We start from the raw sequence: 60,948 nt of genomic DNA, 5'->3' as shown, positions 1-60,948 counted from the left end.
TTTCTATGAGGATGTCATCCATATAAAGCAACAAAATAACAAGTGAATTTTCAGGTCAAAATCTTAAGTAAACATAGTGGTCGAACTGGCTCTTAGTGAAACATATGTGTGTCATGAACTTGTTGAATCTCATATTCCATTGTCGACGAGATTGTGGCAGACCATATAACGACCTATTCAACTTACACACATAATCTTCCTTTTCCTTTTCTACATACCCTTCATTTTTCCTCATCAGGATTGTTTCATCTAGTTCACCATACATGAAGTCCCTCTTTACATCCATTTGTTCAAGTTCTAAGTCAAACTTTGCCACCGTGGCTAACAACATTCTAATGTATTTGTGCTTTACAACAGGTGAGAACACATCATTAAAGTCGACACCTTCTTTCTGAGTGAACCCCCTAGAAACCAACATTGTCTTAAATCGCTTCGAAATCACTCATTCGATTCATTCCTTAACCTTAAAATTCAAGACGATTGTCGGTCCTTAACCTCTTGACCTTCCTACCAGTTTAGTTTTCGATCAGAGTTTTCTAACTTTTGAAAATTTCAAAAGTTTCCTTCTTAGATTTCTGAATGAATACCCACAACTTTCGTGAGTAATCATACGCTATGGATAGAAAATATCTTGCATCTGAGTGTGAAGGATTTCTTGCAGGCCCCCAAAGATCAGCATGTATATAATAAAGGGATCCATTTGTTCTTTATTTACCTTTGTTAAATTTCACCCTATAGGATTTACCTAATATACAAGGATTATAAACTCCAGTTTTTCGACCTTGTCACCACATAGAAGAATTGGTTTCGAAATTTTTTCCAGGCCTCTTTCACTGACATGGACAAGTCGCTTGTGCCACTACTTAATTTTCGACATAGGTTTTGTGGATGCCACATCTGCTGAACCACTTACAACCTCGGTCTAAAGGGTATACATGCCTGCCTCTTGATGCCTCTCAAGACTCCCATCGACCCATTCATTACCTTTAAGATACTTTGCTCTCCTTTGAAAACATATCTTTTCTTGTAGAATTCACCAAGAGAAATTAAATTCCTCATAAATTCAGATACATATCTGACATCATTCAATAGTCTTATTGACTTATCATAGAGATCTAATCTTACATATCCAATACCTTCAATTTTGCTGGCTTTATTGTTTCCCAACAACACTGGTCCATCATTTTGATCACATAGTTCCTTAAACACTTCTTTGTTTGGAGTCATGTGCCAAGTACAACCTAAATCCATAATCCACTCCTTGATAGAGTTGCTACTTGAAACCACCAGGACATCAGATGATTCATAATCATCTTGCACAATGACTATATTACCATTATCCTTTCCACCATGATTATTCATTCGATCAGGGCATACCTTTCTCGTGTGACCCTTCTTCGTATAATGATTACACCTAATAGAAGGAGCATTACCACCATAATAATTATTTAGAACTTTACCCTTCTTCCTCTCATACTTACCATTTTTCTTTGAGAATTTCCCCTTAATGGACAAACCTTCACCAATAGACAATGGCTTGTGCTCCTTTCGTTCGTTCAAATCCTTATAGTACAAGGCTGATTGAACTTCTTCAAAGGTCAACGAATCTCTTCCATAAAAGAGGTTTTTTTTAAAAATGAGTGTGAGACTTAGGTAAAGCACACAACAATAATGTTTGATCTTTATCATCAATCTTGACCTTGATAGTTTCAATATCAAGAATCAACTTGTTGAACATATCCAACTACTCAGCCAAGACTTTGTCTTCACTCATCTTGAATGAATACAAATATTGCTTTAGGTAAAGGCGATTGGCCAAAGATTTGGTCATATACAAACCCTCGAGTTTTCTCCACTTTGCAGTTTTCTCTTTTGAAACCTGCCTCAGAACCTTGTCACCAAGGCTCAAGATGATTGCATTGTGGGCTTTCCTAATCATCGTTGTCTTCTCTTTATTAGTTAGGGCAACATCCATATTCTCCAATGCTGAACAAGTAGGGCTTGCATCTTCAAGCGCCACAAATCGAAATCATTCACACCGGTGAACTTCTCAATCTCATACTTTGTTGACGACATCTTCTTCTCCATGCTCACCGCACCAATTTTTTATGAAAGCGATGCCCAAAAAATAGAATATGATTGGTTTCTTGATCAATAAGAAAACCACAAGGTAAAGGAAAAGAGAGAGGAGAAAAATGACAAACAATTCAAAGTGGTTAAAAACTGGATTCTTGATTCAATTACACATTAGGGTATAATGTTTACAATTGAATCTCAACCACACCACTTTCTTCACCTGAATAGGATTATCTGGAATTGATGGAGAAATGATGACTATGTTGGTGTAAGCCCTAGAGGCCAATACTTTTGGTACTTGTATCGAATTATTTAAAGGCATTTTCTTTATTATGGTTGATTAATAAAGTCCCTGGAATAGATAGTCCGTTTAATGTATTAAGTGTGACTTAATCATGAGAACACATTAAACATAAGGACACTATTCTTAAAGTATCCGTAGTCGAGCTTTAGTGTGAAGTGGGATAACATTAAAGCATTAAGACTATTATGTTTGTAGACTGATGATCACATCTCATAGATCATGGATAAAGAGTTATCAAGTCTTAAACATAGGTATGAATATTAGGAGTAATATTTATATCAGATTGACCCGCTATGAGAATACTATATAGAAAGTTATGCAAAGTGTCATAAGTTATTCTCATGGTGATAATAGTGTATACCACTCTTCGACCTGAAACCACTATGGATCCTAGATGTAGAGTCGAGTGCTTTATTGCTGATCCAACATTGTCCGTAACTGGATAACCATAAAGACAGTTGATTGGTACTCCACGAAGCATGCTGAGGGACATGAGTGTCCTAGATGGAATTTGCCAATCCTGCGTAACAGGATAAATGTCTATGGGCCCAATATTGAACTGGACAAGGGTGACACAGTCTATACCTTGTGTTCAATATAGACATAAGGGCAAAGGGGTAATTATACACATAATTATTATCACAGGAGGTTTTGTCAGATCACATGACATTTTCGTGACTTGGGTAGCAGTGATGTGTTGCTAGATACCGCTCACTGTTTATTATGTTAAATGCGTGATTTAATATAATTGGCAACGCCGCGAAAACCTATAGGGTCACACACAAAGGACGGATTGATGAGAGATAGAGTAACTAAGGAACACCGTAAGGTACGGTGCACTTAAGTGGGAGACGAAATATGGTAAGGTACCAAATACTTAAGTGATTTTGGGCATATTATAAGATATGGGCCAAAATACACTTAAGTGGGCTTTTTAGCTTGAAGCCCACACAAGTGGTTCTATAAATAGAACCCCTTAGGTAGAAGCATTGTCACTCCAATCCACTCAGACAGAAATTCAAGTAGAGACTTGGAATTTTGTTTCCCTCTTTCTCTCACTCAAAGCCTTCATTCATAACAGCTAGCACTGCGATTGAAGGAATCCGTTCGTGTGGACTGAGTAGAGACGTTGTCATCGTTCAACGTTCGTGATCGCCCCGTGGATCTGTATCAAAGGTTTTGATCATTATCAGAGATCTGCACCAAATGTTTGAATCGCCACAAGAGGTAATGATTCTATCACTGATCATGCCCATTCGTAAGGATCACTAAATGGAGAAATTTTTAAATTCCGCTGCGCCTTGGATGGCAATTCTCCTACAGACTATTATTCTATTTATGAGAAAACTAAACCCTAACTTTCAACTAACATACTAAATAATTGTCCCAACAGATTGACCCAATCCGACATGCTAACTTAAACAACAAACTAACAGATTTCGACAACATGCTAGAACAATCTTCGACTACAACACACACATCTTCGATTCCTGCATGCTTGAACAGACTTCGACTACAACATGCACAACTCCTGTCGAAACATAAAGTTATCCCTGTCGAAACTAAAGTTAGATCCAAAATACCACAACAAACTACAACTAATTCAATTATCTCTTCTTATACATTTCTATTCTTCAAAGAAAAAATTAATTTTATTCATATGAGATGTATTACAAACTCATTGAGATGTTTACATGCATAGTCATTAGAAAGTTATTCAGAGCAAGGGTAGCAACTAGAAAACATCAAGTTTAAATTCACATATAAAGAACTAATTGAACACAATATTTTTTCCATGATTTTTCTCTTCATAATTTGCTAAACTTGACCTCAACCCCATCAATAGGAGTAGGATGTGAAAGATACATTATATCTGCATTTGGATTCATGAGCTCCCACCTGCATTAATTTCACATATATGCTTAAAAAATAACATCAAATACATTTCTAAATGTGTCAATATTATAATGTGTATAAATGTGTATTTTTTCAGAGAATTCATCTTGAATGCATTAGTTTGTGAAATTATTAGTAACATTCTTTTATAATTTAAATTCATTTAAGGGCTATAATAATCCTATCTTGTTATTCAAAATAAAAAACCAAAAACATGTTATCTATCAAAACATTATGATGAAACATTACTTGTATCCTATGGACAAATGATGAAGCAGAAGTGCTAGATGAATTCTTGCAAGCATGTTTCCAGGGCATAGTCTTTGTCCAGCACCAAAAACTTGGTATGTTCCAGGCTTTGCTGGCACCTAAGAATTTTTTTATAAAATAGAAACTTATTGTCTTGATAAAATAAATAATTTTAAAAAAGAAAAAAATAGCATAAACATTGAAGCATAGATTGGGGAATAGTCACCAAACGTACATCCCATCTATTAGGGTCAAAATACATAGGATCTTTAAAGTTGTCGGGGTTTGTATGAAGATAGCGAATGAAGAGTATTACTTTCCATCCTTTTGGTATTCTATAACCTGCAAAAATATAATGTTTTTTTCATGATCATTAGATATTAGTTGTAATATCATATAATAATAATAATAATAATAATAAAATAAAATAATAATAATAATAATAATAATAATAATAATAATAATAATAATGGTAAAGCTTGTAGTTTTTTATTTGGTAAGCAAAATACATTAAACGACGTATAAAGGTTACGTCAACCTATTACAATGAGATCGCTTTAAGTCACTACTATTACTCTATGAAGGGTTGTAGCTGACTCTCACAATTGGAGCACTAGACAAGAAGAGACAAAGTCCAAACAAGTTATAACTTTAATCTACTCCGGTCACATATACCTCACTTTTGGGGCATAAGACGAAGATGGAAGAAGAGAGAGAAGAGAGAGAATTGAAAAATAACAAACTTTTACTACTCTTCAAAAGAGTTACAGTAAATTGTTACGCACTACTCTATTGACAGCTACACTTGTTTATATACACAAACAATAATGCAACATAGGCGAAAATTACTAAGCTACACTAGCTAGGTTACGCTTAACAACACTAATACTACTATTGAATATGAAATACTTCTAACATCATCCCTTAATTCATATTTAGCTAATCAAAACTAACAACACTAATTTCATTCCTCAAGTGGAGAAATTGATCAGTCTTGGTCGCTTTCGTTAGAACATCTGTCAGTTGCTTCTGGGTGCTACAGTGCATAACTTCTAGAACTCCATTCTGAACCTGACTTCTCAAAAAGTGATACTTAGTCTCAATATGCTTGCTTCTCCCATGAAGCATTGGGTTCTTGGCAAGATTAATTGCAGAATTGTTATCAATCATTAGCTTCAGAGGCTTGTTTACCTTGATCTTTAGATCCTGCAGTAAATTCAGAAGCCAAACATCTTGACATGCAGCCACAACACCTGCAATGTATTCAGTTTCACAGGTTGACAAAGCAATAACTGGTCGCTTCTTGGAACACCAAGAAATATGACATCTCATATACTTGAACAAATATGCAGAAGTACTTCTTATGTCAACTTTGTCTCCACATCAATCAGAGTCTGAGTAACACGTCAACTCTGAATTAGCTTTTTCACCAGAAGGGAACAAGAATCCATATTTTAGAGTCCCCTTAATATACCTCAGAAACCTGACAACATCTTGGTAATGAGATCACTTTGGTTTACTCATGAACCTACTAATCATTCCAACTGCATAACAAATATCAAGTCTGGTACTACACAAGTATCTCAAAGAGCCAACCAACAGCTTGAAAGTTGTAACGTTTAATCATCACCTTCAGGATCATAATTCAATTTATGATTTATTTCTGAAGGTGTGACAACAGCCTTACAATTCAACAACTCAAATCTCTTCAGAAGTTCAAGTTCATACTTCAGTTGATGCAAAATGATACCCTTTTCAGAATACATAATCTCCATCCCTAGAAAATATACCATATTTCCCATATCAGTCATCTCAAACTCATTCATCAACACCTTCTTGAACTTCATTATCTCATTTGAACAGTTTCTTGTCAGCAATATATCATCAACATAGTGACACACCGGAATCATATTGCCTTAAGAAGTATGCTGAACATAAACGCCATACTTCATCTCACACTTTCTGAATCCTTAGAGCTTGAAAAATGAATCAATTTTCAGATTCCAAGCTCTAGGAGCTTGTTCCAGTCCATACAACGCTTTATGTAACCATACATCATCCCTTCCTGATTATTTTTCATAAATCCAGGAGGTTATGACATGTATATCTCTTCTTGCAATGGACTGTTCGTAAATGCATATTTCACATCTAAATGCATCATAGGCCAATTCTTGTTAGCAGCTATCGCAATCACCAGTCTGATTATTTCATGTCTCGCTACATGAGCAAAAACCTCAAAGTAGTATAACCAAGGTTTCTGTAGAAAATCTCTTACTTCTAACCTTACTTTGTGTTTGCCAATTGATTCATCTGGCTTTAGTTTCACCTTGAAAACTCATCTGACGCTGATGGTTTTCTTGTCCTTTGGAAGCTAAGTCAACTCCCATGTCTTGTTTCTTTCTATAGTCTCAAGTTCTTATTTCATGGCCTTCAACCACACTTTCTTCTTGAGCGCTTCTTCAGCACTAACTGGTTCAAAGTCTACAATCATGGCACACTGAATGACTTCTCCCTCAGAGTTTATTTTAGTATCTTGCAGTATGCCAAACTCAACAAATTTTCTTGGAATGTTTCTGATTCTTTGTGGCCTCTAAACTTGTTCAAAATCTTCTTCGGACGCTGGAACAATATCAGATGTTGGAATCCCAGAAGTACCACCTTCAGAGGCATGAACACCTTTAGAGTTTGGAATATTCCTAGAGTCTGGATCTCCACCAGAGTTTGAATCACCATCAGAATCTGGATTATAATCATATTCACCTTCAGAGTCACTATCAGACTCATAATTGCCTTCAGAGTCACCTTTAGAACCATTGGATTTTGAAGTATCTTCAGAAGTTAACTCACCAGAGTTGGAGTGAGACTTACTCCAATATGATGCTTCTGATTCCTTCACAGTGACATCTCTGTTGACTTCAACCTTATTAGTGACTGTACAATAAAGCTTATACGCACTTGTACTGTGGTACCCAATTAGCAACATTACTTTACTTCTATCATCCATCTTTTTTCTAGTAACACCTAGAAGATGTTTGTAACAAACTGAACCAAATACCCTGAAATGACTCACTTTTATTATCACCATTCCACTTCTCAAAAGGAACAATTTCCTTCAGCTTCTTTGTTGAACACCTATTTAGCACATATATTGTCGTGGCAACAACTTCTTCCCACAAGGTGTCAGAGAGCTTCTTCTCCTTCAACGTGCTTCTTGTCATATCAAGCAAAGTTTGATTTCTTCTTTTAGGAAGACCATTGTGTTGAGGAGCGTATGGAGCAGTCACCTGATGTTTAATTTTATTCTTCTCACAAAGCATTCTTAACTCGGTAGAGTTATACTCACATCCACCATCAGTTCTGAGAACTTTCATCTTTTGACCACTTTGTTTTTCAGCTTTCACCTTGAACTTATGAAACTCAGCAAACACCTCATGCTTAAAATTGATGAGTGCTACCCATGTCACTCTTGTGAACTCATCCACAAACGACACAAAATATTTTTTCCTCCAAGTGAAGGTAATCCAAATGGTCCACAAACATCATAATGTACTACTCCCAAAGCATGCTTTGCTCCCGGACCTACTTCTGATGCAAATGGAAATCTAGGTTGCTTGCCTTTCATGCATATCTCACATGACTTCTCAGACTTCACAATCTTGGGAATGTCATATACCAGCTTCTTAGACTTCAGATGCCATAAGCTTCTGAATTTAAGATACATACACCTTATATACTTATTGGAAGGATTGTATATACATACACCTTAAGTCTGCGGATTTACAATATTGGTTAGCCATCAAAGAATGGCTATTTGTTCCTTAAAGAGTCATTGATGGTGCATCAGTTGTAAAAACACCTAAGGATTGGAATGTGACTTAAATTAAAAAGGTGTCTTATGATTTGAAGGCAAGAAATATGCTCATCTCATCATTGAGAACGAACATATATTTTTCTATATCACATTGTAATTAAGATGACTAATGCAATATGTAACGCTCTTCGAGTTCTCTATGAGGGAACCGAAGGCGTCAAGCAATCTAAGATCAATGCTTTAACAGAATAATACGAACTCTTTACATGAAACCCGGTGAAATCGTGGCATCCGTGCTGATGAGATTTTCGCATATAATCAATAAACTTGAGAATTTAGGAAAAACCACTTCTAATCCATAATGTGATAATAATATTTTTAGGTCTATGTGCAGGGAATGGAAGCCAAGCGTCATTATTATCAAAGAATCTCATGAAATAAAGACTTTAGACATGTCAATTTTATTTGGTGAGCCCACCAAGATGAGCATGAATTGAAGAGACGAGAAGCAAGTGAAAGTAATGAAAAGCGTAAGCATAAGAGTAAAGTAGAGAAAAAGAACATCTCCTTAAAGGCCTTAACTTCCAAAGTCAAAGTAGAGGAAGATGAAGAGGACTCGAGTGACTCTTCGAAAGACAAAGAGATGTAATTGTTTGTTAGGCGCTACAACAAGTATATGAGGAGAAATGGTCTAAAACACTCGGACAATAACCTAATAAAGTTCAGAAAATCGACTCACTTAAAGAAATGGGATGAAAATAAGAAAGAAGAAAAATAAGTCACGTGTTTCGAATGTGGAAAAACTGATCACTATAAAAGTGATTGTACAAGTTAAGCAAAGCACAAAGGAAAACAACATTACCACGAGTTCAAAATCCATGGAAATGGACGACGTGCGTACATCGCTTGTGAAAAAGATGAAGACTTATCATCATCCTCTTCGAGTTCAGATGAAAAAGTAGCTAATTTATGTCTGATGACTTGAAACAAGCATAAGGACTTCGATGTAAGTGACACTGATTCTCATTCTTTACCCTTTTATAATGAGTTATCTGAGGCGTTTCATAAGATGCATGATGATGCATTAAAGGATTTTAATAAAATCTCCTCTCAAAAGAAAAAGATTTTAAAACTTAAAAGAGAAATTTAAAACCTTCAAAATGCTCTTGAGCTTGTGAAAAAAGACCATACATCTTTACACTCTTTGGTATTTCATATCTTCAATCTATGTAGCTTCATTGTGACAGTTAAGTTGTGTTTGATATCACGAGGAATTCAATTTTTCATGAGCGGATCAAATATATTGAAGTGGACTGCCGTTAAATTCGTGACGAATATTTGACAAAAATATTGCACCAAACTTATATTCCTAAACAGGTTAAGCATATAAATTTTATGTGCTCCAACTTGAAGGGGGTGTAATAAGATCAAGACAAACCCAACATTTTAGGATGCTCCAACTTGAAGGGGGTGTAATAAGATTAAGACAAACCCAACATTTTAGGATGGAATATACTACAATCGGAGTGTTATTGTTGTCATGTAAATTCCTTGTAATATTGTTGCATGATATTAGTCACATAATGGCGTTCAATTATGGCATAGGCGTTAAAATGTGAGATTTCTTAGGAGTATATATATATATATATATATATATATATATATATATATAATTACTATGCACTGACAGTGTAAAAAGTTTTACACTGTCGGTTCATCACCATCATCCGTTTGTACTATTTTATAGATTTTTAAAATAAAAGTCAAACTTCTTTTAATATCCAACGTTCATGATTAACTGGCGGTGTAAAATCCTTTTACATTGTCAGTGTATTTCAATTAAACTTATATATATATATATATATATATATATATATATATATATATATATATATATATATATATATATATATATATATATATATATATATATATATATATATATATATATATATATAACATGAAAGACATTAAAACTATTTTTATAGAGATAATGGTATAAGAAAAATTGAGAAGTGAAATGCATAGTGATAGACACAACTAAGTTTTGTTTTTCTGTAAAATCATCTATGAGAGAAAGTTAGCAAAAATGAAGAGAAAAAAAAGGTTGAAATTGATATTAAGGTAATAAAAAAATGGAGATAAATGATAGAATAATGGCAAAATAAAAGCTTAGTAATTTTTTAAAAACTGCAACCATATGTACCTTTATAATCCACATCATTTACAGCTTTTCTGAAGAAAAAAGCAGCAACATTGGCCATTCTTATAACTTCTTCAACTACCTGTGTTCAATTATTAATTAGTAATAAATATATAAAATCATTATAATTAAATAAACTTCACATTACATAAATACTACCTCCGTTCCTATTTGTAAGAGACAAACATAAGAAATCACACAAACCAAGGAATATTTTTTTTAATTAATTTTTCTGAAAAATAAACTTGTATTTCCAAAAATACCCCTAAGTTAAACATTTAGTAGTATTAATGTTATAATTAAGCCAAATGTTGATATAATAAAAATTGGTCAGCATTTATTCTATCAAAAAATAATTACAACAAAAAAATTGGCTTTCCACATTCTCATCGTGAAAAATTAGATGCAAATTAAATTTCCCTCTATTTTTTTTATACATCTTCCCACCAAATTTTAAAAACCAAAATAATCTTCCCACCAATTTTGGTAGTATATTTGTCTTTTTTATATAAAGAGAGTTGGTGTTTCATTTCAATCATACTAGAAATTTAGTTTTCATCTACTAGAATTAAGTCCATGGCAGATGAAAATGGTGAGCAATCTCTTTATATATTGATTACTGTGTGACACGTTAATATACTTGGCTAACATATATAGTTATATGCATGGTAATATACATGATGATATCCATTAATATATTTATACACTACCATTTTTCTTTTAGTTTTTTATTAATTTGATTGAGCAACACATATATGAAAGTCCACTGTGTGTTTTGATTATACGTTTTGATGATTTATTGCAGAGTCGGTGATAAGTGAAAGTTCTAAAAAACGGGGTTTCCTGAATAACGAAGATAGAAAGGCTATATGTCAAATATTGCTTTGCTCTAGTGATGCTAATGGAAATCTAATTGGAACTGGAGTAGTAGAACGGGTAGCGGCATCATACAATGTTCATAGAAGTGTTATTTATCGCATATGGAAACAATTAAAGGACACAGGTAATGTTTGTCATAATAGAACACAAAATTGTGGAAGGAAACGAGTTCAATTAGATTTGGAGTTAATGCGTCAAGTTCCATTATCAAAACGGTCAACCTATCGATCTCTCGCTTGTGCTCTAAATATTCCTAAGACATCATTGGTAAGGTTGCATAAGGTCGGAGTGATACGACGGCATACAAACACACTTAAGCCTTATTTAAAAGAGGATAACATGATTGCTCGTTTAAGGTTTTGTTTGTCGATGATTGACAAAAATAGCTTACCTCATGATCCGAAGTTTATTTCTATGCATAATATTGTGTTCATCGATGAGAAGTGGTTTTATATTACCAGGAATAAAGTTACTAATTACTTGCATGTGGATGAAGAAGAGCCACATAGAACCTGTAAAAGCAAAATTTTTATAAGTAAAGTTATGTTCTTATGTGCAGTAACTAGACCAAGGTTTGACAATGAAGAAAATGAGACATACTCTGGAAAAATTGGTATATTTCCTTTTGTGTATGAACAACCCGCAAGAAGGAGTAGTGTCAACAGAGTTGCGGGGACAATAGAAACAAAGCCTATAGCTTCTGTTACAAGAGAGGTGAACAAAGCATACTTGATCAATAAAGTTCTACCTGCCATTGAGAACATGTGGCCAAGAGAAGATGTAGGGAAGAAAATCTTTATTCAGCAAGATAATGCAAGGTCACATATTAGTAAAGATGATCCGGATTTTTGTCGTGCGGCAACATGTTACTTTCATAGGTGTGATGAGAGTTCATACTCATGGTTTTCTTTGAAATATGAGTAAGATACTCGTAGTAGTTCCCTCCTTTATAACCAGTGGGAATTTTTTTCCCTCCAAATCATTAATATCAATGGAAACTGAATAGGTTTGGCTTTAGATACCCATTATGTGTATGGGGAATATACATAGCACGTTCTTTTCAAAACATTAATGCCCAATGAATAATAAATATTGCATTTTGTTTACTAAGGGTATAAATGAGATTTCTCAATTAATAAAATTTAATTTTATAATGTGTCTCTTATAAAAAGGACCAAAAGAAAGTTACAATTTGTCTCTTACAAATAGGAACGGAGGTAGTATCTATTTGCATAATTAGTAAAAAAACCTTGTTTGTGTATTTTAAATTTGAAACATCTTTAGATGTAATATAATCCTCAGGACTCCCCTTTGTAAGAGCCATGTTCTCTTCCTACAAAATTGCAACAATAATTATCATGTTGATCTTGTTGTAAAATCACAAATTAAGATTATAATTATAAGATTAAAATTTATTCATACCCTTAATTTTTCTAGCACATTTGGATGCTTTGCAAGAAGGTAAATAGCCCACATGGAGACAAGAGAAGTAGAGATATATCCACCAAGCACAAGAGAGACAATGTTGTCTACAACTTCTTTGTCACTCAATTTGTCACCTTCATCATCTTCAATTTGCATTAATCCATCCATTAGATCAATTGTTTCCACCATATTTTCATTCTTCGATTTTCTCTTATCTAACTCCATGTAGAAAATCTTCTCAAGCTTTCGTCTACATCGAAGAGCGTGGTGGTATGCGAAACCAGGAACGTTAATCGGATAGGCTCTCACACCAGGAAGCACACCTTGATAGAGTTTATCTAATGAATTTAGAAAATCTCCAGGCTCCTTGCCTAAGAAAAGTTTCGCAATGCTCTCAAAGGACATCTGTATTTAATATTTTGACAATTTAATTAAGGATATATTAGTAATTGTATTTTTTTTTATCAATCAGGTCAGGTTAGGTCAGGTCAGAGCAGTACCTTTTGAGTTTCAACTTTTGCTTTGATCTTACCCATGTCATCCCAAGATCGTAGAGCAGTGACTATATGAGGCTGGACAAGAGCAGCAATGCGGCTTAAGGCGTCGGGTCGATTGATAGCATTGGTGACAAAGTTGCGGACTCGTGTATGAGCCTTACCATGGACCGCCACCATTGAAGTTACACCCATAAGTTCAACAGTTGGCCATTCTTGTTTGAAGTTGGTGTCTGAAAATAGTACAAATTTGTTAACGGCAGGAGTGTATACTATGATGGATGGTTCCCCAAAGAGATGTGTTCTAAACATGCCTCCTCCGTCGCCATACCTGTTTTATTGTTCACAAAAACAAAATACTTCTGAAAAAAGACGTGTCTGGTGTATAATGTCCGGTATATGTATAATGTCCGGTGTATGATATCCGTGTCTGTCCAAATATTATTATGCTAAAACTTACTTGCATTGTTTTGCGTTAATGAAATCATCTGGCCGTCGAACAATTTTGAAGTACCAAAGAAAACTAATCATTTCTCCAATGAAAGGTAACCCCATATGACCGGGTGGCAATTTTGTTGAAGATTTTAAGCACTTGAATTTGAGAGGAAGAACATACCAATACTCATTCCACCACCATAGCACAACCCCAATAACTACACCAAACAACCCTAAATATATTGCATCCATTCTTAACTTTCTCACTTGCTAGATCTGTGTGATTCTTTTCTTACTCTATTGCTGAGTTTATATATGTCATAGTTATATCTATAATAGTACTCCTTTCATTTTTAAAATATAGCCAACTTGCAGGAAAAATAATATAGTTGAATCAAACAAAAATCTTATATATTTTATCTATGATGATGCTTCTCGATCCATAACTACAAATATAAAATCAACCTGCTACATTTGACAAAAAAATGAAATTGGAACAAACAATTTTTTGTTGTATTTTATTGATAATGATGCTTTTCGATCTTTCACATTTGGCATGTTCTTGGTCTGATGTAAGATATTGCAAATTGACTAATACACCTTTTTTTTAGCTCTTTTGTAAAGATCAATTGGATTATTCATATAAAAAAATTGAATATTGCAAGATGGACATGTATATTAATCTAATGCTAAGAAGTCAAAAGTGTAAAAAAAAGTTATAAAAATGTTAATTATTCAAAAATGCATTCGTAAGTCTAAGTGTTATCTTTTTTATTATGGGTTGGTCAAGAAATTCACAAGTGTCTTTTTCTTCATTGATACTTTTGTCAGCCTAAATATAACAAAAATGACATCCATAACAAAGTCACGGTAGTATTTGAAGTTTGGAACCTCTTTACAAAAAAATGTGTGCTCCGGAAAGGTATTTGTTTTGAGCCGACCAAAGATCCAATACACAAGCCCAATCAAGAGTATCCAACATATAAAGTCAAGTTAGTACATGTGAGTTTCAAGGTACACTTTTCTAAACTCCACTTTTCAATATATTCATCTTGAATTTTGTAATTGACTTGGATGTTAGAGTGTTAACCTTGCACACTCATCCCGCGTCATCGCACCTGAATTCAGCATCATCGAATCCAGAGTCCTACGTCATCAATCAATACCAATTTTGGTTCCACTACAGAATAGTGGCAACATCTATAGGAATTGACTCCTAATTTCCGCAAAATTCCACTGATTATTTCTGCCGAATCCTTCGATCATATTCCTACTTTGCACCGATTATTTCTGCCGAATCCTTCGATCATATTCCACCTCAATTATCGGTCATCGATAAGATCCGCGCCATGAAAACATCTCGTGGAGATCTGTCACCGAAGGACCTCTTCCATGTATAACGACTGAGACCATATCACAAAGCAAAGATAGGTCGGTATTAATATTCCTAGATCACGAAAAGAAAAATGGAACCTTAAACGCGGAGTTTCCATTAGTGATAACGACCGCTGTCGCTGGTCTCACAGTAACAAGACTTCTCGTAGATGATAGAAGTTCATGTAAAGACCTCAACACAGACACATTCAAACAAATTAGGTCTTCGAAAACTATATCTGAGTTTGTACAATGGAGGGGATCTCTCGACCTTCAACAATTCAGTAACTCGCCCCTACATAATGGCAGATCTAAAGTTATCGCTTGGAAAAAGAGTGTAATGATATATTTGTAAAAGACCTATTAAGGACGGTGGATTGTCAATTACCCTTACGGGGCAACTCCTATATGCTGCACCACCATTAGATATCGCCTTTCCCTGAATGTTCCCTAATTACTCACTCGTGGGAAATGTGAAAAAAAGACGTTTCTCAGACATAGAGAAGTCAAAGTCAATAGTCTAACTCATGTCTCTCTAGAAAATACGGATTCAATTGTCCAACATTGACTGAGTGGACGGTTATCATTCTCAAGAACACCCTAGGCCCAAAGTGCCTCTATAAAGACCCCAACCTTAGGGTTAAGAGGAAAAACCATAACCTTCCCTTATTGGTTGAGGACTTTGAACTTGAAGCCTTTAGAGCAATAAACTTCATTTCTACCTCATTGTCCTTGCCTTTCTCCTTCTTTATCTTCTTCTCATGTTTTTTTCTCTTTTTTTTCCAAGCAAGTGAGTTCTTGCTCATGTTCTTCTAGCTTGTCAAATAAAGTTGTGAGATCAAGTATTCTAAGATCATTCGCTTCTTTGATTACAATGATCTTAGGTTGCCATTCCCTATTAAGATACCTCAAAACTTTATTAGTATCAATATCATTGGAAATAGGCTTATCTGGAGCATTCAAATGATTTATAAGATGTATGAACCTTTTTTACATGCCGACAATGGTTTCACCATGCTTCATGCGAAATAGTTCGAACTCTTAAGTTAAGGTATTGATCCTAGCTTGTTTGACTTCATTAGTTCCCTCATGGGTATCTCCTAATGCGTCCCATATAGCTTTGGTGGTTTCACAATGGGAAACACAATAATATTCATCAACACTAAGTATATAAGAATATTATATGTCTTCCAATCATGTGACCACGATATCCTATCATTGTCATTTTGTTGTGCTTCTGGTTTTGGTACAATGACACCTTCACCATTGGTCATTGTAATTTGATTAGGACCATTGGTGATGACGTCCCAAACACCCTTATCAACCGAGTTGATATACGCATACAAGTTTTTCAATAGCCATAGTTTTCACCGATAAAGATGGACACTCTATTGTACGCCCCTTTAGGTTTGGTAGTCATTTTCTAATAAGCGAATATTGAAGCACGAAATTATTCGGAGCTCTTGATACCACTTTTTAGAGGAAGGCGACTTATCTAGAGGGGGTGAATAAATCCCAAGTTAAAAATCTTTACAAAAACTGTTTTTAAAAATATAACGGCTAGCGGAAGTGACCCGGATCAAATCTATAATGAGAACAAATTGATCAATTTACTTTTAACAATAATCACTTGAATGCTACAATAAAAGTGAAGTCTATTTCCAATGACAAAATACACAAAAACGTATTTGAGGCAAATTATGGAACATCTTGTATGCAATCAATTTCGTTTAGAATTTTTTATGGTTTTGTTGATTTGAAAAAAAATACAATCTAATGGATTGTAATCCACACAACATAACTATTTTCACAATATTATCAACAAAAGTTTAACCAAACGTATTGATTGCATAATCTAGAAATTCAACAATTTGCAAATGAAAAGTAAATATATATATATATATATATATATATATATATATATATATATATATATATATATATATATATATATATATATATATATATATATATATATATATATATATATATATATATATAAACCATAAATGCTAAAATGTTCTAGTTTTGACATCATACAAAATATTTCTAATAGAAAAATACACTCACATAATAAATTCATGTAGGTTTTAATGATAAAGAGCTTGACTATAAGACATCAAAGATAGTTAAGTTTTTTTACAGATATCTAGATACAGGAGCAGCCATGATCAAAGTCCTCTAAAGAAATCGTGATTTGCAACAATGACTTTGGTGATGTGGAAGACTCTGAACAAGAAGTCTCTAGTGAACATGATGATGATGTTAGTGGCTCTAGTTCTAGTCATCAATAAAAGTACAAGTCTTCACTTCTAAAATATCTTATTTTGGGAAGCAAGAAAGATCTTGTTAGAATCATATATTCAATCAAACAACTTGTGCACTTGATGTTAAGACACTATACTATCACGTTATCTCATAAATAAATTTTTCTATCCGGAAGAAAGAGGCTTATGTAATTCAAAGAAACCATATTTGATTAATTGATTTTGTTAACATGAATTGTACCGGTAATTTCACTCTCAAAACATAAACCACATTATCATAATATTACTAGTCATTCGTTTCAAGGACTAAGTACCTTTTTATTTGTCTTCTTTCAAGGTTGTGATTTCATGCATTAATTGTTTGTACTATTTCCATGCTTTGAAATTTGTTTTAAAATCACTAGATCCACTAACATACACTACCTCACTCAGCATATACCCAAATTAATATTTGACTTTGAAAGCTTAGCTCTCAACTACTTTGACATTCAACAATGTTAAAGAACTATGGATGCATACTTTTGTAGAAGCTAATTGCATCATAGCATTTTTCAAGCAAAGGCATTTAAAATAAGAGTTATCACTAAGGCAAAATACCATGGAAGAGTTATCGCTAAAGTTTTTTCAAAAGTCTATTGACATTCATCAAGTAAGAGAAATGCTAGGATTACACCAAAGTTAAAGACCACATCGTATTTATATACCGTTATACTTGTATTTGTTTCTTTTAATAATTTTTTTTGTTGCTTTGATTTTTCACAGTGAAAATGATTTGAAACGAATATGATTTATTTTGGATAATTTGAAGGATCACTTCAAAATCATCTTTCAAATTATTCTCAAAAGTATCATTAATAACTTGAGGAAAAAAAAGAATTTTTTAAGAAAGAATGTATTGAGAAATAAAGAAAGAAAGAAAGAAATAAAGAAGCAAACAAACAAATAATTTTTTAATATATATTTTCTATTGAAATATTTAAACACTTGTATTTGTGATTAGATTTGTTTACATCCTTTGTTAATGATATTTAAACATCTTATTTAAACACCTTATCAATTATCTAAGTGTCAGTTAGATTTTTATAAGACGAAGAGATTCAATTGAGATCAATTATTTATGTTTGAGACATCTAAAATATAAGTAAGTTAGACCATAGAATATATGAATGATATTGTAATCAGTTGTATTATACCGAACTAGAATAAATTTCTTATGTCTTTATCTTTTTATAATTGAGGTTGACTTGAGTTTTATTATAATCAAACAATAAAAATTATTTCTTGCATTTTCTCACCCCTCAATATGACGCAGATTTAAGGTAGAAGAAAGTTGTGTTCACTTTTATGTTCTTTAAAGTTTGCAAGAAAAACCAATTTTCACCTCTACATAAAAAATATATAAGTATATTAAAAGGTTGAAGTAAACACCAAGTCCATGTGAATATGATAATACATTATACTTTGATACAACAAAAATACTTACATTTATATTCAAGAAAATTTTCAACAACAAGAGAGAAATGGAAGATGCATTCTTTACCAACACTAGGAAAATGAAGGATTACCAACTTTTTCTATTTAAATTATCACTATAATAAATCGTAATCATTCAATCTCCTAAATTAAAAAAAGTTGCAATTTAAATTCGGGGTCACAAAATGGATCGGTCCCGTTGTGCATTCCCATTTCTTCCACACTTATTTGTAGGATAGGTCAAGGTAATATGCTTGCACCCTCTAATATGTATGTCATGCTTCATCTCATTATTTTGCTGACTTTTGCACGCACGTGTATTAATATAAATTTTTGTAATTTTATATCTTAAAGATGAAGTTCTCGTGGGTCTGCCCCACCTCACCCTTATCTTTTTTGCAGGGAGGGTCAAGATTTTAGACTGACACCCTCAACTATGTCTGCTCCGCCCTATCCTATTTTTCTACAAATTTTTTTGGATGGATCTAAATGAGACAGACATACTCGTTTGTCACCCCTAATTTGAATCATTGATTTTCATCCAATCTCTTATGATTTTTTTTTACAAAATATCTAAATATTTTTTCTACATTTGCATATGTCAAATCACTTCCTTACTCACTAACTAATTTTCTACCAAACTTAAAATTAGGCACTAATGAATTTTTCATAAATCGGTTTCTCATAAAATTATTCTCCGACAATAGTTTTTCACTATTTCATCAATAAATCATTATCTAACAATTTTTTTAATTTCAACTTAAAAAATTGTAGCACCTCAAATTTCAATCACAAATGAGAAATTGAACTCGTGTTTAAACTTTTTTACAAGTTATAATATATATAAAAAATAAAAACCCGTAAGTTTTACACAATTTCACTGAATTACACAAAATCAGCACATCATTTTCCTCATAAATTTTACCTTAGAAAGAAATTTAAAAAATAATGAAACTCTAATATATTTATATATAACATCTATTGATACACACCAATTTGTTTTATTGCACACAGACAAGAAACATGAGCTTAATGTTACATTTTATTAACTAGCTTAAAGTAATGAGCACAAACCATTTTCTATGGTATTTTCTTCACAACTTGCTAAACCTAACTTCAACACCATCCATTGGAGCAGGATGTGAAAGTTAAACTATATATGCATTTGGATTAACGAGCTCCCACCTAAATTATTCATAAAATAAAACAAATTAGATCATACTTTAAAAGTCTATTTACAAGTTGGTTTGCTTTTTTGAGAAGAAGAATTTGGAAGATTGCGTCTATATTCATATTTATAAACATTACCTGTATCCTATAGACAAATGATGAAGTAGAATTGCGAGTTGAGTTCTTGCAAGCGTATTTCCAGGGCAAAGTCTTGGTCCGCCACCAAAAGATTGGTATGTTCCCGACATTAATGGCTCCTAAAAAATTATAAAATTATCACTTACTAGTGTTATGAAAATAATATTACAACTTAAATTAAATTAAGAGAAAACAATGATACATACGTCCCATTTATCTATCAGGATTATTATTTAGATTAAATAAATAGAGGTATTAGTATTTGTTATTATTTTATTTAGTGGGGTTAGTAATAATAACAAGAGTTATAATAAAAATAGAAAAGGGGATAGTGAGATAGAAACAGAGAACACCTAACGTTGGAAGAAAAGAGAAGAAACTGAGAAAGAGGGAAGAAGGGGTTAGAGCTCAAGAGTAGAATTCCTCATTGTTGAAGGTCAAATAATCAATTACTAGGAACTCTAAGGTAAGGGTGAGATTCTGATTATCTAAGGGTTAACATGATGATGGTGGGTAGATTATGTCATTTAAATTTTGTGTTTTTCTTTTTTATATTCATGATCATTGTGATAATTGGTAATCGTTGAATTGATCAATTACTTGTTGAATTGTGTGTGTGTGTGGTATGATGATGTTGTGACTGATGTTGGAATGATGACTTGTTACAATTGTTTCTGTTGGAATCATAAAAGTTGATTGGATTGTATGATGTCAATGTTGTGTGATTGATGTTGATTCGGTCAGAGTCGGAACTGAGTTATAAATATTTTCGATGTAAATAAGTCGGAATTTTGAACTTTGAAAAATGAATTTTTCGTGTTAAAATATGGTATAAATGATTTGTAAAAAAATTGGGTTTGGGGATGAATTTTAAATGATTTTCGTTTTGAAAAAGTTGCAAAAAAGTGCTTCTGCAACAGTGTAATCGGTTACTAGAAATTGAGTAACCGATTACACTACTTAAAATGCATTTTCTGAGCAATATTGGGAGGTGTAACCGATTACCAATTTTTGAATAACCGGTTACCCTATGAAACAGTGGCTAGGCAGTGGCTGAAAAGGGGGTGTTACCGGTTATGGTTTTTGGGTAACCGGTTACCGTGTGTGTGTGTGGGCATGTGGGTTGCGCTACAGGGTGTAGTGTAACTGGTTATTGGTTACTGGTTTTAGGATAACCGGTTACACTAAGAACATTTTCATAAAAAAATTAAAAATTCATAATTTTTGTTTCGAGTGTCCGATTCGAGGCGGTGGAAAGCTGAGAGCATGTACTTTCATTTAAAATTGGTTTTAGTACCTGAAAATGAATAATTTTTTGCGTGATGGTGTTAAATGCATTGTAATGTTTTGTGGTGGTGTGACATAACCTTAAATGCATTGTTGTTGCTTGTTATATTGTATGTCGATGTTGTTGAAGTGTATAATAGGTGTTTGATGCATGATGGCCAGTATTGACAGTGTACATTGACTATGGTGGTGGGTCATTGTGCTTGATGTGGTTGTTGTATGTATAATATGTTGCATGCATTCATGTTGTTGGAAAAATGGTTGTTGGTAAGCCTCAAATCACATTGTGTGGATTAGGTCTGTAGCTGATTTCGGAGGTGATAGAATCAGTGAGTCGTTATCGGAGGTGATGGTAACGAATTGGTGGCTTTGATCCTACGAGGTGAGGATCGAAGCAGTGAACCTGAGTGTTCACATATTGGTACCACATGCATTGAGTTGAGTTGTTGAGTCTCATTGCATTGTACATTTGTTGCATTTGTTATTGTGTTAGATGGTTGATTATGTTGTAATCATGTTGGATGATTGTTATGTTGCTATTATGTATGGATATCTGTTATGTGGAATTGTGTTGTGGAATGAGTGATGTGCATGTAATAATCTGATGCTTACTTATTATCATGTTTTCCTTTATATAATTATGATATCTCATCCCTTCTGTTTGAATGTTGCCTCCATGTGGGTAACATGCAGACAATCCGCAATATGAGCTCAGATGTGAGTGGAAGATGAAGTCTTCCGTTTTATTTTAGTGTCGGCGTCTGCTCTGATGTGTAACACCAGAGAATTTGGAACGCTGTTATTTAATAAAAGTTAACATTCAGTCATGTGGTTATTAATACTATTTTTATAAATGTCAAGTGTTACATGTCTTTTCGATTGTGCATGTTTATTGTATGTTATAGTGTAGCATCCTAAATTGCATGTTAAATTGTTTTACTCTAATAAATATTTTAAATTTACACGGGAAAAGTTTAGGATGTTACATAATAGTATAAGAGCATGTAGGTATGTCCGACCAAGTGTTAGTTAGATTTTTTTTATAAGACGAAGAGATCCAGTTGAGATCAATTATTTATGTTTGAGACGTCTAAGATATAGATAAGTTAAACCATGAGATATCTTAATGATATTGTAATCAATTGTATTATAGTGAACTAAAATAAATTTTTTATGTCTTTTTTATCCCTTATCTCTTTTATATTTGTGGTTGACTTGAGTTTTGTTTTAAACAAACAATAAAAAAATAAACGTCAAAACAATTGAAACCCCTCATTTCTTGCATTTTCTTACCCTCAATATGATAGAGACTTAAGATAAAAGAAAGTTGAGATCGCAAGGCGAACCACATTTTGCTAGGCAAATTTACCCTTACTTGAAACTATATATAGGGTCTTAGGATCAATGATTAGAGAGAAAATATAATTAACACAAGAAGAAAAAAGAGGCATAATCCAAGGCAAGGTAGAGACTTTCAACTTGAAGGATTTAAGCTTTGATTCTACATTCATCTTCTCTTTCAACTTATAAAGCTACATCAATCATGATTAGCTTAGTTTTTCTTGTGAAAATACTCTTGGTCTATCACTTATTGTAACAAGAAGTCATATTCATTTATATATAATTTTGTGTTTGGTGCAAGTATAAAAGTATTTCACACCGTAATGACCGCAATTCACATCGCAACAACCGTATTAGCCGCACCCGCAACTGCAACCGTAATTTAAAACCATGATGTTGCATCCTAGATCGTGATCGTAGACCTTTACTTGAAATACTATTGATGAGGCATAATCAAAAAGGAATTGTTTCTGTTATATTGACAAGAGGCTGTGGTAACAAATTGATCAAGAAAGTTCAAATTTTCTGTGTGCCAAAATGCGCATAGCTCAACCCGGTGGAGTTATATATAATAGTTGATTATGAAATTGCATGATTCCAAAAGTCTAGGTAGTTGATTCGGCTGTAGACTCGAATTTTAGTAAACTCTTAAATGAAACTGAGTTTACTGGGTTGAGCATGTAGCGAACTCGCTAAATTTAATGGAGTTTTGGATCTTTTTTCATCTCAGTTTTTGCATTTAGTTTCTTTTCTTCTTTCTTTGTTTGAAATTATTAATATCAGTTGGTGAGGGTTTGAGTCTAATTATGATACAGCCTCAACAATAGTTAGAAATGAATTATAACTCACTCACACTCCTCTAGTTTTTGGAGTTGAAATAAGGTCTGAAGATGGTATGAGAGATAAGGGTTTTAGAGGTTAAACCCTTGGATCTATTTCCTTTCTAGAAACCTCACTAGTTTCTGCCTTATTGAATTAATCATGCTTGATGAATTTCCAGTACTCAAATGAATGAGACAAAGTTGAAGAGAAAATAATGATGTCATCACTTTCACACACCTAGTTTTGAAGGCTTTGTTGTATGAATAAAAGCTATAATATCCTGATTCTGAATAGTGAGAGGAAAAATTATTGTTATGATAAACTATGATGACTGACCTGATACTTGTTACTTTTGAATTTTGTTGCATTAAATGACATTCTTCCTATGCTACATCTCTGTCATTTGAATGATACTAATTGAACTTCAAAAAAATAATACAATGATGTACTAGTACTTCATAAAGAATAAAAAGGAAAGAAAAATGATTAATGTGATAAAACATTCAGATTAATACTTTTACTGTAAGGTCGATGCAAGAAAGGAGAAAAACAATTGAAAAATGGTTATTACATTTCTTCACTTATGTAACTCTGCATTTTATCTGTCTATATACTAATAATTCTCTATTATTTCATCATATGCTAATTAGTGTGAGTCTAACTATTGATTTTGATGTTCATTATATTTCTACACATATGTAACTATGCTTTTTATCTATCTATATATACTATCAATTATTTATTCTTTAATTATATGCTAATTAGTGTGATGTATTAATGTGAGTCTAATTATGAATTTTTGTGTCCATTATATTTCTCCACATATGTAACTCTGTTTTTATCTATTTATATACTATTAATTATCTATTTTTTCATTATATACTAATTATTGTGATGTATTACTAGTTTGGTAAGTTTCTTCATTCATATATCAAAGTCAATTTCAAATCATGTAATTTGATCTTGTCTAAAACTGTCGCCAAACTATTCTTAATAGTTTTGAAAAGCTTATTGACTAGATTAATGCATATCAATACACTTGATGTGGAGATGACTCGTCAATATGGACTAACAACCCCCATGTAATATCTGAGGTAAAGTGAGGTTGTTTTTAACATGGAAAAGGGAACTTATTAATTTTTGCTTTAGCTTCTGCATATAGCTTCAGTTTTTGCTTTAACTTCTTCTCATAAGCTCATTTTCGGCTTGCTTTTGCCTCTACTCATATCCTCGTTCAATTTAGTAGTTCACCATTAGGCCTTCTAATGATCAAGATTGATATGTTTTATGCTTCACATTCTTATTTTATAGTCTTCGGATGATAATCTATTTCAATCATATTACTTTATTTTGCAGATAATGAATGATGATATCAATGAAGATTTTTAGTCATTCAAAGATGAAGAGATGTAGACGTAGAGATATAGATGTAAAGTGGAGATGTTTAAGTTTTTTAATAGATATTGATGGTCATTTTGATTTTGATTATGAATGATGGTTGACATTAGGATATGTACATTGAAGGTGTTATATTGATTCTGAATGATGATTCATGTTAAAAATTTATTTTGTTATGATATTTTGTTCAAATTTGTTTTTTTTTTTTTAATTTAAGATCAGATTAAAATTTTATTTGAATACTATTATATTAAACTTATAGTTAATTAAATTTAATAATAATAATTTATCAGGTTTATAATTAAATTGATTTTATATGGTCTACTAGAACGGTGTTAAACTGATCAACGGTTGTTATTATATCATAAAGTAAACAGTTCTCCAAAATATATCAACCGCAACGCTTTTAATATGGTGTCGTTGCAAAGCCGTTGCTGTTGGAAACCGTTCTTTTAAAAAATTCTTAAACAACGGTTATCTTCATGACGTTGTCGTTTGGTAAAAAACCGTTGCAAAAGAATAAAACAACGCCTCGGTTTGGCACGACATATAAACCGTTCTTATAGATTAAAACAACGGATTTTTTAGATTTCACAACGGTTTTCAGCTGTTCTCGTAGAATCAAAATGTTGTAGTATGAATATATTTTCTACTCAAAAGACCTAGAATAAAAATCTTTTTAATTGTTAATTTCTAGGAATAGGGCTATGTTTACTATCAATCACCCTTATAGGCTTATAATGTTATTGAATATATTAACCGAGCAAAGAATCAAAAATTAATATACTCAATAAATCTCGCATCGTTTATTAGGAAAAAAAAATGCATGTCCAACTATAGATGGATATATACTTAGGAAACTTGAAATGTTATTGAATATATTCTAATCTCAAACACGCTTTTTTAACACTGATCACATTTTGTGTTCACTTTTATGTTTGTTAAAGCTCACAAGAAAAAACTAATTATCACCTCTACATAAAAAATATATAAATATATTACACGGTTGAAGTAAACACAAAATCTATATAAATATGATAGTACATTATACTTTGATACAACAAAAATACTTACATTTATATTCAAGAAAAAATTTAACAACAACAGAGAAATGGAATATGCATTTCGACCAACGCTAAGAAAATGAGGGATTATCAACTTTTTTTATTTAAATTATCACTAATAATCAATCCTAGTCATCAAATCTCCTAAATTAAAAAATGTGCAATTTGAATTAGGGATGATAAAACGTATCGGTTCTGTTGTACATGCCCATTTCTCCTATATTTATTTGCGGAGACAAATCAAAATTTTAGACTTACATCCTCTAATATGTATATCATATATCGTCCCATTTTTCTTAGACTTTTGCATGTGCATGCATTAATAAAAAAATTAAAACTTTTAGAATTTAAATATGAAAATTCTGCGGGTCTGCCCCGCCTCGCCCTTATCTTTTTAGAGGGAGGGTCAATATTTTAGACTCACGCCCTCAACTATATTTGCTCCACCCTACCTTGCTTTTCTAAAAAAAAATTGAGTGGCTAAACAGGACGGATATATTTGTTTGTCATCCTAATTTGAATCATTAATCTCTTATGATTTTCTACAAAAATATCTAAATATTTTTTCTACATTTACATATGTCAAATCACTTATTTACATAATGTAAAATTGTGTACTAATGAATTTTACATAAATCGGTTTCTCCTAAAATTATTCTCCGATGATAGTTTTTCACCACTTCATGAATTAAATCATTATCTAACAATTTTTTAAATTTCAACTTAGAAAATTGTAGCACCTCAAATTCCAATCACAAATGAAAAATTGAACTCGTGTTTAAATTTTCCGTACAACTTATAATATATAAAAAAATAATAATAAGATAAATTTTACCAATTTCACCGAATTACATAAAATCAACACATCATTTTCCTCATAAATTTCACCTTAGAATGAAATTAGAAAAATAATGAAACTCTAATATGTTTATATATAACATCCATTGATACACACCAATTTGTTGTATTGCACAAAGACAAGAAACATGAGCTTAATGGTACATTTTATGAACTAAGTTAAGCTAATGAACACAAACCATTTTCTATGGCATTTTCTTCACAACTTGCTAAACCTAACTTCAACCCCATCCATTGGAGCAGGATGTGAAAGATAAATTATATCTGCATTTGGATTAACAAGCTCCCACCTAAATCATTCATAAAATAAAACAAATTAGATCATAGTTTAAATGTCTATTTACAAGTTTGTTTTTTCCGGAGAAGAAGAATTTCGAAGAATGCGTCTATATTCTGGTACATAAACATTACCTGTATCCTATAGACAAATGATGAAGTAGAATTGCTAGTTGAATTCTTGCGAGCGTATTTCCAGGGCAAAGTCTTGGTCCGCCACCAAAAGGTTGGTATGTTCCCGACATTAATGGCTCCTAAAAAATTATCACTTATTAGTGTTTTGAAAATAATATTGCAACTTAAATTAAGAGAGAATAACGATACATACATCCCATCGATCAGGATTGAAATACATAGGATTTTTAAAATTCTCCGGATCTGTATGAAGATAACGAAGGAAGAGAATAACCGTCCATCCTTTAGGCATCTTATAACCTACAAAAACATTGTAGTTTATTGGTCACAAAATATTAACCGTGTCTTAAGAGCATAAGTCACTCGAAAAATATTGAATACCTTAAAATTGAAAAAAATAATATTAATTTTTTCAAAAAATAAAATAAAGAGAGTATTAATTTTTTCAAAGCTTAAATGCATTTTTGGTCCTGCAAATTAGCGAATTTTTTCTTTTCGTCTCTATAATTTTTTTTTTGTGTGTGAGTCTCTATATCTCACTTTTGTGTTGGTCTTATAGTCTTTAGAAATAAAATTTACAGGAAAATCTGTTGGAAAACTGCGGATTATGACTAAGGACTAGAACCAACCCAAAAAGTAAGATATAGGATCTGAGATAAAAAAAAAATTACAGAGCCAAAATAAAAAATACGTTAATTTATAGGGATCAAAAATTCATTTAAGTCTTTTATTTATTTAAAAAAAATGCAACTATGTACCTTTATAATTAACTTCTGTGTCAACTTTTCTAAAAATACAAGCTGCAACATTGGCCATTCTTATCACTTCTTCAACAATCTGTATTCAAATTAATTTATAAAACAAAAAAGAATTATTATATATATATATGCAAAACCTTAACCAATGAAATACCTTGTTTGTGTATTTCAAATTTGAAACATCTTTAGGTGTAATAAAATCTTCAGGACTCCCCTTTGTAAAAGTCATGTTCTCTTCCTACAATTACAACAATAATTATCATGATGATCTTGTTGTAAAACCACAAATTAAGATTATAATTATAAGACACAATTTATTCATACCCTTAATTTTTTGAGCACAATTGGATTCTTTGCAAGAAGGTAAATAGCCCAAGTGGATATAAGAGAAGTAGAGATATATCCAGCAGCCACAAGAGAGACAATATTGTCTATAACTTCTTTGTCACTCAATTTGTCACCTTCTTCATCTTCAATTTTCATCAATCCATCCATTAGGTCATCCATTGTTTCTATCTTGTTTTCATTCTTTCTTTTATCTAATTCCATGTAGAAAAAATCCTCGAGCTTTCTTCTACATTGAAGAGCATGGTGGTATGCAAAACCAGGGATGTTAATTGGATATGCTCTCACTCCTAAAAGCAAGTCTTGGTAGAGCTTATCCAATGAATTTAGAAGAGGACTTGGTTCCTTGCCCATAAATAATTTTCCAATGTTCTCGAATGTCAACTGCGTTTAAAATATAATAATAGTTTAGTTTATAGATTAGAGATTCTGTTGGAGATATTAAAAATTAGTTATAAGTTAGTTATAAATTAGATATACTAGATGAAGTTAGTTATTAGTTACTTGTTAGTAGGGTTTTCAAAAAAATCATGAATTGAATCAAACTAAAGTTAAAGTAACTGAATCGTTATGTTTGATGGTTGAACCAAATCATATTGCACAAACTTTTAAAACTGAATTGAAACTGAAACCAAAACAAACTGTAACTGTAACTGAATCGAACCGAAACTGAAAATGAAAAATATTAAAAACATGTTTTAATTTTTTTTATAAAAAAATTTAAAAAATAGTTTAACGGTTCGGTTCTTTAATAAACGATATGGTTTGGGGAAATTTAACTTCTAACCGTTCGATACGCTTTGGAATTTCAAAACGGTATACCAAACCAATGATTATGGTTCGGTTCGGTTTGGAGTAAATTGAAATGGTTCGGTTCAGTTCGAGCAAATTTTTACTATGATTTATCTCGGTTGAGTTAGGTTTTCCCAATGCCTTACCATGAACAACCTTATCGGTTAATTATAAATTGAGTATATATTAGACAAGAGTTAAGTTATACTTTTAATCTATAATCTATATAATTCGCACGATATCACTTTAGAGAAAATAGAATATGCACGTATAGTGTAAAATATTTTTATATTGTCAACGAATCACAAATGTGTATTCTGCCAAATCACACATTTAATTTTAAAATACTACTATGATATGACAGAACCTTATAATTTTAATGGATAATGGTGTAAAACTATTTTAGACAGACAATGCACTACCTTTAATCTCTATCACTCTAATGAACTAAACTTTGATTTCGATTAAAATTTATTATTTTGTTATATTTTCTCTCTCCTATAACAAATACATTAATTATTCAATTTTTAATTATCATAATAATCGAATAGGATACCGATTAAGATATAAATACCTTTTGAGTTTCGAATCGGGCATTGATTTTGCCGATTTTAGCCCAAGTTTGAAGAGCATTGATCATGCGAGGTTGAACAAGAGTAGCGATGCGGTTTAGGGCATCGGGCCGATTAATAACATTGGTAACAAAGTTGCGGACGCGGGCATGGGCCTTTCCATGGACAGCCACCAATGAAGTTCGGCCCATAAGGTCAATTGTGGGCCATTCTGCTATGAGTCTATCTTCTTTAAGTAACACAAATTTGTGAATATTTGGAGTGTATACTAAGATGGATGGTGCCCCAAAGAGATGTGTTCTAAACATACCTACTTCATCACCATATCTGTGACAATGTTTATCAACAACTATGTGTTATCATAAATTCAAATTTTGTTATAGAAGTGCCATTGATTTATATGATTGTATAAATGTTGAAGTCATCTTAATCTCCAAAATAATTTTTTCACTTCTTTTTAGTTCATTTTAAATTAAGAAATGGCCCTGGAGGCGAGACTAAAACTTACTTGCGACGCTTTGCGTTAATGAAATCATCTGGGCGTCGAACAATTTTGAAGTACCAAAGAAAACTTATCATTTCTCCAATGAAAGGCAACCCCATATGACCTGGTGGCAACTTTGTTGAAGATTTTAAGCACTTGAATTTGAGAGGAAGAACATACCAATACTCATTCCACCACCATAGCACAAACCCAATAACTACACCAAACAACCCTAAGTATATTGCATCCATTCTTAAAGATCTATGTTATTCTTTTTCTATTGCTGAGTTTATTATGTCATGGTTGTATTTATAATAGTACTCCTTTCTTTTTAGGTATGATTCTTGATCGTTTATTCCTTCTGTTTCATGTTACTTGAAAACAAATATTTAACCAACTTGCTTCATTTGACAAAAATACATTGGAATAAACCAAGGTCCTACTGTATTTTATTCACAATAATACTTTTCGATCCTTAGGATATTCTTTGTTTGATAAAGAATAATTGGAAATTGACACAACAGTTTATGTTAACTTACTTGTTTATGTTAATTTACTTGTTAACAATGGCATACTTTGTGCTTTTCTTAGACAACGACAATGTAAAAAAAATATCAATTTTAACTAGTATTTCACTTTCTCAATATTAGAGTGGTTTAATGAAAAAAACGATTTACAGTTTGTTATGGTGGTCTTAAGATTTTGATACGATAGATAAGAGATTCACCTGTAAGATTAATACTATAATATTCAAGTTAATATGAGAGTGAAAAATAATATTTGAAAGAGAATGAATATGAATACTTAAGAAATTGTGTGTTTTCCCTTATAAATAGAATAAATTATTGGCAACTGTCAGAGTGAAATGTCGTCTGGGCCTTTATCCTTTGGGTCTTGTGGGCAATTTGGGATCGTTGTTGTAACGCCCCCGATTTTATTCAAATTATTTTTCATAATTTAATTATGTGATAGTTGTGATTATATTGTGTTGATTGATGTTTTAATGTGTTGTGTTACCATTGGTGTGGGGTAGTTGCCTTATAATTATATAAATTAAGGTATTGAGGGGTGTGTGAGTAAAAATGTGGAAATGGTGGTGTGGTGAGTAAAACTAATTAATTATATTAGTTAATTAGTTAATATTAGTTGAGTATTAATTTAATTAGTTAATTGAATAGGTCATTATTATTATTATTATTATTATTATTATTATTATTATTTAATAGGTAGAAATTAGTGATAATAGTAATAAGTTAATAAAATAATAAGAGGTGATTATTATTTATATTAAATAATTAGATGTATTATTATTTGTTATGATTTTATTTAGTGAAATTAGTAATAATAACAAGAGTTATAATAAAAATAGAAAAGGGGATAGTGAGATAGAAACAGAGAACACGTAATAATTGGGAGAAAAGAGAAGAAACTGAGAAAGGGATAAGAAGAGGTTAGGGCTCAAGAGGAGAATTCGTCATTGTTGAAGGTCAAAAAATCAATTGCTATGAACTCTAAGGTAAGGGTGACATTCTGATTATCTAAGGGTTAACATGATGATAGTGAGTATATTATGTCATGTAGGTTTTGTGTTTTTCTTCTCTATATTCATGATCATTGTGATAATTGGTAATTATTGAATTGATCAATTACTTGTTGAATTGTGTGTGTGTGGTATGATGATGTTGTGACTGATGTTGGAATGATGAATTGTTCCAATTGTTTCTGTATGAATCATAAAAGTTGATTGGATTATAGGATGTCAATGTTATGTGACTGATGTTGATTTGGGTTAGAGTCGGAACTGAGTTATGAATGTTTTCGATGTAAATAAGTTGGGATTTTGAACTTTGGAAATGGCTTTTTCGTGTTAAAATATGGCATAAATGATTTGTAAAAAAATGGGGTTTGGGGATGAATTTTAAGTGATTTTCGTTTTGAAAAAGTTTTAGAAAAATACTTCTGCAACAGTGTTATCGGTTACCAGAAATGGAGTAATCGGATACACTACTTAAAACACATTTTCTGGGCAATATTGGGAGGTGTAACCGATTATCGGTTTTTGGATAATTTGTTACCCTATGAAACAGTGGTTGAAAAGGGGGGTGTAACCGGTTTTTAGGTAACCGGTTACCGTGTGTGTGTGTGTGTGTGGGGGGGGGGGGGGGGGGGGGGGGGGGGGGGGGGGGCAGTGTGAGTTGCGCTACAGGGTGTAGTGTATCTGGTTACTGGTTTTATGGTAACTCGTTTTATGGTAACTGGTTATACTGGGAGCATTTTCATAAAAACTTTAAAAATTCATAATTTTTGTTCCGAGTGTCCGATTCGAGTGTCGTTCGAAGCGTCAAAAAACTGAGAGCGTGTATTTTCATTTAAAATTGGTTTTAGTACCTAAAATGAATAATTTTATGTGCGATGGTGTTGAAATGCATTGTAATGTTTTTGTGGTGGTGTGATAGAACCTTAAATGCATTATTGTTGCTTGTTATGTTATATGTCGATGTTGTTGAACTGTATAATAGGTGTTTGATGCATGGTGGCCAATATTGGCGGTGTATATTAACTATGGTGGTGGATTATTGTGTATGACGTGGTTGTTGCATGTATAATATGTTGCATGCGTTCATGTTGTTGGATAAATGGTCAATTGTTGGTAAGCCTCGAATCCCATTATGTGGATATGACCGTTAGTTGATTTCGGAGGTGATGGAATCAGTGAGTCGTTATCGGAGGTGATGGTAATGAATTGGTGACTTTGATCCTAGGAGGTGAGGATTGAAGCGGTGAACCTGAGTGTTCGCGTATTGGTACCACATGCATTGAGTCGAGTTGTTGAGTCTCATTGCATTGTACATTGGCTGCATTTGTTATTTTGTTGGATGGTTGATTATGTTGTTATCATGTCAGATGGTTGTTATGTTGCTATTATGTATGTATAGCTGTTGTGTGGATTATGTGGAATTATGTTATGGAATAAGTGATGTGCATGTAATAATTTGATGTTTACTTATTATCATGTTTTCCTTTATATAATTATGATATCCCACCCCTTCTGTTTGAATGTTGCCTCCATGTGGGTAACATGCGGATAATCCGCAGTAGGAGCTCAGATGTGAGCGGAAGATGAAGTCTTCCATTTTATTTTTAGTGTCGGCGTCTGCTCCTAGCACACTCCTAGCACGAATTTCCTAATTCCTTCTGCCTTTTGTTTCTCTAAGCGCGCTAGGATCGTGCTAAGCCCAAACAAGAACTTGATTTCCTTATAAAATTGCATCTTGAAGCTTTGCTTTTGCCTATCAAGTGTCCAATGCTTCAACCATGCAAGGAAACATACAAAAAGAGTTGAAATTGCTCAAACTAAAAGATGTTTACATGATAATGCAAACTATACAATACATATGCAAAAGTTGAGGTTTATGTGTGAAAATCAATTGAAACAAGTCAATAAGTACCAATTATTCACACACAAAATTACCATAATTTAGCATTTATCAATTGTCATGTCTTATTTCTTGAACTTGATTGTGACTCCAGAAGAATTTGTTTGGTAAGTCCTTCCTTACACCATGATTGCTCGAGAGATCCTTTCAATGTTCCAAGTACCTCGTGCTACACGCCTTGAAAAAGAATCAGTCTCCCCTTCCTTTAAGTCAAAAGGGTTTCCCAAATAGCTATTAATGGCATTTCTATCAAAGGATATGATTCTTCCTCGAACCATGGTGGTGAAAGGGTATTCCAAGTTTTCTATTGGGATATCATTGGCATAAAACTTCCGAATGATCTCATAGTTCAGATTGATCATAGGATTTACTAGCTTTTCCGAACGTCTTTCATAAATGATTTATGCCAAATATTGAAAGTGTCCATCTCAAGCAGTTGTGAATCTTTTTTCTGCCCAAATTCTTCTTCCTGATAACTCTCGATATGTCTCTTACTGGTTTGCTACCAAGAATTTGGCTTCGTCATAGTGTCTTGGCTCCCTAGAGGTGCTAGCTACAACTTTGTTCTTTTTTGACATTATTTGCTTTTTTTGAGCCATTTCTGTAACAAAATCACAACACTTTCTGCTAGTTAATACATTTAGAACAACCAAAATATCTCATCATTTCAAGAAATAACACAACCATTGAAACAAACAAATCTGAGCAACGTATGGGGCATTGTCGCACCTCGAAAAATGAGAACACGACTTAAGCGAAGCGCAATCATTTGCTCGCATGATGGACTGAACAGAGTCGCCACCAAACTTTATTTATTCCTAAAAAGGAAAGGGGAAATGTCGATAAAACCCTAGAAAGAACGACAATGATTATGGTCGTCGCAACCAAATCAGGATTTAGAAGTCGATTACGCAAGGGGAAGGTATTAGCACCCCTCACGTCCGTTGTACTCAACAGGAACCATTATGTTAGTTGTATGTGTTGGTGTTAGTTTGAAATATTAGGCTTCTGAAGATATTAGGTGGGAAGGAAAGAATATAAGAGAGATGAATGTTTTTGGATTTTTAACGAAGGGGACTAAGTCTAAGTTTTATATTAATGGGCCTGACAAGATTTCTAATCTTGCTCCTACGTATCTCAATAGAGAACTCAAGACTTACGTAGTTCTAGGTAGAAAATATTTATTCGTTGTTCGATTTTAGCGAAAGTTATATTGTATTAATCGACGAAAAACATTGTTTTACCCAAAACAGATTAGGAGCAGACATATACCACACATCGAATGGATTTACAAATCAACATTCAGAAAAACATCCTTTATCTCAATTCAAAAATTATGGACGAAGCATTGCTTTACATCACTTTAAGACAAGGTGTCTTTCGTTTATGAAGTGGTTTTTTTTATCAATCGCACGACGGCGGAAAAAGTTTGATTGGTTGAATGTAATTTTTGGGCTTGAAAGACGAGTATTTATGACTTGCAAGCTCTTACAACTTGGGTCTAATACTCGGGATTACATTTGGACCTTTCACCCAGGTAATCTTTTTATTTCAATTTTATTGAGAAAATAAATCGAATATTTACAAGTGTTTTGAAAAGAAGACGAATACTTATGACTTGGAAGCTCTTACAACTTGGGCTTAATATTCAGGATTACGACTGGATATTCCATCCAGGGTAATCTTTTTCTTCAGATTTTATTGAGAAAAGACGTTTGAATATTTACAAATATTTTTAAGAGAAGACAAATACATAGGGCTTACAAGCTCTTACAACTTGGGCCTAGTATTCGGGATTATGACTGGATATTCCATCCAGGGTAATCTTTTTCTTCATACTTTATTTAAGAAAATGGTTTTTGAAAATAATTTGAGTTGGTGAGATTTTGAAAACTAACTTGATATTGATCAAGAACTCATTGTAAGAAGACTCAAGAGTAAGCCACATGGCCGAAATAAACCGAACCCGAAAGGAATTGAATTTAGCTCTAAGCTAACATAAAGTAGACTCGTGTATGAATCCCTCTGTAAGAAGTCGAGCAACTGAATCTATGCGCCCAAACGATTTTTGGAAGTTAAATTGAATTTAAATTTCTGAAGTCGTAATGAAATAAAATAAAATAACAGCAGCAACTAAATATATTATTATTACAACAATGTTACAATGTTTTACATCAACACCAAATAATTAGTCAAAAATAAAAAGTTAAACACAACACACATGCTACCCACAATATATAACCGAAAACCAAATATTATATATATAATATAAGACTAAACTGTAATATATATATATATATATATATATATATATATATATATATATATATATATATATATATATATATATATATATATATATATATATATATATATATATATATATATATATATATATATATATATATATATATATATATATATATATATATATATATATATATATATATATATATATATATATATAAACAAAAACTGATTATATATAAGAAAAACAGAAATTAAACTAATATTTATCTATAACTATATATAAAGGGGATAGAAAATTTTGGTATGGCCTTAACTTATTCCTCAATTACCCCTCAACTTCTATTAATAGTTTTTGTATTTTGTAATAGATTTTATTTAACCGAAAATATTAATTTCAAAATGGAACAAAGACACAATTCACTTTTTTTTTATAAAATAAGAGGCTTTAGATTGTGGCAGTTTAGATTTTTTTAAAAGCTTCAGTTTGTGGCAGTTTATATATCATGAAAATAAGTATTGAAACATTACCTATAACATGAAATTATGGATGAAACATTAATGTCCGTCACTATCAAACACATTCTGAATATGACTAATGTTTTTTTAATCTGTCAACATAAATGAATAGTATCAAGTAATCTGGTCTCTAGATGGAAGTCATCATCTACCCTTCACTTGGACATTTAAAACGGTAACTGTGTTTGTTAGGAAGAAAGATAGGTTTTTGTTGTTTTATAATTTATTCATGTATATTTTATTTTACCAAAATCGTAATGGAAGAAATATAACTTCTTTTGCATTAAAAATGCAATTCACTCTCGCCCTATCTTTATATTTTATTTTCAAAAATGTTTCTATTAAATATTCTTTTTAATGTTTGAATAAATGGACACAGTGCAATGAAAACAGAAGTGGGAAGCCCATGTAGATATGGAAGGTGACATTACTTGGTGACTATGTTGTGAGTGGGACATGGAGGCTTCGTGAGGGCATGCAAACTGATTATCAAGATATTATTAATTTCCATAGTGGAAAATTCCAAACAACTGAATGCCTTAGATTTATCGTAAGTATTTTGTATTTAGCGAAGTATCTATTTTCATATGATATAGCTTTTGATAATTGAACTGATCTCACCTGATCAGGAGGGCCTTCCAAGGTCTTGGTGAATGGGCCGGAGACTGAAATGAGAGGGGGGTGTACCTGCAAGGTGCTCCAATGCTTAAGTCAGAAAAGGTACAGAATGAGGTTATCAGAGTGTGAGTTAGAATACCTGCCCCTTTGCCATGAAAGGGGTATTTATAGTGAGCCCCCAGCGCTGGGCCAAGGCTCCTAATGGGCTGGATTAGCTAGGCCCAAGGAGGAGCTGCCAGGGGACGCGTAAGAAGCGTTAAGACCTAGACCAAGGTCTGCTCCCTGGTCCAACTGCCCCTATCCCTACGGAGACAATATAGGGGAGTTGGGTGACGTGGTGAGTGAGATGCCGTTATGGCTCTGCCCGACACAACTTAGGTGTCCGCGGCGTGGGAGGGCCCGCTCGTTGTCCGACACGTGTTTAAGGGGCCGGGGAGACGTTCGTCGGGCGGACGGTCGTCCACCTGACGTGTCCTCGTGGTCGTGTGGACATGGCCGTTCGGACGTGGGCTTGGCGAGCATTGGGCCGTGCCGTGCCTAGGGTCATGGCCCAGTCCAGAACAGGAGCCCCCCAAGTCGAGTCTCTGAGCCAGAGAGATGACTTATGTTTCAACTAAGGGTCCCCCGAGACGATGGGGAAGCTTGAGCGTTGGACAGGTGAGGTCGTAGCAGACCTATTCATGACCGACCCTTTCTTCGGGAATGTCGGGGACGGAGGTGCTCGGTTGGTCTGCACCTTCCTTGTAGTAAACGTGGGTATGACGCGGGGAGGAGGCGTCTTGGTGAGTCGAGGAGACGGATAGGTGCTCGGGTCGTTTCAGCTTCTTATCTTTGATAGACGTGTCTCAGAATTAGTGGGGTCGCTTCGTTTCGTGTGCAAAGACGGCGTAGGCAGGCTAGGCAATGATGACCTAGCGTGTTGGTCCACGTGCCAAGCCCTATAAAAGAGGGGTTGAGTAACTTCACTTCCACTTTTTTCGCTCATACGTTCACCGGAGATCTCCACCTTCTCTCTCGTTTGCTTGCTCAACCGTCTGGACCGCCGTCTCCGCCCATCCTCCTATCTGAACCACCGTCTTCTGCTCGGACACCACCGTACCCTTCCAACTTAACTATGTCAGGTATGATTTTCCACTGTGACCCATTCTTTTTCCTTGTTGTTTTCTGTCAAACGCATGATAATGTTGTGGAAATGTGGTTAGGTTTAACTTGGGAACAGTGTAGTGGACTGTAGGTGTATATTAGATGGTAGAAAATAGGGTTGGGATCCTACTGTACCGGGCATAAACTTCATATGCTGGGCAATACTTGCATAGGCTGTATGAAGTTTATGCCCGGTCTCCATAGAGTGCGCGCGCCACCGAGTTGAGCACGGTTAGTGTCCGTCGCCGCTACGCCCTTTCACTTGACCTGCGGTGGAAGGGTGGATTTGATATGACGTCGAATTCACTCTTTCTGTCTGCGTTTCAGGTGCTACCGGGCGCTTACGACCGAGGAAGGAAGATTCTGGGTCCTCCACCGAAGACGCGACAATCGCTCGTCTCCCTGTCGGGGATGGGAGTGTCCGAGATGGTACCGAACACGCCTCCTCTTCCGGGCAGGTCGACTTCTCATGGGTTGCGGACGAGCCCTTGGAGGAGGAATCAGACTTCTGTGACGAGGCCATCACTGCTTACGCTATGGTCGAGACCATAAGCCGGGAGGATCCACCAAACTGGTACTGCTGCGCCCCCAAGGAAGAAGACCGCATTTGTCATCATTTCCCGGGGAAGCAGTTCACCATGTATGAATTTGCTTTTCGTGAGGCGGGGATCAGACTGCCCTTCAACTCCTTCCAGATGTCGGTCTTCAAGTGGCTCCGGCTGGCGCCGTCCCAACTACATCCTAACGCTCTCGCATTTATGCGGGCATTCGAGTTAGTGTGCCAGTTCCTCGGTATTGGTTGCACCCGGGCTCTCTTCTTCCACGTCTTCCATCTCCAGAGGTCCGGTTCCCGTGGTCGCCACAGTTGGGTTTCCTTCAAGCAGCCCGTGCGTCTGTTCAAGACGTACGAGGATTCTGTTCGCCATTTCAAAAGCCGGTGGTACGTGGTGATGCCGATTACCCGGGCTGCCCTCCACTCTTTATACTACTATCAACGGGAACCCAACGGGGAGGAGATGCTGATGTCGAAGATACCGCTGAGGTGGCAGCGTGATCATTTCGATCTCTCCACGGCGCATTACCGGGTCAAGTACGCGATGCTCGGCGAGGAGGATAGGCTCGCGTACAAGAAGCTGGTCGATTACGTGCAGAGCTTCAGCTTGGGGTTCTGGGCGAATCGACAGGGCGTGCCCTACCTGGATGAGGCCGGGGAGCTAATCACCGAGGCGCGTTATATCAATACGAAGGCTCTGCTCGAGTGTGATACCGAGGAGGAAGCTCTGGCGTTATTGAGTAGGCAGACTTTGTTTAGCATTTTATTTCTGTTTATGACTTCGGTCGCTAATGTTTGTGTGTAATTTATTTGCAGGTGCCATGCCCAATGCTCGTGATCGGGTGCTGAAGCTAGCGAATCAGGTCGGCGCTCCTGACCGGGTGCCCAAGAAGAAGAAGAAAACTGCGGCCCGTGTCTCGGAGACTGCTGGCGATGCCGGGGTCGGTCCCTCGCAGGCGGCGAGCGTGATTCATTCCTCTCCTCCTCGGTCTAACCCGATCAACATTCCTGATAGCAGTCCGTCGCCAGCGGCTTCTCCCCTCCATAAACGGAAGCGTCCGGCTGGGGCCCTTACCAGGTCGTCTCCAGGAAGTCCGAACGGACCGGGGAGCTATCTTCTACCTCCCTGCTATGTGGAACGGTCGTTCTTCAAGGCCGAGGAGTCGATTGTTGTGCCCGCGCCTGAGGCCAAGGCTATTCTGGACCAGGATGCTGCTGCTCGGAGAAAAGATCTGGCCAGGGATATTGCTGCTGTCATCCGGGTGATGGAGACGGCCATGGTTTTGACCGACACTTCGGTCTCCACTGCCTCGCTGGAGGGTGCCCTTTTGCAGGTCCGGGCGGAGAAGGAAAAATTATCTAAAGATCTGTCGGACTACAAAGAAGAGCATCAGCTGCAGGAAGGGCTGAGCCGGAAGCTGGAGGAGGTGGAGAAGGAGAGGGACCAGTTGAAGGCTGCGACGGCGAGCTTGGAAGAGCAGGTGGCCGACCATCAGAAGCTGACCGAGGACAACGCTGGCCTACGGGCTCAGGTTGCGTCTCTCGAGGGAAAGGTCCGTCCTCTGGCAGATGAGACCGAGGAGGAACGCGCCCTTGGTTCGCGCGGTGAGTTGCTAGGGCATATTCGGACTCTCAACCAAGATCTCGTGGCCTGCTTCAAAGAGGGTTTCGACAATGCTGTCGAGCAGCTCGGGCTTCTGAACCCTGAGTTGGTGACAGCAGGGTCGGCCTATAACTACTGCGTCCGGGATGGTGAGATTGTCTGCCCGTTTGAAGTGGAGGAGGAGCTGGGGGGAGAAGAAGAAGAAGAGGATGAAGAGGTGCTCCGAGCGGAGTCTTAGTTTATCTGTTTTTCTTTGATTCTAGTTATCATGGCCTGCGTGCCTTATGTATTTTGGCCTTCGGGCGTTGTAATATGGCCTTCGGGCGTACTTGGCTTCGGCCACTCTTATCGTTTTTAATGTATGAATATTTTCGTTATCATTCATTGTGCTCGTTTGTGTCTGATACTTGTTTGTATGAATTCGTACTCTGCTCGACTTTGTTAATCTCCTCGGTTTAGGGAACCGACGAAGTGTCGGGCTTTGTGCCCGTGGGTATCGAAGCCCGGGTCCGTTGTTCGAACCCTGGTCCCGAGGCTTGGGTCCTCCCATCGCGAGCTGGGTGCCCTGCCAGTCTTGGTACTTCGACGTTGAGCCTTGGTCAAGATCCCAACCGTCGGGGAGGGTTGTGTTTGGTACGTGACCCCGGATCGTTCCCGGGTCTCATGGTTCCTCCCTGGGGTTTTGGGGACGAAGAGCGTGGTCGTACCTGCCACGTCTCCCCGTGGTGTATTTAGCTGTAATATTGTCTAAGTTTTTCTGCGTTCCATGGTCGAGCGAGTTGTTCTCCTTGTAGGTTTTCTAGGTAATAGGCCCCGTTGCTCGTTTTATCGCGGACGCGGTAAGGGCCTTCCCAGTTGGCCGCCAGTTTGCCCTCTCTCGGGTTCTTCTGGTTTCTTCTGAGGACCAGGGTGCCGACCTGGAACTCTCTTTTTATGACTTTCGCGTCATGGCGTAGTGCTATTTTTTGTTTGAGGGTTGTTTCCCTGAGAGCTGCTTCGGAACGTATCTCCTCGACTAGGTCGAGCTCGGCTCTAAGGGTTTCATCGTTCATTTCCTCGTCTAGGGGCTCCTCCGTCCTCCTCGTTGGCGCCCGTATCTCCACCGGGATGACTGCCTCGGTGCCGTAAGTTAGTCGGAACGGGGTTTCCCCGGTGGTAGAATGTGGTGTCGTGCGGTAGGCCCATAGCACGCTATGTAGCTCCTCGACCCATGCCCTCTTTGCCTCACCGAGTCTGCGTTTGAGGCCACGTAAGATTACCCTATTGGCCGCCTCTGCTTGCCCGTTCGTCTGCGGATGCTCGACAGACGTGAAATGCTGTGTGGTGCCCAGGCTGGCGACGAAGTCCTGGAATCCTCCGTCCGTGAATTGCGTCCCGTTGTCTGTGACAAGTGCCTGGGGTATACCGAACCGAGCGAGGATGTTGCGTTTGAAGAACCGGAGAATGTTCTGCGCGGTTATTTTAGCCAGTGCCTCCGCCTCGATCCATTTGGTGAAGTAATCCACCCCGACGATGAGGTATTTATTCTGATATGATCCGGTGACGAAGGGTCCGAGGATGTCCATGCCCCACCACGCGAAGGGCCATGGGGAAGACAGTGATTTGAGGTCGTTCGGGGGTGCGAGGTGCATGTCGGCATGTCGTTGGCATTTGTCACATCTTTTGACGTGCTCTTTGGAATCGTTTTGCATGGTCGGCCAGTAGTAGCCTGCCCGAAGGGCTTTTCGTGCGAGCGATCGCCCGCCGAGGTGTTGAGCGTTAATTCCCCGGTGTATCTCCCCAAGTATGTCGGGGACTTTCTCTTCCTCGACGCATTTGAGTAGTGGGATGGAGAATCCTCTCCGGTAGAGTTTGCCTTCGAGGAGTACGTACGAGCATGCGCGTCGTTTGACAGTGGTCGCCTCTTTCGGGTCAGCCGGGAGTTCGTCTCGTGTGAGGTAATTGTAGATGGGTGTCATCCAACAGTGGGCATCTCCAATAGCGTTGACCTCGAGTGGAGGCGGTAGTTTGTCGATGCTGGGCCGAGGGAGAATTTCTTGGATTACTGATTTATTCCCACCCTTTTTCCTCGTGCTGGCTAGTTTCGAGAGAACGTCTGCCCGTGTGTTGTGCTCGCGGGGTATGTGTTGAACTTCCCATTTTTCAAATCTATCAAGTTTTTCTTTGACGAGGGACAAGTACTCGAGGAGGTTGTCGTTCTTGGCTCGGTATTCTCCTCGCACTTGTGAGGCCACGAGCTGGGAGTCGGTGGATATTTTCACCTCTTTTGCTCCCAGGTCCTCGGCTAACCTCAGGCCTGCGAGGAAGGCTTCGTATTCGGCTTGGTTGTTTGATGTTGGGAACGCTAGCGCTAATGATACCTCTATCAGGATCCCTTCTTCATTTTCGAGGATGATCCCGGCCCCGCTGCCTGACGTGCTAGAGGCGCCATCGACGAAGATCGTCCATTTGTGGGCGCTTTCTGCTGGAGTCGGGCAGTGGGTCATCTCCGCGACGAAGTCGGCCAGCGCCTGAGCTTTCAAGGCTTTCCTACTTTCGTATTGTATGTCGAATTCGGAGAGTTCTAGTGACCACTTGAGCATCCTCCCGGCCATATCCGGGCGCCCGAGCAGCTGTTTGATTGGCTGGTCGGTCCTCACCTTTATCGTGTGTGCGAGGAAGTAATATCGTAGTCTCCTCGCTGTGTTGATGAGGGCCAGGGCGACCTTTTCGATTTGCTGATATCGGAGCTCGGGACCTTGGAGTGCTTTACTCGTAAAATAGATGGGCTTTTGTCCTTCGTCGGTTTCTCTTATTAGAACGGCGCTGACGGCCTCGGTTGCCACGGATAGGTATAAGTATAGGGTTTCCTTTTCTGATGGCCGTGATAAGACCGGGGGTTGGGACAGAACCTTCTTTAGATGGAGTAGCGCTTGCTCGCATTCATCGGTCCAGTCGAAGGTAGCCTCTTTGCGAAGGAGTCTGAAGAATGGCAATGCGTGCTGGGCGGACTTGGCGATGAAACGGGAGAGTGAGGCGAGCACTCCATTGAGTGACTGGATCGATTTTTTGGTTTTCGGGGTCGGAAACTCCGAGAATGCCCGGCATTTGTCGGGGTTGGCCTCGATCCCTCTTTCGGTGAGATAGAAACCGAGGAACTTGCCTGCCCGGACTCCGAACGTGCATTTCTCGGGGTTGAACCTCATTTTACACTGTCTCGCCTGCTCGAATACCTTCGTAAGGTGTCGAGCATGGGTTATCTCCTCGTGTGATTTGACGATCATGTCGTCCATGTACACTTCGAGCATGTCCCCTATTTCGTCCTTGAAGACTTTGTTCATCATGCGTTGGTATGTAGCGCCAGCGTTCTTGAGCCCGAACGGCATCACGTTGTAATAGTAATTGCCCGTTGGGGTCATGAACGCTGTGTGTTTCTTGTCTGCGGGCGACATAGGGATCTGGTTGTATCCACTATATGCGTCCATGAAGGACAAGAGTTTAAAACCTGCAGAGTTGTCAACGAGCGAGTCTATATTAGGGAGGGGGAAAGCATCTTTCGGGCAAGCCCTATTAAGATCAGTATAATCAACACACATACGCCATTTTCCATTATTTTTCTTAACGAGGACTACATTAGAGAGCCAGGTTGTGTACTGGGCTTCAGAAATAAAATTTGCCTCTAAGAGGTCTTTTACAGCTCGTTCGGCAGCCTCTGCCTTTTCGGGCGATTGCTTGCGTCTACGCTGTGCTATGGGCTTGGCTGCCCGGTCTACAGCTAGCTTATGACACGCGATCTCGGGGTCCAGCCCGGGCATTTCCGCGGCATTCCACGCGAAGAGGTCGGAGTTCTCTTTGAGGCATGCTACTAGCTCTTCTCTTGTTTCCTCGGGTAGTCCCTTACCTATCTTCACCGTCCTTTCCGGATCGTCCCCAAGAGGAATGAGTTCGAACTCCCCGTCGGGGATTGGTCGGACCGGGTGTTCGAGAGAGCGTTCCTTGGGGAACCTCCCCTCTTCGGTCTCGTCCAGCCCGATGCGACAGTCGAGGTCGATGGCGTTGACTCCTCGGGCAGGATCCTCGGTCTTGAGTTTTTTGTTGTTGCAGTTGCTCTTCGTGCTGACTACGGCCTGTCCTTTTACTGCGGCGTCGTAGCATCGTCGGGCTGCTTCGATGTCACCATGGATGGTGACCACACGTCCCAATTTGGTGTAGTATTTCATCTTCAGGTGGACGGTGGATGGGACCGCGGTGAGTTCGGCCAGTGTCGGGCGTCCAAAGATGCAATTGTAGAGAGACGGACAGTCTACGACCAGGAATTGGATTTTGACTTCCCTGGCCGTTTCTTGTTCGCCGAAGGTGACGAGGAGCTCAACATATCCCCACGGTCTGGTTGTTGCTCCGTTGAATCCTTGGAGATCTGATCCGACGTAGGGGGCTAAGTTGGTCTTGTCTAGCTTCAGAGTCTTGAAGAGGTGGACGTACATGATATCCACTGAGCTGCCTTCGTCGACCAGGATGCGTCGTACGTCGAATCGGGCCATCTTTGCTCTTATCAATAGTGGGATGGCCGAGTTCGGGGATCCGCCCGGGAGTTCCTCCAGGAAGAAGGATATTGGGTTGGATTTTCCCCGGTATTTTATCAATGTCGCTTTCTGCTCGGGGGCAGTCAGTAGGAGTTCGTCGAACTTACGTTTGACGGAGAGGGCCGTGGATTCCCCGTTAGTTCCTCCTCCTGATATCACCAGTATGGTAGGGAAGTCTTCCCATGGGCTGAGTGCAGTGATCTTGCCCTCGGGCAATGGTTCGGGGAGGAAGAAATCTTCCGGTCGTGACACGCAGAGGGCCACTTGATAGGGAGAGTTGTCAGGGGGTGTGTTTTCCCGGGGTCTCTTCTTCTCTGGCTCGTCGTGTCTGGGAGCTTCGTTCTTCCTCGTGTACTGCTTCAGGTGCCCTTCTTGGATTAAAATTTCAATCGCATCTTTCAGGTGGACGCAGTCTTCGGTCACGTGCCCGTGACTTCTGTGGAACCGGCAGTACTTTGATTTGTCGGTGTGGGGCTTTGGTGCAGACGGTTTTGGGAACCTGACCCTGCCCTGCTTAAATTCAGAGTTGATACATTCTGCGAGGATACGCTCTCGAGGAGCTGTCAGTAAGGTGTACTCGCTATATCTGCCTGCGGGGCCTCTTCCTTCCCGGAGCTCGCGAGGTCTTTCTTCTCTTCGTTTGTCTCCGTTGCGACGGGAAATGCTCGTGTCCTCGCGTTTTGAGTGCTCGGTCTCCCCAGCGTTACGTCCGCTGCGGGCATTGTGTGCCACCTGCTTTTCCTCGTATCTGATGTAGGCCTGGGCTTTATGCAGGAGCTCGTTTAAGGTGCGGGGAGGCTCGATCCCTACGGCTCTGCTGAGTTCACTGCCGGGTAAGAGACCTCTCTCGAGGAGATACTTCTTCATGTGCTCGGTGGTGTCTACCTCGACAGCTTCCTGGTTGAATCGCTCGATGTATGAGCGCAGTGTTTCATTCTTCTTCTGCACTATGGCTTCAAGGGTCGCCTCAGTCTTGGGGTGACGACGGGAAGCTGTAAAGTGTCGGGTGAACATGGACCTCATGACTCTCCATGACGTAATGGACTCAGGGGCCAAGCTTTTGTACCAGGCCATGGCCCCTTTCCTGAGGGTCGTTGAGAACAGTCGGCATTTGAGGTGCCCGGTTATATCATTGCGGTAGTCGAGCATCGCGTTGACGTTGTCGACGTGATCGTCGGGATCTGTAGTCCCGTCGTACACAGCTAGATTTGGCGGTTTCTCCATGCCTTTGGGGAGCGGGGCTTCCATTATTGCCCGAGATAGGGGGCAATGCAAATCTTCCTCGTCGCTCCTTAAGGGAGACAGTTCGTTGTTGTCGGGGCTGTGCCCGCGCCTTGGTGATGTTCTCGCTCGACCACCGTCACGACGGGCGCGTGCCCTGCTGGCGTGGGGTTCGGGAGAGCAACGTCCTCGCTTCTTCGTTGGCTCCGAACGTTGTTGTATCCTACTCACCGGCTGGGGCCGGGCCTCTTGTCGTTCGGCTTCGAGGGCCATGATTCGTTCGTGCTGCTGGTGGAGCATAGAACCGGCCTGATTGAGGGCATTCACCATGGCAATCATTACGGCGTCTCCTTCAACGGGAACGGGAATGGGATGAAATGTCTCTGCCCCTAAATTGTGGGCGTGAGAGGCATCTCCGTTGTTTTGGGGCTCTGGAGACGGGGTGGATGGATGACCGTCCCGAACGTCCGCTTCATGGGATGGCGGGCCGTCGTCCATATTGTAGTTGACGAGGGGACGGCTGTGATCGCTATGTTGTTCTCCGGCCATGTTGGAAGGACAGAAATAAATAAGCTTTTGATCCTCGTTTGATGAAGATGGGGATAGCTAGTTCCCACAGACGGCGCCACTGATCTCACCTGATCAGGAGGGCCTTCCAAGGTCTTGGTGAATGGGCCGGAGACTGAAATGAGAGGGGGGTGTACCTGCAAGGTGCTCCAATGCTTAAGTCAGAAAAGGTACAGAATGAGGTTATCAGAGTGTGAGTTAGAATACCTGCCCCTTTGCCATGAAAGGGGTATTTATAGTGAGCCCCCAGCGCTGGGCCAAGGCTCCTAATGGGCTGGATTAGCTAGGCCCAAGGAGGAGCTGCCAGGGGACGCGTAAGAAGCGTTAAGACCTAGACCAAGGTCTGCTCCCTGGTCCAACTGCCCCTATCCCTACGGAGACAATATAGGGGAGTTGGGTGACGTGGTGAGTGAGATGCCGTTATGGCTCTGCCCGACACAACTTAGGTGTCCGCGGCGTGGGAGGGCCCGCTCGTTGTCCGACACGTGTTTAAGGGGCCGGGGAGACGTTCGTCGGGCGGACGGTCGTCCACCTGACGTGTCCTCGTGGTCGTGTGGACATGGCCGTTCGGACGTGGGCTTGGCGAGCATTGGGCCGTGCCGTGCCTAGGGTCATGGCCCAGTCCAGAACATGAACTAAATTAAATATTTCCTGGTCTCTTAGAAGAAACAATGATTCTTTTAGTTAAATTATCATGCTTAGTTTTCTAATTTAATCTTCAACTTTTTCATCCATAATTCCATGTTACCTATAATGTTTATTCTTCTACATATCTCAAATTTTTTCTTCCACAAATCTCAAAATTTGAATAAAAAGGCAAGGCTCAATGAAATTGACAATTTTTAATTTTGCACAACTTTTATACTAATCCACTTTATGTACTTTTATATAGTTTGTCAAAGTAAATTTGGGAAATTGTCTATACCATAGAAGCTAAATTTGAGAAGCAATTGTTGATCTGTTAAAGGTTAAGACCAAACTCAATCTCATGTTTATCTTCATCTCCACTTATTCTTTTCATGAGTATGCAACAAGGTTGTTTTGTATTATTGGGTTAAATACTCTTTGTTTAAATTTATAAGATAAAGATAACTATCATATTAAGTGTTTGCTGTTAAGATTAAGAGTTTTATTGAACCAGTATATTGTTTTTTAATTTTTATACCTCATCTTTTTTTAATAAATATTAGTTTGTAATGGAATGTCATAGTTTTCATTGATTCTTGATCTAATATATATCTATAATCTATAATTTATAACAATATAGAATAGGAATACACAAATTTGATATGGTTTTTTTTCTTCCCTTTTTACCCCTATCATTTAATGACTAAATGACTATCACACTCAACAAACTTATATAAAACTCCTCGATTGAACACTTAAAACAATAAAAATAATACACGTTAGAAAAGAAAATATAACAGTAAAATTGAGCATACGACGAGAACTCTTGAAGATGAAAGGATTTTCTTCCCATCAACATTGCATAGGGGATGCAAGAAATCTTTAATGGGAATTGCCATAAGGTATTTTTGCATTCCACAGAAAATTATTTGGATTTATGAGTGAAATAGGAAGTCTTATCATGGGAAATTGGAATAAACAATATTCTAAGAAATTAGTATTTGTTTAGTATAGAGTTTGGGGATGAATAATTAAAAAAAATAAAAAAATAAAAAGGAAGATGAATTTTGCTGTGTGTTGTTGTATTGGTCTTACGAATGTTTTTTAAATTTTATTTTATGTTTTAATTTCATGCTAACAAAAAAGTATCATTATGATTTGTAGGCTTATGAATAAATATTATAGGAACAAGACAACAAAGCATGGAAAAAAAGGCAATATTGTTTTGTTATTCAATTTGGGTGAATCTATAAAGTTCATGTAAATATTTGTTTTATAAATTAATTTGTAATTTTGAATATTGTTTTGTTATTCAATTAATGACCTATAAACTATTAATCAACTTGAGTGGAGAGAGAGAGAGAGAGAGAGAGAGAGAGAGAGAGAGAGAGAGAGAGAGAGAGAGAGAGAGAGAGAGAGAGAGAGAGAGAGAGAGAGAGAGAGAGAGAGAGAGAGAGAGAGAGAGAGAGAGAGAGAGAGAGAGACCATATCATAAAGTTTTTTATAAAAACAATTTATGTTAAAATCAAAATTACATAAAAAAATATCAAGAGACAAGTCATAGTTGTTGACTGCATGAATTTAACTTCTATTAGTGGTTTATGTAAATAAAACCATATATATTTACTAAGTACATTGTTTTCCTTTTTTACCAGAAATCCAAGTAATTCATAAACAAGTCATAGTTGTTGTTCTACCAACTCTAGACTAAAACAAAGTATCTTCATTTTCCACGTATACATTTTTTGTCACAATAACCCATATTATATTCAACATGTCAAATGTTTTGAATGTATTTCTTTGATGATATGATATTTCGTCATGTATTTGTAGTTTTTTAAATCTCAATAGCGCATTGATAAAGGGATGTAGGAAGAATTGATTCGAATCTTTATAAGGTAAAAAAAACTATATTACACTAGTTACTATTAATTTTACTATATTTTTCTCTAAAAAAAATTCTAATTTGAGAATCTTACATTTTTTCTTTACTACGGAAAACAATTGCAGGGAAAAAGAAAATACTTCGAATAGAGATTTCATGTTCGGCATTCCTCTTAAAGAACGTCATTGATTACATAGTATAAATAGTATTTTGGATGCTTCGATATAATTTTGAATATCTTTGTTTATCATTTTCAAATTGTAATAATATTATTTTTAATGCGACCTACAATAGAAACCTCATAAAAAGAAAAACAGACACTTCCCGTGCCCGTCTAAATGCTAGTCTATATAAGAGAAATATATAAAAACAAATTATATATATATATATATATATATATATATATATATATATATATATATATATATATATATATATATATATATATATATATATATATATATATTGAAATAAAATTAATATATAAAAATAATACTAATCAGAAATGTCAAATAAGAAAAAGAAATTTACGGTTGCAACAGTAGGATTTGGTTGACTGGCGGTGAGTTGCTAAGAGAAATCTGATTTTCTTTTTTCAATGACCAAACAGAGGTACCTCCATTTTTTAGTCCTCCTTTTATTGGAAAGATGAAATTGGATGATCTTTCCTCTCTCTAATTCAAGTTCTATCTATTTTTTTAAATAAAAATTTCCTGTTTTTCTTAACGAGTTAAATATTGGATAGGTGCCGTTCAGTTTTTGGATATTTTTTCCTCTCACTAGCTAATGAAACAATATACAGTGGATACTAGGGTTCTCTAATATTTTCAGAATGTCACAAATGCCCCTTTAAACTCTTATTTAGTGACAACATGAATTAAAACGAATTAACCAAAATAAATTTCAAACAAAATTAAATAATAAAAATAAAATTGAAATGAAACTATAAAAAAGTCATATTTATTTTTCATGAACATGTTGACAAAAAGATAAAAATATATGGACTTAAAATGAATAAAAGTATGGCGCAAAAGTGCTCGAAAAATTAAAATGAATGCACCAAGGAAAATGTTGGGTCGCAGAAGGAGAAATCGGTGACAAGGGATGAAATCGGTACTTCACCCTCTTGAATGAGTTATAGAGAATGAGGAGAGGGATATTAGTTTAGAGAGAGAGACAGAGCAAGAGAGAGACCATATCACAAAGTTTTTTACAAAAACAATTTATATTAAAATCAAAATTACATAAAAAAATATCAAGAGACAAGTCATAGTTGTTGAATGCATGAATTTAACTTCTATTAGTGGTTTATGTAAATAAAACCATATATATTTACTAAGTACATTGTTTTCCTTTTTTACCAGAAATCTAAGTAATTCATAAACAAGTCATAGTTGTTGTTCTACCAAATCTAGACTAAAATAAAGTATCTTCATTCTTCAGGTATACATTTTTTTTTGTCACAATAACCCATATTATATTCAACATGTCAAATATTTTGAATGTATTTCTTTGATGATATGACATTCCGTCATGTATTTGTAGTTTTTTAAATCTCAATAGCGCATTGATAAAGGGATGTACGAAGAATTGATTCGAATCTTTATAAGGTAAAAAAAACTATATTACACTACTTACTATTAATTTTACTATATTTTTCTCTAAAAAAAAATCTAATTTGAGAATCTTACATTTTTTCTTTACTACGGAAAATAATTGCAGGGAAAAAGAAAATACTTCGAATAGAGATTTCATGTTCGACATTCCTCTTAAAGAACGCCATTGATTACATAGTATCAATAGTATTTTCCATGCTTCGATATAATTTTGAATATCTTTGTTTACCATTTTCAAAATATAATAATATTATTTTTAATGCGACCTACAATAGAAACCTCATAAAAAGAAAAATTGACACTTCCCGTGCCCGTCTGAATGCTAGTCTATATAAGAGAAATATATAAAAACAAATTTTATATATATATATATATATATATATATATATATATATATATTGAATATAAATTAATATATAAAAATAATACTAATCAGAAATGTCAAATAAGAAAAAGAAATTTACGGTTGCAACAGTAGGATTTGGTTGACTGACGGTGAGTTGCTAAGAGAAATCTGATTTTCTTTTTTAAATGACCAAACAGAGGTACCTCCATTTTTTAGTCCTCCTTTTATTTGAAAGATGAAATTGGATGATCTTTCCTCTCTCTAATTCAAGTTCTATCTATTTTTTTTTAATAAAAAATTCTTGTTTTTCTTAACGAGTGAAATATTGGATAGGTGCCGTTCAGTTTTTGGATTTTTTTCCTCTCACTAGCTAATGAAACAATATACGGTGGATACTAGGATTCGCTAATATTTTCAGAATGTCACAAATGCCCCTTTAAACTCTTATTTAGTGACAACATGAATTAAAACGAATTAACCAAAATAAATTTCAAACAAAATTAAATAATAAAAATAAAATTGAAATGAAACTATAAAAAAAACATATTTATTTTTCATGAACATGTTGACAAAAAGATAAAAATATATGGACTCAAAATGAATAAAAGTCGGGCACAAAAGTGCTCGAAAAATTAAAATGAATGCACCAAAATGATCAGTGTGAAATAAACTTATTGGAAAAATACAGCGTTTCTTTTAATTTTGAAATAAATTTTTACCGGTTAAACAGGCTCGAGCTGATAAAAAAGTGGCCGAAAAATTAGCTGAAAAATAAATCGAGCATACCTGATTAAACTACGCGAAACGTAGATTAATAAAGATGATGTGTGGAAGCTTGGTTTTAAAAAATTTCGTCCACTGATTTGACGCATATCCGTCGATTAATTCAACCGGTTTGTCTGTAGATCCGAAAAATTATTTCGACTGATATTCTAGGCACTATGCGGTATGGAATGCATGATATGCTATGTAGAGATGTGATAACTATGATGAATGTACGGAATCCATGATTTAGGGTCAAAATCAGGGTGTGACAGACACTATGCCCAAGGTGGTTGTGCTATGCACGACTGCGTTATGCCTGGTTGTAGCGCTGCTGCACTAAGCCCCAAAATGTGGAGCTAAGCAAGCAGTCCATAAATTGCAACCATAGTCCCGAATCATGGATTAACAAGCATCCATCATAAGCAATCATGCATTAGCAAGCAAGTTTGAATAAAATATTGAATGTTGGAACATGAATCTCATGGAAACAAGCCAAAGAGAAAACTGGCATCAAGCCAAAATAAAGGGGTAAATTAGAATCAAGCCAAAGATAAAGGATAAACTAACATCAAGCCAAAAATAAATGGGGTATTAATTCAGACGATGGACATTGGTTATTTGCCCAAAAATGTATGTATGGAGCTCAAAGAAATAATGTATTTGGCTCAAAGAGGAAATTATATCACATTTTAAACTTTGATCGAAACCATGCCAAAACAAAAAGAAAGGTACAATTGCATGAACATGATGAACTACGACTTAAAGCCTATGAATCATCCAAGTTATACAAATAAAAGATCAAGAAGTACCATGACAATAAGATCCTTAACATAGATTTTAAATCCAGATAGATGATATTGCTATTCAACTCCAGACTCATATTATTTCCAGAAGAATTAAAATCCAAGTGGTTGGGACCTTTTCAAATTAAGGAGGTAAAGCCCTATGGTGAACTCGAATTGGAGGACCTTGTATTTAAAGTAACTTGGACAGTCAATGGCCAAAGGGTGAAAATCTATTTGGGTGGTGGCGTTGGTAGACTCGCCACAATAATTCCTTTAAAAGATCCTTGAAACAAAATGCAGGCGTCGAGCTAACAACATTAAACAAGCGCTTGTTGGGAGACAACCCTATATTTTAAGTTTTATTTTTAGTTATTTGCATTTGATCATGGTTATTGTGATTTAGAGGTTAAACAGACATACTTGAGGAGACACAGAAAAATTTAAAATGTAGATGGTTGGTTTTTGTGCTATGCCCAACCATGTTGCGCAAAGCGCCCTTGTGTTATTGATAACACGAAATTATATCATATTTTAGGACTTAATTCCATTAAATTCTATGACTATTTATTTCGGTTTACTGCATTTTATGAGATATTACGTGGTATTTTCTTCCTATTTGTCTCAGGTATTCTATTTTGAAGAACAAGTGAAAATGGAAGAAAAGGAGGTGCAAAAAGGAGAGAAAAGGAACCAAAGGCCAAAGCCCAGCCCAAAGCGCACAAGTCACCAATGCTGTGCCTGTGACGGACGTCACAGGGGGCGTGACGAGCGTCACACAAAACAGCATTGTGACGGACGTCACACATGGTGTGACGAGCGTCACACCATTCCACTATCTTTTTGGCGCAAGTAACGCCCTCAGAAGACTGGAAAAGAGACGTTGAGGAGTTTGTGTCCTATATCCACGCCACGCATTTAGCCACGTTAAAGGAAGTAGTTACTTAGTGGCACATATATAAATAGCTACTTGTAAAACCTAAAGGAGTTCCGAAGTTTTTCCCAATTTTTCCTTTGCCGTTTTCAGCTTTTCCAGTTTTTCTTTTCCAGCAATTTCAGTATTGTTTCTTCATTTATTTTTTCACAAGTTCTACACTATTTCTTTTGCAATTCATATTTTCCTTTTTAGCATTTAGATATTTTTCGCATAATAGTTTCTACACCGGAAACTATTGTGCAACTTTTACCGGATCTAACCTTACGTTAGAATCTAGTTTTTATTTCCTTGGTTTAATTTGTTGTTTAATTGAAGAATCCGAGAACAAATCCTACCGGCTTGTGGTGGAGTGTTCAAGATTATTGTTTACGCATTCAGGTTCTTTAATAATTATTTAATGCTTTGTTTTATTATTTATTTATATTATCTGCCTGGAATGAGTCTGTTTATGCATGATATGTATTCTTGTTTATTTAGAATGTCTGGCTAATTTGCCTAGATATCGGTATGTAAAGTAAGCGAAATAAGGGATCAAGACCAAGTCGGTCTAATTAAATTTAAAATTAAAATCAATCTTTTTACGGTCTCAATTTACAGGTTTAATAACAAGATTTTTTACAAAAAGTAAAAGACATAAAGAAGCTAAAACCAACAGAGCGAGAGTTTGAGGTTTTAACTGGACAGTGTAAGTTAGGCATTAATTCTAGATCAGGGCGAGAGCAAGTTTTAGAGTTGATTGAATTCTGACCTTTTCCAAAAGTATTTTTAAAGATTGAATGTGAGGACGAGAGTTAAGCATTTGGATTTAATTATATAACCTAAGTCAACAGAGCGAGAGTTTGAGATAAGGGTGTTTAAAACGGTCAGTGTTTTCTTAAAAAGAGTTTCTGCAACTTTATTGCTTTCAAAATATGGTTTTTGACTTAATTATAAGTGACAGCTACATTAATATAAAATCATGGTTTATTCAACAGAGCGAGAGTTTGAGATAAAACCTTTAACCAATAAAGTTAACCGAAACGATTTATTTTAAAACCAAGAAACCGACAAAGACTTGATTCCCTAGTTTTGACGAAATACATACCGATATCCGTTTTATTAATATTTAATCTAGATCTTAGTTTAGCTCTTAGTTTCTCCCCAAACAATCAAACATTCTCACCTTAGATTTACGTAGTAACCTTAGATAACGGTATATCGATTCATAAGTCCCTGTGGGATCGATATCTTTTAAAACTACGCGATAGAACTGTGCACTTGCAGTTTGTACCCCAATTCTCGACTCACACAGTCGAGCGATCAAGTTTTTGGCGCCGTTGCCGGGGACTTTTATTTAATCGATATCGTAACTCTTCCGTTACGCTGTAGAGACTAAGGTTTCTTTTTCTTCTATTCTTTCTTTCGCTGATTTGTATGCCACGCACTCGCTCACAAGGCGAACCGCTCTATTTACGAATCAACGATATCGAACTATATCTCCGAGTCTTACGACGAATTCGGGAATATCGTGCTGCAAACAATCTCCCTCCTATAGAACTTCCTGATATCAAAAACCTTTTTCCTTCGATAACCGAGATGGCAGAACCAGCTCGTGCTCTTAGAGATTACGCCGCCCCATCGCAAGATGAGCCACATTCAAGTATTGCTCCACCCGCAATCGAAGCAAACAACTTCGAACTCAAACCTTCGCTGTTGCAGGCTGTGCAACAGAACCAATTTTCTGGAAATCTTACCGAAGATCCAAACCTTCATTTATCCGTATTTGTTCAATACGCTGATACTGTTAAAGCTAATGGTGTCACTTCAGAGGCAATTCGACTTCGTCTTTTTCCTTTCTCATTAAGAGATAGCGCTAGAAGATGGCTTCAATCTCTCCCTTCCAACTCAGTCACCACATGGAACGAGTTGAAGAAAGTTTTTCTTGCCCGATATTTTCCGCCAAGCAAAACAGCTATGTTAAGAGCCCAGATAAACGGATTTAAACAGAAAGACAACGAGTCTCTTTTCGAAGCATGGGAAAGATACAAAGACATGATGAGACTTTGCCCACACCATGGTTTGGAAGACTGGTTAGTAATTCACACATTTTATAATGGTCTCCTATACAACACCAGGTTAACAATAGACGCCGCTGCAGGTGGTGCACTAATGGACAAACCTTATGCTGATGCTTACCAGCTTATCGAGAGCATGGCCCAAAACCACTATCAGTGGGGAACCGAACGAACAGCGGTGGAAAAACCTCAACCGAAAACTGGCATGTACGAGATAAGTAACCTTGATCACGTCAATGCAAAAGTGGATGCTTTGGTCCAGAAAATTGAAAGTTTAAATGTATCACCTCCAGCCGCCGTGGTTGCTATAACTCAGAATTGCGAGGTCTGTGGAATCCAAGGTCACACTCCTACGGACTGTCAACTCTTGACAGGAATCCAAGCAGAGCAAGTAAACTATGCTCAAGGAAGCCCCTATTCGAATACCTATAACCCAAATTGGAAGAACCATCCAAACTTTCCGTATAAGAGTAATAATGCTTTATACGCACCTGGACAGTCTCCAAATCAAGCCCCATCTATACCTCCGGGATATCAGAAACCGAATCCATCCATGCCTAACAATAATACCCCTAGAAAATCTAACTTGGAAATCATGATGGAAAACTTTATAGCTTCCCAACAACAAACCAATAAAGATTTCTTAAACCAGAACATACACACTGGCGAACAACTTAAACAACTAGCAAGCAAAGTAGATGCCTTGGCTACCCATAACAAAATGCTGGAAACACAAATATCACAAGTAGCCCAACAACAAGCACCTACTGCTGCCCCAACTGGTACATTCCCTGGACAGCCCCAACCTAATCCGAGAAGCCAAGCTCATGCAATTATATTAAGAAGTGGAACGGAAGTGGAAGGACCGTCTGATCCAAGGATAGAAAACCAAAACCCTAAGAAATCAACTGAGGAAAGTGAACCTAAGGAAAAGGAAGAGAGAAATAAGGAAACCCTAGAAAAGAAGGAACCTTATGTACCTCCACCACCTTACAAACCACCTATACCTTACCCTCAAAGGCTTGTTAAAACCAAAGATGCGGGCCAATTTAGAAAATTTGTTGATCTCCTTAAACAATTAAACGTTACAATTCCGTTCACCGAAGCTATTACGCAGATGCCCTCATATGCTAAATTCTTAAAAGAAATTCTTTCTAATAAGAGGAAACTTGAGGATAGCGAAACCGTTACACTCCCTGCCGAATGTAGCGCTATAATCCAAAACATGCCCCCTAAACTCAAAGATCCAGGTAGTTTCTCTATACCCTGTCACATAGGAAAATTTGTCATCGACAAAGCTTTATGCGATTTAGGAGCCGGAATTAGCGTTATGCCTTTATCCATATGTAAGAAACTGGAAATGGGAGAATTAAGACCAACCAAAATGTCCGTGCAACTAGCAGATCGTTCCATCAAATATCCTGTAGGAATCCTTGAAAACGTTCCCGTACGCATAGGTCAGTTTTACATTCCCACTGATTTTACAATTATGGACATTAGAGAAGATGATATTACACCCATTATACTAGGAAGACCATTCTTAGCAACTGTCGGTGCAATCATAGACGTAAAACGAGGACGACTCACCTTCGAAGTAGGTGAAGAGAAAATTGAATTCATTCTTTCCCAATTCTTGAAAGCACCTGCAATAGAAGATACATGCTATTTCATGGATATCATCGATGAATGCATAAAAGAAGCAGAGCTAGGAGAAGACAAATCACCAGACTATCTTTTAAAGGACAAATCTAACCAATGTTTAGCAATAACACCGGACCCTACGCAATGTCTTAACAAACCAACCCCTGATTTGAAAACACTTCCCAAAAATCTGAGATATGAATTCCTAGACTTAGAACTTGAACGACCTGTGATAGTTAATGCAGATCTAGGAAGACTCGAAACAGAAAAACTCTTACATATCTTAAGAAAGTACCCCACCGCATTAGGATACCACATCACCGATCTTAAAGGAATAAGCCCTTCTATTTGTATGCACCGCATCATGTTAGAAGAAGACTGTAAAACCTCTAGGGAACACCAGAGAAGACTAAATCCGATCCTGAGTGAGGTAGTAAAAAAGGAAATAACCAAGTTATTGGAAGCAGGTATTATATATCCTATATCTGATAGCAAATGGGTTAGTCCTGTACACGTTGTACCGAAGAAAGGAGGCATAACCGTTATTGAAAACGAAAAAGGGGAAACTATAACTAAACGAATCGAATCGGGATGGAGAATGTGCATTGATTATAGGAAACTAAACAAAGCAACCCGAAAAGATCATTTCCCTTTACCATTCATTGACCAAATGTTAGAACGGTTAGCAAAACATTCACATTTCTGTTATTTAGACGGTTATTCAGGCTTCTTTCAAATACCAATTCACCCTGATGACCAAGAAAAGACAACGTTCACGTGCCCTTTTGGTACCTTCGCTTATAGACGAATGTCGTTTGGCCTATGTAATGCTCCTGCAACCTTTCAAAGGTGCATGATGGCAATTTTCGCCGACTTTCTCGAAAACATCATGGAAGTATTTATGGATGACTTTTCCGTATACGGACAAAGTTTTGAAGAATGCCTTGAAAACCTAGAAAGAGTTCTTGAGCGATGTGTAAAAGTAAACTTAGTGCTTAACTGGGAGAAGTGTCATTTTATGGTACAAGAAGGAATTGTCTTAGGACACATCATCTCGAACAGAGGAATTGAAGTAGACAAAGCCAAAATAGAGGTAATCGAAAATCTCCAACCCCCAAGAACCGTGAGAGAAGTACGAAGCTTTTTAGGACACGCCGGTTTTTACCGACGATTCATCAAAGACTTCTCTAAGATAACTAAACCTCTAACCGGACTATTGATGAAAGATGCTGAATTCATATTCGACGATAACTGTTTAAAAGCATTTCAAACTCTTAAACAAGCATTGATCTCCGCACCCATTATGCAGACACCAGACTGGAATGAACCATTCGAAATAATGTGCGATGCCAGTGATTATGCTGTAGGTGCTGTTTTAGGACAAAGAAAGGATAAAAAGCTTCACGTTATATATTACGCAAGCAGAACCCTGGATGAAGCGCAAATGAATTACGCCACTACCGAGAAAGAACTCCTAGCAGTGGTATTTGCGCTAGATAAATTTCGTTCTTACTTGGTAGGAGCCAAAATAATAGTCTACACTGATCACGCTGCTATCAAGTACCTTTTAACAAAAAAAGATGCTAAACCTAGACTCCTAAGATGGATCTTGTTGCTACAAGAATTCGACTTAGAAATCAAGGACAAGAAAGGAACTGAAAACGTAGTAGCAGACCACCTCTCTAGACTTGAGAACCTTGAACCGGAAAGAACATCAATTAATGATGATTTCTCGTATGACAAACTTATAGCTACTTTGGAAGAGAACAACTCCGACATGCAAGTAGAAACCACCTTATCTATATCCGTCACACCATGGTACGCTGATCTAGTCAATTATTTAGCTGCCGGAATAGTTCCGCCTACTTTATCTTACCAGCAGAAGAAACGATTCTTCTACGACATAAAACACTATTACTGGGATGATCCCTTACTTTTCAAAAGAGGCCCCAATGGTATTTTCCGTCGATGTATACCCGAAGAAGAGGTAGAAAATATAATCCAACACTGTCACTCCGCGCCTTATGGTGGACACACAAGTACATCCAAGACCTGCTCTAAAATCCTACAAGCTGGCTTTTATTGGCCAACTATATGGAAGGACGTACATGCGGCTATTAAGGAGTGTGACAGATGTCAACGCACGGGAAACATATCTAGACGTGACGAGATGCCACAAAAAGGTATTTTGGAAGTAGAGATTTTTGACGTGTGGGGGATAGACTTCATGGGACCTTTTCCATCCTCTTTCGGTAACAAATACATACTCGTGGTAGTTGACTACGTATCAAAATGGATCGAAGTTGTAGCTTCCCCAACAAACGACACCCGAGTAGTAACTAGACTCTTTAAGAATATAATATTTCCGAGATTTGGCATCCCAAGAATAGTAGTCAGTGATGGTGGATCGCACTTTATATCCAAGGTACTCGAAAAACTACTACTTAAATATGGAGTGAGACATAGGATAGCGACACCTTACCACCCTCAAACCAGTGGACAAGTGGAAGTATCTAACAGAGAAATCAAGCAAATACTAGAAAAAACGGTAGCCACTTCAAGGAAAGATTGGTCATTGAAATTACCAGAAGCTTTGTGGGCATACCGAACTGCTTATAAAACCCCCATAGGGACGACCCCATTTAAGCTCATTTATGGAAAATCCTGTCACCTCCCGGTAGAATTAGAACATAAAGCCTATTGGGCTATTAGAAACCTAAATTTGAATTATAAAGCCGCCGGTGAAAATAGAATCCTTGACATAAACGAATTAGAGGAACTCAGAAGAGACGCCTATGAAAATGCCAGAATCTATAAAGAAAGAACAAAACAATGGCATGACAAGCGTATATCAAGGAAAATCTTCAAGCAAGGCGACGCAGTACTTTTATTTAACTCTAGACTAAAGTTATTCCCGGGAAAACTACGATCCAGATGGTCAGGGCCTTTTCATATCACTAAAGTCTTTCCCAGTGGAGCGGTAGAAATAAAAGGAAAATCTACAGAACCGTTCACCGTAAACGGGCAACGTCTGAAACACTATCACTATGCGGAAACCAACGAGGATTCGCAAATCCTACACTTAGACGAAACGCCCCCAGGACTTATAGATTATATTTAACAGTTTCTTTGTCGAGCTTGCGACATTTAAACAAAGCGCTTAGTGGGAGACAACCCACAAATTAATTTGTTATGTTATTATTCTATTATTATCATTTCCCTATTTCTTTCTTAATTATTCTTTTAATTTCTGTTTAGTATTCATTCTTGATTTATTCAAAAATATATATATATATATATATATATATATATATATATATATATATATATATATATATATATATATATATATATATATATATATATATATATATATTTATTTTAAGTCAAGTCCCGAGTGTGAAATATTTCTATTATCTATTCCCCTCAATTTTCTTGAGCCATAACAAAAAAAAAATTTTAACACACCCAATAAGTACAAAGGTTGCTTACTTTATAA

The 60,948-nt window shown here is 36.5% G+C and overlaps 2 protein-coding genes and 1 pseudogene across 2 annotated transcripts; all 3 read right to left on the bottom strand.

Annotated features, from left to right (window-relative positions):
• Positions 1-4,188: 4,188 nt before the first annotated feature.
• Positions 4,189-14,054, bottom strand: LOC127082814 (ent-kaurenoic acid oxidase 1). The gene is made up of 8 exons (XM_051023054.1): positions 13,798-14,054; positions 13,344-13,668; positions 12,841-13,248; positions 12,668-12,751; positions 10,543-10,621; positions 4,761-4,867; positions 4,526-4,644; positions 4,189-4,279 (listed from the first exon to the last, which is right to left on the bottom strand). The coding sequence occupies exons 1-8, from the start codon at positions 14,022-14,024 to the stop codon at positions 4,189-4,191; spliced, it is 1,440 nt and encodes a 479-aa protein (XP_050879011.1). The 5' UTR covers positions 14,025-14,054.
• Positions 14,055-27,163: 13,109 nt separating this feature from the next.
• Positions 27,164-30,607, bottom strand: LOC127082813 (ent-kaurenoic acid oxidase 2). The gene is made up of 8 exons (XM_051023053.1): positions 30,351-30,607; positions 29,845-30,169; positions 28,458-28,862; positions 28,288-28,371; positions 28,134-28,212; positions 27,569-27,675; positions 27,376-27,494; positions 27,164-27,254 (listed from the first exon to the last, which is right to left on the bottom strand). Exons 1-8 carry the CDS (start codon positions 30,575-30,577, stop codon positions 27,164-27,166), a joined length of 1,437 nt encoding a protein of 478 aa, XP_050879010.1. The 5' UTR covers positions 30,578-30,607.
• Positions 30,608-55,714: 25,107 nt separating this feature from the next.
• Positions 55,715-55,814, bottom strand: LOC127089300 (uncharacterized; annotated as a pseudogene).
• Positions 55,815-60,948: the final 5,134 nt, after the last annotated feature.

This window comes from Lathyrus oleraceus, chromosome 5, assembly GCF_024323335.1.
Source record: "Lathyrus oleraceus cultivar Zhongwan6 chromosome 5, CAAS_Psat_ZW6_1.0, whole genome shotgun sequence".
In the NCBI taxonomy this organism is placed as follows: Eukaryota; Viridiplantae; Streptophyta; class Magnoliopsida; order Fabales; family Fabaceae; genus Lathyrus; species Lathyrus oleraceus.
The sequence above is the reverse complement of the archived record's forward strand: the minus strand, read 5'-3'. Positions and strand labels throughout refer to the sequence as shown.

Excerpts from the sequence above, each read along its gene's own strand:
- LOC127082814 (XM_051023054.1), bottom strand. The coding sequence starts at position 14,024 with ATGGATGCAATATATTTAGGGTTGTTTGGTGTAGTTATTGGGGTTGTG. Across the intron at positions 13,669-13,797 it reads ATTAACGCAAAACAATGCAA|GTATGGCGACGGAGGAGGCA; the intron begins GTAAGTTTTAGC and ends ACAATAAAACAG. Across the intron at positions 4,645-4,760 it reads TTGACCCTAATAGATGGGAT|GTGCCAGCAAAGCCTGGAAC; the intron begins GTACGTTTGGTG and ends AAAAATTCTTAG.
- LOC127082813 (XM_051023053.1), bottom strand. The coding sequence starts at position 30,577 with ATGGATGCAATATACTTAGGGTTGTTTGGTGTAGTTATTGGGTTTGTG. Across the intron at positions 28,213-28,287 it reads ATTTGAAATACACAAACAAG|ATTGTTGAAGAAGTGATAAG; the intron begins GTATTTCATTGG and ends ATTTGAATACAG. Across the intron at positions 27,255-27,375 it reads CATTTGTCTATAGGATACAG|GTGGGAGCTTGTTAATCCAA; the intron begins GTAATGTTTATG and ends TGAATGATTTAG.